Source organism: Rattus norvegicus, chromosome 14 (assembly GCF_021556685.1).
Source record: "Rattus norvegicus strain SHRSP/BbbUtx chromosome 14, alternate assembly SHRSP_T2T, whole genome shotgun sequence".
Lineage (NCBI taxonomy): Eukaryota > Metazoa > Chordata > Mammalia > Rodentia > Muridae > Rattus > Rattus norvegicus.
In genome coordinates this window covers 725,704-794,035 of record NC_141547.1, presented here as the reverse complement: position 1 = coordinate 794,035, position 68,332 = coordinate 725,704, and the positions used below count along the sequence as shown (strand labels likewise).

The 68,332-nt window shown below is 37.8% G+C and overlaps 1 protein-coding gene and 3 pseudogenes across 2 annotated transcripts; 2 read left to right on the top strand and 2 right to left on the bottom strand.

The window, feature by feature from the left end:
• Vom2r-ps133 (vomeronasal 2 receptor, pseudogene 133) lies at positions 2,606–2,844 on the bottom strand (annotated as a pseudogene).
• On the top strand, positions 7,653–58,579 carry Vom2r72 (vomeronasal 2 receptor, 72). Of its 2 annotated transcripts, none has more exon segments than NM_001099517.2 (6): positions 7,653–7,858; positions 10,447–10,729; positions 11,106–11,912; positions 12,771–12,995; positions 13,864–13,987; positions 57,693–58,579. In NM_001099517.2, coding segments are annotated over 6 exon segments (2,532 nt in total).
• Vom2r-ps121 (vomeronasal 2 receptor, pseudogene 121) lies at positions 27,985–30,625 on the bottom strand (annotated as a pseudogene).
• Vom2r-ps120 (vomeronasal 2 receptor, pseudogene 120) lies at positions 48,216–58,576 on the top strand (annotated as a pseudogene).

Sequence of the window (68,332 nt, the reverse complement as noted above, 5' to 3'; positions counted from 1 at the left end):
TCTCTGACTCATAATATATCCATGTACTTTTTCTCTGAGATTTAAGTGGTTTCTTTGTTCCATAGTTCCTGGACATAGGCATTTTTCCTGTGAACAACACTTAGTTAAGTCATTATATTTTCAAAGGTCAGGCTGGTGCCCAACTGCAAGTTGTATCTCTACTGAATAACAGTATGGTGTCAGAATGTACTCTTTATAACTCAAAAGAAAAGGAAAATAGAGAATGAAGACAACTTGGACCAACTTCTTAATGATTCTTTTAGTCCAACATGTATAGTTAAAAGCAAGCAATGGCTCTATCTATAAAACATCCCAGCTTGAAGACTTAGAGAATATTGCAGAAATTAAAGGAAAAATTTTGGAACTGAAATTATGAGGAGCTTATAGAAAGCATACTAAAGGTTTCATCAACATGACCCCCAAAATTTTATCTAAAGGATCATGTTACCCATAAATATGTCACACTGGCTCTTTGAAAGATTAAATGGCTTCAAGCCTATATAATAACTATATGGAACTGTTTAGCTGGAAATGGAAGAGATGGTTATCCCCAGGGATGGGAACACAGATTGGTTGCCTAGTACCAAATGATAAGTCCTGGAGAATAAGTTAAAATGAATATTATATGGAATCTACAGCATATATTTACAAATATATATACATATATATATATACAATAAAACAATGAATATCGCATTTATATTTCAGGCACACAGGGATAGGTATAAGGGAGTATTTGGAGGCAGGAAACACAATGGAAATACAACATTAAACCAAGATCCCAAAAAACAACACCAAAATAACAGTTTCAAAATACAACAAAAAGACCCTAAATACATTGAGGGAATCATGACACTAGACTTGAAGAACTGATGGTCAGAAACAATTTATGTATGTGAGGGGTGTGTGTGTGTGTGTGTGTGTGTGTGTGTGTGTGTGTGTGTATTATTTATACTCAAAGTTTTTAACTTCTACTTTGATAAAATAAATAATGACACCCTTTAGCTAGAATGATTAATGTGTTCACAGACTTCAATGATATTACTGTAATCAATGCTGTATGTTAATCATAATACAACTTTTTCACTATTATCGAATTCTAATTCATATGGAGATTTTGCACATAAAGTTCAGGGTCCTTATACTGTATATATAATATGAATCTTGTCATCCTTTCATATACAATGTCCTTCTCAGTATGACACCAAACATTTCAAATATGCTCAGAGTACATTGTAATTCTGAGAAGAAATTAGTACCTCTTTGAGATCCAGCAACAATGTGTCATGCTATCACTGTGATCTATACCCTGATTATGTTCACTCATGTTTCCACTTTCAAATCAATTTCTTATAGTGCTTTAGAATTCTATAATTTTCTGAATCCCAGCTAAGGCAACATAATTCTTTCCAGATTTTGCAGCTTCTATTGCTGTATCAAACACCGTGGCCCAAAAAAACATACAAGAAAAGGGTTTATTAACCTAAGTATCTCAGTTGACAGTTCATCTAGAGAAGCAAAGGCAAGAACTTGGATGTAGGAGCTAATTAAGACTCCAAAAAATGCTCCTTGCTGCCTTGTTATCTCTGGTGTCTACGGTCCTTTATCTTATGTCATCCAAAGTCACTTACCAGAGGGTGACAATGTTCACAGAAAATTTTGCAGTTTCACAGTATTCATTCTTTAGGATCATACCTTATACAAGTGCATACAAGTGAAGATGATGGAGGTAATTCCTCAGTGGAGATTCCTATTTCAAGTGTGGCTTGGATGTATAAAACTGACAAAAATCAAGTATCACAGCTTATAATGGAAATAACAATAGTATCTCTAATAGAAAATGATCATTATAAAAAGGAAAAACACTCATAAATCGACTCAATATATATCCTAGCTTAGTGATTGGTGTTACCTTGGAAATATTGTTCTGTTGCGCCCGCCTCGGCCAGCAAGGAAGACGCAACGAGGTCGGATTCTTCTTACCAACCTTTATTGCAGGACCACCTCTTTGCTGCTATGGGGACCTCGAGCAGCAAAATCGCTCGCCTTATATACACAGCAGGCTGAGGCTATGCTAATTGTCTTTCAGGGATTGGCGGAGCATGAATCCCTCATTAGCATATTACCATCCCAGCCAACTGACTCCAGGTGCAAAAACCACGCATGCGCAGTACCGCTGTTCACCACAGGAGGGCGCCCTATATTATTCTGCTCTTCTCTTTGTTGCTGAGGAAGACAGTGAGGAAGGTAACCCCACCACTGTAGAATACTGACATACTCAATGTTGGAACCTTGGCTTTCTTGAGACTTTAGGGAAGATTTCTGGCCTATAAAGTCATCTGAAATTCCATACAGTCAAGAAGTCCAAGTATTCAATGGATATGTGGAATGTAATAATTGAGCTTTGTTGCAAGCAAAGAAAAAGGTGATCTAACCATGTTCAGAGTGCCAATAAATGTAGATGTTATCATAAAGATTCCAAAGAGAACAAGTATGACCAGGATACAGTAGGAATAAAAAAATTAGGTCCCCCATTTACCTACAGTCCTCTCATGCTTGTTCCTGAGCAGTACAGTTGAAAGCCAGAAACACACACTGGACTTAGCTTGATCATTACATTAAAAATGGTAATTGTGAGCATGACACCAAATGTGCTTTGTTGCAGGATGCAAATGGTCATGCTGGGATACATGATACAGAGCTAGGTGCAGAAGAAGCGGAATGTGAAGAGATAAGCAGGATGTAGCTAAGAATGTGGTTGTTATCCTGTACAATGAAAGTCTCCTTGCATTTCCTATAAGCTCCAAGAACCTGTGCTGTGATGGTAGAGAAGTGCAGGGACATTTAATCAAGAATATTCCCAAACAGGTCTTCATAAGTAAGAAAAAAAAGTATATATATATATATATATATATATGTATATATATATATGGTGTTTATGTTCTGTGTTGATATACTGATCATTTGTTCATATCTGTTGGTGAAGAGTTGCAACAAGTCCTTGGAAAAACTTACTATTATATAAAGATTTAGTGTTTGTCTTAATTAGAGGATGTCTTGGTAAATACTTTGCCACTCCACAAATAAAATTTTGTTGCTATAGAAAGCTGTTGTAGGTTCTGTAGCCCCTAGGTGGAGCCCAGAGAACTGTCAGGGAGGCTTCCACACTGTCCTAATAATAATGAGTGCCCGTGTCCACTGGCATACTGCACATACTACATGACAGAAATAAGAGGATCCTGACAAACTAGTTTAACCTCAGAATAGGTCTGGAATAGAATGGTTGCTGCTTTCCCCATCTTTATGAAATTTGCCTTAGGTACTGGCAGTCTGACTCCTCCTTATAGTGCCAGTGTGACGGTTGGTTACTATAGACCTCATGAGGATTCCCCATTGCTGCAAAGGGGGCATAAACATGGATGTTGCTGTGCAATACAGTATCTCTGTGCCTCAGTGCTGCTCTCCAGATTTTGTTTCCCATGTTTGTAGCTCCACTTTCCTGACTCCCTCCTGGATGCCAGTTTCCATAAACAGTGACATTAATCTGTTCTGTAGCAAGCTTCCCTGGAGATGGATCTTTCCGCTATGCAGGAGGGAGCAGAGATGTTACTTATTCTTACTTAGAAACTTTTATATTCATGAGGCTCTAAAATGTGAAAGAAAAACACAGTATTTCTCAGTGCATTTTAAATAGAAATATAAAACAGTTTTGATTAAGTGCTGAGACTTGAACTTGCTATACACACACACATATCTGTAGACTATGTAGGTTTTTATATTTATCACTTAGCCAGTTGACACTGTGCTTTGTTTGTTTGCTGTCTTGGGCCCTTATTTTGTATCTTCACATATATAAAATGTACTAAATTACATTTATGATAAATTCCATCCCTTGAAAAATTAACTTGTAAAGCATGTTAATATTTGTTATTGCCACTACTCACTTTTATATTAGAAACAAAAAGAAATTACACTCATCAGTTAAGCATATGTTACACCACAGAATTATGAATTTTATTAAGCATTTTATGTAAAGTTGGACATGCATATAATGTGTCTGTACCCAACCACTACATTACTTTTTCTATTGACTTCAGAATGGAGGGTACCTGTAGAAGTGTTTTAGTGACAGTAATTATGGGACCTAAGATGGAGACATGGAAAATGGTGAAGTGAAATACTACCTTTCAACTAAAAATATATCTAAATCTCCTTTATTCTCATGTATATGTGGTTTGTGTAAATATTTATTCATGACTCTGTTAGTGATTTTTGCATGACCATGTGAACATGTTAACATTTTTCATGTATATACAGGTATAAAGACAATCATGAGGTGTTTCTATCCATTCTCTTGCCCACTTTTTCTTCTATTAGTTTGAGTGTATCTGGTTTGATGTGGAGGTATTTGATCCACTTGAACTTAAGCTTTGTACAGGGTGATAAGCATGGATCGCTATGCATTCTTCTACAGGTTGACCTCCAGTTGAACCAGCACTATTTGCTGAAAATGCTATTTATATTTCGAGGGTTATTCCCTTTCCTGGTTTCAGGGCCAACATCCCCCTAACCCCTCCCCCTCCCCTTCTTTATGGGTGTTCCCCTCCCCATCCTCCCCCCATTGCCGCCCTTTCCTCAACAATCACGTTCACTGGGGGTTCAGTCTTAGCAGGATCCAGGGCTTCCCCTTACACTGGTGATCTTACTAGTATATTCAATGCTACTTATGAGGTCAGAGTTCAGGGTCAGTCCATGTATAGTCTTTAGGTAGTGGCTTAGTCCCTGGAAGCTCTGGTTGCTTGGCATGGTTCATATGGGGTCTCGATTGCCTTCAAGCTCTTCCAGTCCTTTCTCTGATTCCTTCAACAGGGATACCGTTCTCAGTTCAGTGGTTTGCTGCTGGCATTCGCCTCTGCATTTGCTGTATTCTGGCTGTGTCTCTCAGAAGAGATCTACATCTGGCTCCTGTTGGCCTGCACTTCTTTGCTTCATCCATCTTGTCTAATTAGGTGGCTGTATATGTGTGGGCCACATGTGGGGCAGGCTTTGAATGGGTGTTCCTTCAGTCTCTGTTTTAATCTTTACCTCTCTATTCCCTGCCAAGGGTATTCTTGTTCCCCTTTTAAAGAAGGAGTGAAGCATTCACATTTTGATCATCCGTCTTGAGTTTCGTTTGTTCTAGGGATCTAGGGTAATTCAAGCATTTGGGCTAATAGCCACTTATCAATGAGTGCATACCATGTGTGTTTTTCTGTGATTGGGTTACCTCACTCAGGATGATATTTTCCAGTTCCAACCATTTGCCTATGAATTTCATAGAGGCATTGTTTTTGATAGCTGAGTAATATTCCATTGTGTAGATGTACCACATTTTCTGTATCCATTCCTCTGTTGAAGGGCATCTGCGTTCTTTCTAGCTTCTGGCTATTATAAGTAAGGCTGCTATGAACATTGTGAAGCATGTGTCTTTTTTATATGTTGGGGCATCTTTTGGGTATATGCCCAAGAGAGGTATAGCTGGGACCTCAGGTAGTTAAATGTCCAATTTTCTGAGGAACCGCCAGACTGATTTCCAGAATGGTTGTACCAGTCTGGAATCCCACCAACAATGGAGGAGTGTTCCTCTTTCTCTGCATCCTCCCCAATTTGGGAGAGTTGTGTTTTTAAGTCTCCCACTATTAATGTGTATGGCTCAGTGTGCTAATTAAACTTTAGAAACGTTTCTTTTACAAATATGGGTGCTCTTTGTTTGGGCTATAGATGTTTAGAATTGAGATATCACATTGGTAGATTTTTCATTTAAGGAGTATGAAGTGTCCTTCCTTCCCTGTGGGCTCGATTAATTTTGGTTGGAAGTCTCTTGTATTAGAATGACTACTTCAGCTTGTTTCTTGGGTTTGTGTGCTTGGAAAACTTTTCTTCAGCCTTTTACACTGAGAAAATGCTTATTTTTAGTTTTGAGGTTTGTTTCTTGTATGCATCAGAATGATGTATTTTGTGATCAGATATTGCTATTTCCTGTTATTTTGATTTTGTTGTTATTGTTGTTGATGATGATTGTGATGGTGTGTGTGTGTGTGTGTGTGTTTTATTGCCAATTTAGATTTACTTACTTTCTGTCTTTTTGTGGGATGTATTTACTCTTCTTAGGTTGGAGATTTCTTCTAGTTATTTCTGTAGAGCTGTGTTTGTCGGAAGATGTTGTTTGAATTTGGATGTGTCTTGAAGTATCTTGTTTTCTCCCTGTATGGTGCAAAAAATCGACCATTTTTTGTTTGTAGTAGTCTAGGTTGGCACCTGTGTTTTTTTAGGTTGCAAGATACCTGACCAGGCTCTTTTAGGTTTTAGAGTATGTGTTATGAAATTAGGTATAATTCTGATACATCTGTCCATCACATCTATCACAGGTTGTATCTTCATCACCTTTCCCCCCTTGCTGCTCTTAATATCATTTCTTTGTTCTACAGATTTAGCATTTTTATTATTATGTGCCCTGAAGATGTTTTCTGGCCCAATATAATTGTTGTTCTATAGCTTCTTTCATTTTTATAGGCATTTTTTTCTTTAGGTCAGGAGTATTTTCTTCTATGATTTGGTCGAGAATATTATCTGAGTCTTGGAACTATGACTCTTCCCTGTCTTATATTTCTGTTATTCTTGGGTTAGTTCTTTTCATGGTATCTCAGAATTCATGTATTGTTTGTGTCAGGAACTTTTTAGATTTACCATTTTCCTTAACCAATATATCAATTTCTTCTATTGTATCTTCTACGCCTAAGATTCTCTCTTCCATTTACTATATTCTATTGGTGACGTTTGCTTCTGTTGTTCCTTTTCTATTACTTACACTTTCAATCTCCAGGATTTCCACTTTCAAGCCTTGAAGAGTTTTTTTCACTTCCTTCACCTGTCTAATTGTATATTTTCTCTATGTCTTTAAGGGATTTATTTGCTTCCTCTTTAATGACCACTATGTATTTGGTTGTATTTTCCTGTATTTTAATAGATTTTTTAAATTTCCTATTTAAAGACCTCTATCATCTTTACAAGACTAGATATAATTTAATTGTGTGTGTGTGCGTGAGAGAGAGAGAGAGAGAGAGAGAGAGAGAACTCACAAATGCTCAACTACTGTCTCAATGTTGCATGTGAGACTGCCCTTCTCTATATTAGACAATGGAAGACATAAAGTCCATGATTCAACTCAAAGTCTGAATAATATAGGACATTTATGACTTTCTGACCTCTTGTCTTACTCTGGAAGTTCTGATGAAATCCATTGTTTTCATACATATAGACACATGATCTGGTCTGAGCTGCCCAAGAGAGATTGTCCCTGGGAATAAAAATTTCATATACATTATCATTCTATGGATATGAATGAAATCATGGCACCTGAGAATAGAGAAAATGATCTTCATAACATGTTTTCAGAAATGTATTAATGAAAAGTTTTCAGACCTCAGATGTAGAGCTTGAGGCCAGAATTTTTCCATTGTATCCAGGGAGCATGGCAAAGGGAACTGTTGAATATAACTAAGTGGATTTCCAGACAGCAATAGCATTAAAAGAGACACAGAGATTTGTGTGTGTGATGTTTGTCTGCATAAGAATCAGATTTCACACCTGTTCCATCCATGATCCTAGCAGACATGAAGAAGTTGTGTGCTTTCCCTATTACCTTTTTGATCCTGAAATTTTCTCTAATCTATTTCCATTTGACTGAACCCAGTTGCTTTTGGAGGATAAAGAATAGTGAAGAGACTGATGGAGATTTGCGAAGTGACTGTGGTTTTGTCCTTTTGGCATTTGAGGAACCTATTGAAGAAAATTATTATAATGAACTTATTAATTTTAGGTAAGTCATTAACTTCATTTCCTGATTCAGAGCCATGAATTAAAAATTTGTAGCTGTGTACACAAACGGTGGGGTTCTCTCCTGATCTTTCCCCTGTACCTTTAGGAACCACTGAAAATTAATTATTATGTCAATCACTATTTTAATACTTTCAATCATGTGACAGTTTAGTTTGGCTTTATAGCATTGGGCTCCAGTTGAGAAAGCTGGACAATGAGTGAGACTGGATTCTATCTGTTGCCTTTTCATGGATTTCATATGTTGAAAGGTGTGTCTTCTTCTTCCTTGGATTCACAATCCTCATCTTTGGCAAGAAGTCAGTATGAAGAGACTATATCACTGCCATCTTCAGTTGTTGCCAACTATTCCTGTATAAGCATGCATTTAAAGAACTTCATAAAAGTGTTATCTAATTTTGTCTGTAACAGTTGGGCATACATTCATACATTGAAATATGTGTGTATGTGTGTGTATGTATTATATATGTATGTATGAATGTGTCTACCATAAATGATTACTGTATAATATTACACATATATTTATGAATATACTTACATTTTGCTTTTAAAATGGTCTTTAAATGAGCCTTTCCTGCCATTCTGAAGTTTACACTGAATGTGGATAATGTGTACCAGGTTTTATTTTATGGTATCAGAATAATCTTTTGGTCTAATTATACAAATGCCCAGTCACGGTTTAGGCTTATTATCGGTATTAGATAGGTGGTCAATATTTCTATTAATTACTGAATAAACATAACAGCAAAAATCCAGGAGAGTAAATATACTTCATGTGGATAATTGGCTGTTCTCAATATATCTTCAGAATGAGATGCTATCATTGGTGACTGTAGATCATGAGGGAATGAGTTCTGAAATCACTCAGCTTTTAGCTAGTCAGTGTGCTTGAGACTTCTTTCTTTCATGAACGGACATTTCCTGTACTTTTCTGTCTCTGACTTTCACCCCATCTCTTATTCAATTTCATGTCTTTGAGATTTAAAGAATATGTTTTCCAATTGTTAGCCATAGTACACTGAACACTTTGATAGTGATGGTTGCTTCACATTATTATTCTTCTGTGTTAGGTCAGTAGGAATTTCATTTCTGATGTAACCTCTATCATCCCACACGTCATTGGAAAAATAGTGGAAATTCTCATTAGTCACACTTTTATAAGTCATAATAAGGTTTAAAATTACAACTGAATGACCAGTGTCAACACAGTTTTCAGGTTTAGAAAGAAAAACTTAGCTCCAAACTCTTAATTAAAAAGTGCATATTTCAGCAGAAGAGCATGTTTGGTGTTTTTATTCCTAATGAGAGGTAATTGCAAATAGTAACAGATGAACTGCCAACTGTGCTTGGGCAGATGAACGTATTTCATATGGAAAAATGATCTCTATGCTCAGAAATAACTTACAGGATATCAAAGAATTAGAAAGAATGAGTTGTTAAGATCAATCCACTATGTTTTATTTCTATTTTTATAAAATTGATGTAGTAAAATCACTGAAAGATAACATTAAATTGATGTGCAAGAGGGCCTAAAAGATAATATTCTGGTTGTGTGGTATATTGTATCATTTCATGCATTTTGAAATGGATGAATACATTTAAATGAAATATATCTTAAAATAGGTTTTCTGTTTGATAAAATTAGCAGTTGAGAATATTAATGGCATGTTTTAAAACATCGTGGAAATATTATTGATAATTTTTCTCACTGGGCATAAAATTACCATTTTCCTAATGGTTAATTGCAAAGAGTTTTTTCTATTTTGAAATGTGTAAAATCTTCTTACTGATAAAATAAATTCTCTCATAGAAACACTGATAATCTTTTTAAGTAAAGTGATTGTTAGATAATATACACAGTTAAATAATGCATTTTGAATACTCTTACTCTTTGTCAGGTGGTATCACATAAGGAATTTTGAATATTTTCTTAATGATTAATTTTTTAATATTTTATGCTCTTTTACTATGCTTACTTACCAACAAATACTTTGTATGTTTTGGAACAATTTAGTACTTCACATTAGATATAGTTTCCTCAATTTTTAATATTATTAAGTATATGTTAATGATATTTTTATGGTATAAAAGTATATGAATATAAAAGTTGAACAAAATTTTTTGATTCATCATTTGATTCTCAAAATACTAAATATTATTAAATATTTGATGTATAAAATACATTTAAATAATAAAAATTGAAGGAGAATGTGTTATTTCATATGTGGTTCAAGCCATGCTTTTGATTTAAATATATCTGTGGAATGACAACTCCACGATTATTTTATAGCACTGTTATTCAATAGGAATGTAATCTAGTTCAAGGATGGCATTCCAAGATAAAACAAGTTCCTTATTGATTTTAATAAATATAAAATTTGTCATATCAGAGTGCCCTATGTTTATGAATTCTTACATTGTATTCAGCTCTAACGATCTCCAAATTATAAGGCTTATTTCAAGACATTTAGACATTTAAAAAATTTAGCATGTCTCAAAGTACAAATTTTACTGCAATTGAAATTTTATGTTTCAAACTTCTACCCTAATCATCACTATGTTTGGTTTTAGAATACCAGCAACAAAATATGAGTTTTTTCTGGTAATGTTTTTTGCTACTGATGAGATCAACAAGAATCCTGATCTTTTACCCAACATGTCTTTGATATTCAACCTTGTTGGTAGAATGTGTGAAGATACATTGGGACTTCTGGATGAAATATATTCACAAGAAAACAAAACTTCGTATATTATTAATTATGTCTGTGGAATAGAACTATCTTGTGACATAGATCTTATAGGGCCATCACGGACAACATCCTTAAAACTGGCAATTCATTCCATGATGCCAAAGGTAAAAATGTGTGACACTGGATGAATTAACAACTTTTACCTTCCATTTACATGTGCCTACAAGACAACTTGACTGCATACATTTATGAGTGCTCTGGCACACACACACACACACACACACACACACACACACACAGAATTAAATTACATATATAGTATATAATTAAATAACCAGATCATTTATGTAATGGGCAAACAGACAAAACTGTTTTCTAGAATATTCAGACTTGTTAGGAATTTTCTACAATCTAATAGGAATAATACATGATCTTTCTAGCTTACTATCCTTATGGTGAATAATATTTATATATATAAGTTTGAACATTGTAACAATTATATTCTCATGTGGATATTTCATCCTCTTCTACATTCTTTAGGTTTTCTTTGGACCATTTAACTCTAACCTAATAGACCATGACCAGTTTCCCTATATCTATCAGATAGCAATCAAAGACACATGTTTGCCCCATGGCATGGTATCCTTGATGCTTCAATTTGGATGGACTTGGGTAGGACTGATCATCTCAGATAATGACCAGGGTATTCAGTTTTTCTCAGACTTGAGAGAAGAAATGCAAAGGCATGGGATCTGTTTGGCTTTTGTGAATGTGATCCCAGAAACCATGCAGAGATACAGCACAAGGGCTAAGATATATGATAAACAACTTATGACATCATCAGCAAAGGTTGTTATCATTTATGGTGAAATGAACTCTACTCTAGAAGTCAGCTTTCGAAGATGGGCATATTTAGGTGTACAAAGAATCTGGGTCACGAACTCACAATGGGATGTCATCATAAATAAAAGAGATTTCAGCCTTGATTTCTTCCACGGGACTGTCACTTTTGCACACCACCACAGTGGGATGACTATATTTAGGAATGTTATGCAAACAATGAACACTTCCAAGTACCCAATAGACCTTTCTCAGTCTATGCTAGGGTGGAATTATTTTAATTGTTCCATCTCTGAGAATAGACATAGCAAAACGGATCATTTTACATTCAACAATACATTAGAATGGTTAGCACTGCATAAATTTGACATGGTCCTGAGTGAAGAAGGTTATAATTTGTATAATGCTGTGTATGCTGTGGCCCACACCTACCATGAACTCATTTCTCAAAATGTAGAGTCTCAGAAAGTGGCAGAACCCAAAGGATTATTCACTGACTGTCAGCAGGTAAAGTTACTTACGCTTAGATATATCAGTGTGATCTCTAAAATAGCCCCTGATTAACTCATATACATTTGTTAGAGATTATTCTCTCATTGGAAAGATTTCTACATTACAAAACTCCCTAATGACTTTTTTTACATGGATCTATATCTATATCTATATCTATCTATATATCTCACAGGGACAACATAGAAGACAATATATTTTTATGAATATTAGTGTGATTTGTGGAAATGTGCCTCAACATTTTAGAGGTGAATTCAAATTGGAGCCAAGAGTTTTTATCATAAAGTCCTTAAGTGATGACTAGACTAGAATATTTTTCTTAAGAATAATTTCTCAAGTGTTGGTACCTGTGATGTGATTAATTGTTATTAATTTAATTAACAATTATATATAAAAACCTAAATGATTAAGACTGTGTATTGTATCAAGTCAATGTTAATTTCATATATGTATATTGTGTGTACGTGAAAGATCCCCTATCATTCTTTATTTCCACAACTTCCAGATACTCAGACTTCCCCTTCATTCTCACGTACATGCCTTTTTCTTCAAAAATTTTGACAAACATGTACATGTATGCAATACCTCATACATATACACAAACACACATGCACACACACACACTCACTCACATACATACCATGTTACTTGGTCTCTGGTAATCATTTTTTAGCATATGTTAATATTGAAAAATGTCAATTTCTATAAATCAATGAGGTATACTGTATTTTGCTACATAGGATTATTTTAAAAATTGTCTTTTCTGAAAGTCATTAAATTTTAGAAGACATCCTCAATTTGGCATTCCCTTTATTGATATGTGTATGTAATCATCTAATGTTGCATCTCATTTAGGTGGCTTCCTTGCTGAAAGCCACGGTATTTACTAACCCTGTTGGAGAACTGGTGAACATGAACCATAGGGAAAATCAGTGTGCAGAGTATGACATTTTCATCATTTGGAATTTTCCTCAGGGCCTTGGATTAAAAGTGAAAATAGCAAGCTATTTTCCTTGTTTCCCACATAATCAACAACTTCGTACATCTGAAGACTTGGAATGGGCCACAGAAGGAACATTGGTGTGTAAACCACAATTTTCATATTTTTCAGGATATCAAAAATTTAAAACATGAGGCACTGATGTAACAGCTCTGTGGTTAAGACCATCTGATACTCCTACAAAAGACTGTCCTAAGTCACAAGCATCAAAATTTGATAACTCTCAGCTTCATGTCAATTTGGTCATAGGGATCAAAGACCTTTGGATGCCATGTTTGACAGCATTCAAGTGCTTATTCACCCTAGATTACAATTATAAATTTAATAATAATACAGTTAAATTTATGAAATTTATAGAAATATATATGTTAAAATCTTGTGACTACATATAAACAATGGAATTTTTTGATTCTGTGTGAACAGATTAATGGCCTAATTAATACAGATGTATTCATTAAGAGAAATATGTCTGAAAATTTAAGGTTTTCTTTTAAACTTAGAAAACTTCATTAATTTTATGTGGGTCTTAGATAACATGCTTTATGCGTATTCATCAAACAACTCTTCCTTGATAAGCCCTATGTTCTCTCTCCATACAATTCAGTATTCTTTTATTTTTGTTTATATTTGTTGCAAGAGAAAGTGATGTCACATAAATATTTCTTATGAATTAATCAGTTTAGGAAGGAAAAATTTGAATGGCTACAACCCAAAATGTCACATAAATAATATTACATGATATAGTAATATTTTTTGATATTTATTGCATTGCAGGACAATGCAAAATAATAATAAGCATAAAATTGTTAAGTGATGTTGGTTACTAGTGGAATATGTTTAGTCATATGTGTTAATATCCTATATGTATATGTATAACCATATCTGTTAATGATACATACACACACACATATATATATTATGCATAATTACATAAATATATTCCCTCAGGTTCCATCCTCCATGTGTAGTGCAACATGTACTGCTGGATTCAGGAAAATTCATCAGAAACAAACAGCAGACTGCTGCTTTGATTGTGTTCAGTGCCCAGAAAATGAGGTTTCCAATGAGACAGGTACATGCTTGCATATAATAGAAAAAATACTGAATTAGAATACCTTCCCTTTAAGAACTAGAAATGTGATATGGCCTAAATGGAAACTGAAGACCTAATAACTGTGTTTTAGAACTTAATCAGTTAAATAATATCAGCTTCTTTTTGACCCAGCAAATAACCTTCAGTGTCTTCTACAAACTACTCATTTCTCTCATAATACAATGGATATTGATTTTATATTATGCAGAAAACACTTAGGGGACATACAAGTGTAACAATTTTTATAGAAAAGTTTTAGGCACAATCTATGCATGTTTATTTTTCTCTGATCCTTTGCACAAAGAATCTTGACTACATGATCAGTCCACAATCTTTCCCTCTATCACTCAGCTTAGTACCTGACAAAGACCAGATGGTGAGGGTAACTGTTGTTCTTTAATGAAATATATTTTAGTAGCTTATATGGCTTAAAGTATTAAAATTTCTTGTCAAAGAATTAGGATAAGTGTCAAGATTTCAAGAATGACAAAGTGCTTATTAATGATAGTGCTTATCATTAATCACAGTCTAAGGAAAGAAGGATGAATGTCAATATCCATAACCTTCATGCTATAATCTTCAATATACATAACCTTCGCGTGTGTAGTTGGGAAAAAAGAGATTGTACCACAACAGGAGGGGCCTGCATATGTCTATGAGACATACAGATTCAAGAAAGACAATATTTCTTTACAAAAACAGTATTTGCATGAGGAATTGTATGTTCTAGTGCCTAGGTGTAGATATAGACAAAGGGCACATCTTTCAAAGCAAACAAAGTACATAATGCATTTCACCATGTGGCATTGATAACAATGTCTGCGTACTGCCCATGTCAGTGAGTAGTGAATTTATTTTTTGAGAAATTAGATAATCTGAGATTATGCATTTTATTATTTATCATATTTTTAAATTTTTTTCATAAATTTTTTTCTGTTCAACTCCTTATGATGATATTTTTTTGTTCCATCAGAAAGCATAGGTTAATTAAGGGCAACCTTAAATCAGTGTTCCATACAGAAATAAGGAGTGGAATGGATTCTCAACACCAAAATATTTATTGATATATCATCTGAATAAAACAAATACACAATTATTAACTACATGATTATGGTATCTTATGAGGGTTTATTGTTGTTTTTCAGCAGATATGGAGCACTGTGCGAGGTGTCCAGATGATAAATATGCCAACTTAGAGCAGACCTACTGCCTCCAAAGAGCTGTGTCATTTCTGGCTTATGAAGATCCACTGGGGATGGCTCTAGGCTGCGTGGTCCTGTCCTTCTCAGCCATCACAATTCTAGTACTAGTCACTTTTGTGAAGTACAAGGATACTCCCATTGTGAAAGCCAATAACTGCATTCTCAGCTACATCCTGCTCATCTCTCTCATCTTCTGTTTTCTCTGTTCATTGCTTTTCATTGGACAACCCAACAAGGCCACCTGCATCCTGCAGCAGACCACATTTGGAGTGTTTTTCACTGTGGCTGTTTCTACAGTGTTGGCAAAAACAGTAACTGTGGTCATGGCTTTTAAGCTCACTACTCCAGGCAGAAGGATGAGAGGGATGCTGTCCTCAGGGGCACCTAACTTGGTCATTCCCATTTGTACCCTAATCCAACTTGTTCTCTATGGAATCTGGTTGGTAATATCTCCTCCGTTTCTTAACAGAGACATACAATCTGAACATGGGAAGACCATCATTATTTGCAACAAAGGCTCAGTCACTGCCTTCCACTTTGTCCTGGGATATTTGGGCTCCTTGGCTCTAGGGAGCATCACTGTGGCTTTCTTGGCTAGGAACCTTCCTGACAGATTCAATGAAGCCAAGTTCCTAACATTCAGCATGTTGGTGTTCTACAGTGTATGGATCACCTTCCTCCCTGTCTACCACAGCACCAGAGGGAAGGTTATGGTAGTTGTGGAGGTCTTTTCCATTTTGGCTTCTAGTGCAGGGTTACTCGGGTGTATCTTTCTCCCAAAGTGTTATGTTATTTTAGTTAGACCAGATTTAAATTTTCTTCAGAAGTAAAAAGTTTACTTCTTTTAAAAGTTTAGATAATATTCAAAATATCTGTTTTGCTTTGTCTTAACAAAAGTACTCTCAGTCATGGAACAATTTTAAGTAATATATAAAGATAGTACTTATATCACAAGATAGCACTCCCTAAAATAATACCAGTTAATAGGTTTTGGTGGAAAAAATTTCATTCATGAGCTCACATACCTATTAAGATAGGACATTTCAATTGAGGAATGGTTTTCATCAATTTGGCTTGTAGGAATATTTGTAAGAAATGGATAGTTTAGGTATTTACATTTCAAATGTTGTCCCCTTTCTCAGTTGGTTTCCCCTCTGGAAACCCCCTATCCTATCACTCCTACCACTGATTATATAAGGGAGCTCCACTAACACTTCTACTCCTGCCTCTCCACTCTGGTACTTCTCTTTACTAAGGCATCCAACTTTCACAGGACCAAGTGCCTCTCTTCCCACTGATGCTGACAAGGTCATCCTCTGCTACATATGCAGCTGGAGCCATGGGTCCCTCCATGTGTCCTCTTTATTTCGTGGTTTAGTCCCTGCGGGCTGTTAGATGTCTGTTTGGTTGATATTGTTGTTCTTCTTATGGGGTTCCAAACCCTTTTAGCTTCTGCACTCTTTTCTCTAATTTCTCCATTGGGGACACCATGCTCAGTCCAATTGTTTGCTGCAAGTATTTGCCTCTGTATTTGTCAGGCTCTGCCAGAGCATCTCAGGAGCCAGCTACGTCTGGATCTTTCCAGCAAGTACTTCTTGGCATCAGCAATACTATCTGATACATTTACACACAGAGTACTATTAAGCTATTAAAAACAATGACTTCAAAAAAAACCAACCACAAAGTCTTCATGAAATTGGATGGATCTAGAAAATATCATCTTGAATGAGGACGCCCAGTCACAAAAGAACACACATAATATGTACCCACTGATAAGTATACATTAGACAAAAAGATTGGAATACTCAAAATATAACACATGGACCATATGAAGTTGAAGAAGAAGGAAGACCAATGTGAAGATGCTTCTATCTTACTTAGATGGGAGAAACAAAATAATCACCGGAGGTAGAGTGTTGAAGGGACTGGTGAGGAAGAGAGGACAGGGAGGGGAAAAGGGGAAGGAGTACCAGGTAGAGGACATGTACAGAAGGTCAGTAAATTGAACACAGGCATGTAGCAATGGGACTGGGAGAATCTAACAGAAAGTCACAGATGGCAGGAATGCAAGAGGCTCCCAGGACCCATTACCTGAAATACCTAATAAAGGGGAGAGAGAACATGTAGAGCCCATATCCAGAGGGTAGGCACAGTCTCCAGTTAAGGGATGAGATACTCTGCTAGAGCCTGACCAATACAGATGCTGATACTCATAGCCAACCATAGGACTGGGCATGGGGACTGCAATGGGGGAGTTAAGGGAAGGATGGAAGGAGCTAAAGAGCTTTGCAACCAAGTAGGAAGAACAACAATATCAACCAACCAGACCTCCCAGAGCTCCCAGGGACTAAATCATTAACCAAAGAATACACATGGAGGGACATATGTATCAGTGCATGACCTTATCTGGCATCAATAGGAAGGGAGGCCATTTGTCCTGTGAAGGCTAGATGCCCCAGTGTTGGGGAATGATAGGGCAGTGAGGCAAGAGTGGGTGGGTATGTGGAGGAGCATACTCAAGAAGCAGAAGTATGGGATGGGGGTAAGCCAAGAAGAAACTGGAAAAGGGGATAAAGTTTGAAATATAAATAAAATAGCCAATAAAAAATTTGAAGTAATTAAAAAAAAGAATTAGTCTGATTTACAGAAGTAGCATTGTTTGGTTTTCCTTTAGGCTCCAAGACATCAGTAGTTAAAGGTTCTTATTCAATTTACAGTCAAACACATTTTGTTTCTGTTGAGTATCTTAAGGACAATTACACAGGTGTTGGTTATCCCAATGCCATACTTGACACAGCTATAGAATATGTGTATTCATTCTAGGCTTTGTAGAGATTCAGCAGTACAGGGTAGGACAGCTGGGTAGGACATGGATTTTCTTTTCTTTCTTGGAAGATTCTTTTTCTTTTTTTTCGGAGCTGGGGACCAAACCCAGGGCCTTGTGCTTGCTAGGCAAGCGCTCTACCACTGAGCTAAATCCCCAACCCCTGGAAGATTTTATAACCCCTTTAGTTAAGCTGAATGATGCTCCCCAGGAAGGAAATTCCTGGTCAGTTACAGCTTAGTACTTCTATGTCCTGAAGCTGAAGTGTAGGGTGCATTCACTAAAAGGGCATAAGTTCTTGGAGACATTTAAGATGAACGGTCACAACACAGTTTTTACATTATTTGGAATTCCCCTATACAATGACTAGAAATATGATTTTCCTACATGATACTGAAATTCTTTTTAGATTGCCTGTGGATCTTGGGCAATTCTTATCAATCCAAAAAACACAAATTCTTTGAAATATATATATATATATATTTCTATATATATTATACAGGACATTTTAATTTCATTTTTAATTCCACATTTTCTTTTTTTTTTTTATTAACTTGAGTATTTCTTATATACATTTCGAGTGTTATTCCCTTTCCCGGTTTCCGGGCAAACATCCCTCTCCCCCCTCCCCTTCCTTATGGGTGTTCCCCTCCCAACCCTCCCCCCATTGCCGCCCTCCCTCCATAGACTAGTTCACTGGGGGTTCAGTCTTAGCAGGACCCAGGGCTTCCCCTTCCACTGGTGCTCTTACTAGGATATTCATTGCTACCTATGGGGTCAGAGTCCAGGGTCAGTCCATGTATAGTCTTTAGGTAGTGGCTTAGTCCCTGGAAGCTCTGGTTGCTTGGCATTGTTGTACTTTTGGGGTCTCAAGCCCCTTCAAGCTCTTCCAGTTCTTTCTCTGATTCCTTCAATAGGGGACCTATTCTCAGTTCAGTGGTTTGCTGCTGGCATTTGCCTCTGTATTTGCTGTATTCTGGCTGTGTCTCTCAGGAGCGATCTACATCCGGCTCCTGTCGGTCTGCACTTCTTTGCTTCATTCATCTTGTCTAATTGGGTGGCTGTATATGTATGGGCCACATGTGGGGCAGGCTCTGAATGGGTGTTCCTTCAGTCTCTGTTTTAATCTTTGCCTCTCCCTTCCCTGCCAAGGGTATTCTTTTTCCTCATTTAAAGAAGGAGTGAAGCATTCACATTTTGATCATCCGTCTTGAGTTTCGTTTGTTCTAGGGATCTAGGGTAATTCAAGCATTTGGGCTAATAGCCACTTATCAATGAGTGCAAACCATGTATGTCTTTCTGTGATTGGGTTAGCTCACTAAGGATGATATTTTCCAGTTCCAACCATTTGCCTACGAATTTTATAAACTCGTTGTTTTTGATAGCTGAGTAATATTCCATTGTGTAGATGTACCACATTTTCTGTATCCATTCCTCTGTTGAAGGGCATCTGGGTTCTTTCCAGTTTCTGGCTATTATAAATAAGGCTGCGATGAACATAGTGGAGCACGTGTCTCTTTTATATGTTGAGGCATCTTTTGGGTATATGCCCAAGAGAGGTATAGCTGGATCCTCAGGCAGTTCAATGTCCAATTTTCTGAGGAACCTCCAGACTGATTTCCAGAATGGTTTTACCAGTCTGCAATCCCACCAACAATGGAGGAGTGTTCCTCTTTCTCCACATCCTCGCCAGCATCTGCTGTCACCTGAGTTTTTGATCTTAGCCATTCTCACTGGTGTGAGGTGAAATCTCAGGGTTGTTTTGATTTGCATTTCCCTTATGACTAAAGATGTTGAACATTTCTTTAGGTGTTTCTCAGCCATTCGGCATTCCACAGCTGTGAATTCTTTGTTTAGCTCTGAACCCCATTTTTTAATAGGGTTATTTGTTTCCCTGCGGTCTAACTTCTTGAGTTCTTTGTATATTTTGGATATAAGGCCTCTATCTGTTGTAGGATTGGTAAAGATCTTTTCCCAATCTGTTGGTTGCCGTTTTGTCCTAACCACAGTGTCCTTTGCCTTACAGAAGCTTTGCAGTTTTATGAGATCCCATTTGTCGATTCTTGATCTTAGAGCATAAGCCATTGGTGTTTTGTTCAGGAAATTTTTTCCAGTGCCCATGTGTTCCAGATGCTTCCCTAGTTTTTCTTCTATTAGTTTGAGTGTGTCTGGTTTGATGTGGAGGTCCTTGATCCACTTGGACTTAAGCTTTGTACAGGGTGATAAGCATGGATCGATCTGCATTCTTCTACATGTTGCCCTCCAGTTGAACCAGCACCATTTGCTGAAAATGCTATCTTTTTTCCATTGGATGGTTTTGGCCCTTTGTGAAAAATCAAGTGACCATAGGTGTGTGGGTTCATTTCTGGGTCTTCAATTCTATTCCATTGGTCTATCTGTCTGTCTCTGTACCAATACCATGCAGTTTTTATCACTACTGCTCTGTAATACTGCTTGAGTTCAGGGATAGTGATTCCCCCTGAAGTCCTTTTATTGTTGAGGATAGCTTTAGCTATCCTGGGTTTTTTGTTATTCCAGATGAATTTGCAAATTGTTCTGTCTAACTCTTTGAAGAATTGGATTGGTATTTTGATGGGGATTGCATTGAATCTGTAGATTGCTTTTGGTAAAATGGCCATTTTTACTATATTAATCCTGCCAATCCATGAGCATGGGAGATCTTTCCATCTTCTGAGGTCTTCTTCAATTTCTTTCCTCAGTGTCTTGAAGTTCTTATTGTACAGATCTTTTACTTGCTTGGTTAAAGTCACACCGAGGTACTTTATATTATTTGGGTCTATTATGAAGGGTGTCGTTTCCCTAATTTCTTTCTCGGCTTGTTTCTCTTTTGTATAGAGGAAGGCAACTCATTTATTTGAGTTAATTTTATACCCAGCCACTTTGCTGAAGTTGTTTATCAGCTTTAGTAGTTCTCTGGTGGAACTTTTGGGATCACTTAAATATACTATCATGTCATCTGCAAATAGTGATATTTTGACCTCTTCTTTTCCGATCTGTATCCCTTTGATCTCCTTTTGTTGTCTGATTGCTCTGGCTAGAACTTCAAGAACTATATTGAATAAGTAGGGAGAGAGTGGGCAGCCTTGTCTAGTCCCTGATTTTAGTGGGATTGCTTCAAGTTTCTCTCCATTTAGTTTAATGTTAGCAACTGGTTTGCTGTATATGGCTTTTACTATGTTTAGGTATGGGCCTTGAATTCCTATTCTTTCCAGGACTTTTATCATGAAGGGGTGTTGAATTTTGTCAAATGCTTTCTCAGCATCTAATGAAATGATCATGTGGTTCTGTTCTTTCAGTTTGTTTATATAATGGATCACGTTGATGGTTTTCTGTATATTAAACCATCCCTGCATGCCTGGGATGAAGCCTACTTGATCATGGTGGATGATTGTTTTGATGTGCTCTTGAATTCGGTTTGCCAGAATTTTATTGAGTATTTTTGCGTCGATATTCATAAGGGAAATTGGTCTGAAGTTCTCTTTCTTTGTTGTGTCTTTGTGTGGTTTAGGTATAAGAGTAATTGTGGCTTCGTAGAAGGAATTTGGTAGGGCTCCATCTGTTTCAATTTTGTGGAATAGTTTGGATAATATTGGTATGAGGTCTTCTATGAAGGTTTGATAGAATTCTGCACTAAACCCGTCTGGACCTGGACTCTTTTTGGTTGGGAGACCTTTAATGACTGCTTCTATTTCCTTAGGAGTTATGGGGTTGTTTAACTGGTTTATCTGTTCCTGATTTAACTTCGGTACCTGGTATCTGTCTGGAAAATTGTCCATATCCTGCAGATTTTCAAGTTTTGTCGAATATAGGCTTTTATAGTAAGATCTGATGATTTTTTGAATTTCCTCTGAATCTGTAGTTATGTCTCCCTTTTCATTTCTGATTTTGTTAATTTGGACACACTCTCTGTGTCCTCTCATTAGACTGGCTAAGGGTTTATCTATGTTGTTGATTTTCTCAAAGAACCAACTTTTGCTTCTGTTGATTCTTTCTATGGTCCTTTTTGTTTCTACTTGGTTGATTTCAGCTCTGAGTTTGATTATTTCCTGCCTTCTGCTCCTCCTGGGTGTATTTGCTTCTTTTTGTTCTAGAGCTTTTAGGTGTGCTGTCAAGCTGCTGACATATGCTCTTTCCTGTTTCTTTCTGCAGGCACTCAGTGCTATGAGTTTTCCTCTTAGCACAGCTTTCATCGTGTCCCATAAGTTTGGGTATGTTGTATCTTCATTTTCATTAAATTCTAAAAAGTTTTTAATTTCTTTCTTTATTTCTTCCTTGACCAGGTTATCATTGAGTAGAGCATTGTTCAATTTCCACGTATATGTGGGCATTCTTCCCTTATTGTTATTGAAGACCAGTTTTAGGCCGTGGTGGTCCGATAGCACGCATGGGATTATTTCTATCTTTCTGTACCTGTTGAGGCCCGTTTTTTGACCAATTATATGGTCAATTTTGGAGAAAGTACCATGAGGAGCTGAGAAGAAGGTATATCCTTTTGCTTTAGGATAGAATGTTCTATAAATATCCGTTAAGTCCATTTGGCTCATGACTTCTCTTAGTCTGTCGACATCACTGTTTAATTTCTGTTTCCATGATCTGTCCATTGATGAGAGTGGGGTGTTGAAATCTCCCACTATTATTGTGTGAGGTGCAATGTGTGTTTTGAGCTTTAGTAAGGTTTCTTTTACATATGTAGGTGCCCTTGTATTTGGGGCATAGATATTTAGGATTGAGAGTTCATCTTGGTTGATTTTTCCTTTGATGAATATGAAGTGTCCTTCCTTATCTTTTTTGATGACTTTTAGTTGGAAATTGATTTTATTTGATATTAGAATGGCTACTCCAGCTTGCTTCTTCTGACCATTTGCTTGGAAAGTTGTTTTCCAGCCTTTCACTCTGAGGTAGTGTCTGTCTTTGTCTCTGAGGTGTGTTTCCTGTAGGCAGCAGAATGTAGGGTCCTCGTTGCGTATCCAGTTTGTTAATCTATGTCTTTTTATTGGGGAGTTGAGGCCATTGATATTGAGAGATATTAAGGAATAGTGATTATTGTTTCCCTTTATATTCATATTTGGATGTGAGATTATGTTTGTGTGCTTTCATTCTCTTTGTTTTGTTGCCAAGATGATTAGTTTCTTGCTTCTTCTAGGGTCTAGCTTGCCTCCTTATGTTGGGCTTTACCATTTATTATCCTTTGTAGTGCTGGATTTGTAGAAAGATATTGTGTAAATTTGGTTTTGTCATGGAATATCTTGGTTTCTCCATCAATGTTAATTGAGAGTTTTGCTGGATACAGTAACCTGGGCTGGCATTTGTGTTCTCTTAGGGTCTGTATGACATCAGTCCAGGATCTTCTGGCCTTCATAGTTTCTGGCGAGAAGTCTGGTGTGATTCTGATAGGTCTCCCTTTATATGTTACTTGACCTTTTTCCCTTACTGCTTTTAATATTCTTTCTTTATTTTGTGCGTTTGGTGTTTTGACTATTATGTGACGGGAGGTGTTTTTTTTCTGGTCCAATCTATTTGGAGTTCTGTAGGCTTCTTGTATGTCTATGGGTATCTCTTTTTTTAGGTTAGGGAAGTTTTCTTCTATGATTTTGTTGAAGATATTTACTGGTCCTTTGAGCTGGGAGTCTTCACTCTCTTCTACACCTATTATCCTTAGGTTTGATCTTCTCATTGAGTCCTGGATTTCCTGTATGTTTTGGACCAGTAGCTTTTTCCGCTTTACATTATCTTTGACATTTGAGTCAATGATTTCTATGGAATCTTCTGCTCCTGAGATTCTCTCTTCCATCTCTTGTATTCTGTTGGTGAGGCTTGTATCTACAGCTCCTTGTCTCTTCTTTTGGTTTTCTATATCCAGGGTTGTTTCCATGTGTTCTTTCTTGATTGCTTCTATTTCCATTTTTAATTCCTTCAACTGTTTGATTGTGTTTTCCTGGAATTCTTTCAGGGATTTTTGCGATTCCTCTCTGTAGGCTTCTACTTGTTTATTAATGTTTTCCTGTGTTTCCCTAAGTGTGTTCATGTCTTTCTTGAAGTCCTCCAGCATCATGATCAAATATGATTTTGAAACTAGATCTTGCTTTTCTGGTGTGTTTGGATATTCCATGTTTGTTTTGGTGGGGGAATTGGGCTCCGATGATGGCATGTAGTCTTGGTTTCTGTTGCTTGGGTTCCTGCGCTTGCCTCTCGCCATCAGATTATCTCTAGTGTTACTTTGTTCTGCTATTTCTGACAGTGGCTAGACTGTCCTATAAGCCTGTGTGTTAGGAGTGCTGTAGACCTGTTTTCCTCTCTTTCAGTCAGTTATGGGGACAGAGTGTTCTGCTTTCGGGCGTGTAGTTTTTCCTCTCTACAGGTCTTCAGCTGTTCCTGTGGGCCTGTGTCTTGAGTTCACCAGGCAGCTTTCTTGCAGCAGACAAGTTGGTCTTACCTGTGGTCCCGAGGCTCAAGTTCGCTCGTGGGGTGCTGCCCACGGGCTCTCTGCAGCGGCAGCAACCAGGAAGACCTGTGCCGCCCCTTCCGGGAGCTTCAGTGCACCAGGGTTCCAGATGGTCTTTGGCTTTTTCCTCTGGCGTCCGAGATGTGTGTGCAGAGAGCAGTCTCTTCTGGTTTCCCAGGCTTGTCTGCCTCTCTGAAGGTTTAGCTCTCCCTCCCACAGGATTTGGGTGCAGAGAACTGTTTATCCGGTCTGTTTCCCCCAGGTTCCGGAGGTGTCTCAGGCAGGTGTCCTGCTGCTCCTGGGCCCTTCCCCACGGGAGCCCAGAGGCCTTATACAGTTTCCTCTTGGGCCAGGGATGTGGGCAGGGGTGAGCAGTGTTGGTGGTCTCTTCCGCTCTGCAGCCTCAGGAGTGCCCACCAGACCAGGCGGTTGGGTCTCTCTCTCACCGGGTCTGGGAGCAGAGAGCTGCTGCGGGCCGGGATCCGCGGGTGTGGGACTTCTGGTAAACACAGAATGTGCCTGGTCCTAGAGAAATTCTGCTTCCGTGTGTCCCAAGCTCACCAGGCAGCTTTCTTGCAGCAGAAAATTTGGTCTTACCTGTGGTCCCGAGGCTCAAGTTCGCTCGTGGGGTGCTGCCCAGGTGCTCTCTGCAGCGGCCTTAATTTCACATTTTCAAATAATATATTTTCTTATTTCTCTTTGGCAAACTTTTCTGAATCCTACCAACTAACTGTGCAACAAATTTCATGTTTTTCAGTCTCTTTAAACTAATCATAAAATGAAAATCATAACAATCAAAAACATTATGACAAAACAATGCTCAAAAAATGCCGTATACAAGAAGCCCTGCACAGCACACACACACACACACACACACACACACACACACACACACACACACACACACACACAGACAGACACACACAGACAAACACATACACAAAGTGTTTGCAGTTTTTTAATTTTTGCCACCTAAATTACAAGGTATGGTCATTCCTTGGAATAAGGTCCTCCAATCAATGGCACTCTATTGTAGAAAACATTATTACTTTTGTAACAATTATAAATTGTAAACAATATCTTTTGTAGGAGTGGGATTTTGAGTACTCATCCCCCTCTACATACTGAGATATTGTATTTTTGCCCCTATATACATCTTGTGCATGCTCCTATATCTGTATGAGTTCATATATCCATCATTCCTTTTGGATCTGGATGACACTGCTTTCTTGAAAGTAATCTAGCATCTCTGACTCATAATATTTCCATGTACTTTTTCTCTGAGATTTAAGTGGTTTCTTTGTTCCATACTTCCTGGACATAGGCATTTTTCCTGTGAACAACACTTAGTTAAGTCATTATATTTTCAAAGGTCAGGCTGGTGCCCAACTGCAAGTTGTATCTCTACTGAATAACAGTCTGGTGTCAGAATGTACTCTTTATAACTCAAAAGAAAAGGAAAATAGAGAATGAAGACAACTTGGACCAACTTCTTAATGATTCTTTTAGTCCAACATGTATAGTTAAAAGCAAGCAATGGCTCTATCTATAAAACATCCCAGCTTGAAGACTGAGAGAATATTGAAGAAATTAAAGGAAAAATTTTGGAACTGAAATTATGAGGAGCTTATAGAAAGCATACAAAAGGTTTCATCAACATGACCCCCAAAATTTTATCTAAAGGATCATGTTACCCATAAATATGTCACACTGGCTCTTTGAAAGATTGAATGGCTTCAAGCGTATATAATAACTATATGGAAATGTTTAACTGGAAATGGAAGAGATGGTTATCCCCAGGGAAGGCAACACAGATTCGTTTTCTAGTACCAAATGATAAGTCCTGGAGAAATAGTTAAAATGAATATTCTATGTAATCTACAGCGTATATTTACAAACATATATATATATATATACATATATATATATACACACTAGAACAATGAAGATGACATTTCTATTTCAGGCATACAGGGCTAGGTATAAGGGAGTATTTGGAGGCAGGAAACACAGTGGAAAGACAAAATTAAACCAAGATCCCAAAAAAACAACACCAAAATAACAGTTTCAAAATACAACAAAAAGACCCTAAATACATTGAGGGAATCATGACACTAGATTTGAAGAACTGATGGTTAGAAACAATTTATGTATGTGAGTGGTATGTGTGTGTGTGTGTGTGTGTGTGTGTGTGTGTGTGTGTGTGTGTATGTATTATTTATACTCAAAATTTTTAACTTCTACTTTGATAAAATAAATAATGACACCCTTTAGCTAGAATGATTAATGTGTTCACAGACTTCAAGGACATTAGTGTAATCAATGCTGTATGTTAATAATAATACAACCTTTTCACTATTATCGAATTCTAATTTATATGGAGTTTTTGCACATAAAGTTCAGGGTCCTTATACTGTATGTATAATATGAATCTTGTCATCCTTTCATATACAATGTCCTTCTCAGTATGACACCAAACATTTCAAATATGCTCAGAGTACATTGTAATTCTGAGAAGAAATTAGTACCTCTTTGAGATCCAGCAACAATGTGTCATGCTATCACTGTGATCTATACACTGATTATGTTCACTCATGTTTCCACTTTCAAATCATTTTCTTATAGTGTTTTAGAATTCTATAATTTTCTGAATTCCAGCTAAGACAACATAACTCTTTCCAGATTTCATAGCTTCTATTGCTGTAACAAACACCGTGGCCCAAAGAAACATACAAGAAAAGGGTTTATTAACCTAAGTACATCAGTTGACAGTTCATCTAGAGAAGCAAAGGCAAGAACTTGGATGCAGGAGCTAATAAACAGTCCATAATGTGCTTCTTGCTGTCTTGTTATCTCTAGTGTCTACAGTCCTTTATCTTATGACATCCAGAGCCACTTACCAGAGGGTAACAATGTTCACAGAAATTTTGCAGTTTCACATTAATCATTCTTTAGGATCATACCTTATACAAGTGCATACAAGTAAAGATAATGGAGGTAATTCCTCAGTGGAGATTCCTATTTCCAGTGTGGCTTGGATGTGTAAAGCTGACAAAAATCAAGTATCACAGCTTATAATGGAAATAACAATAGTATCTCTAATAGAAAATGATCATCATAAAAAGGAAAAACACTCATAAATAGATTCAATCTATATCCTAACTTAGTGATTGGTGTTACCTTGGAAATATTGTTCTGCCCTTCTCTTTGTTGCTGAGGAAGACAGTGAGGAAGGTCACCCCAGCAGTGTAGAACACTGACATACTGATTGTTGGAACCTTGGCTTTCTTGAGACTTTAGGGAAGATTTCTGGCCAATGAAGTCAACTGAAATTCCATACAGCCAAGAAGTCCAAGTATTCAATGGATATGTGGAATGTAATAATTGAGCTTTGTTGCAAGCAAAGAAAATGGTGATCTAACCATGTTCAGAGTGCCAATAAAGTTGGATGTTATCATAAAGAGTCCAAAGAAAACAAGTATGACCAGGATACAATAGGAATAACAAAATTAGGTCCCCCATTTATCCACAGTCCTCTCATGTTTGTTCCTGAGCAGTACAGTTGAAAGCCAGAAACACACACTGGACTTAGCTTGATCATTACATTAAAAATGGTAATTGTGAGCATGACACCAAATGTGCTTTGTTGCAGGATGCATATGGTCATGCTGGGATACATGATACAGAGCTAGGTGCAGAAGAAGCGGAATGTGAAGAGATAAGCAGGATGTAGCTAAGAATGTGGTTATTATCCTGTACAATGAAAGTCTCCTTGCATTTCCTATAAGCTCCAAGAACCTGTGCTGTGATGGTAGAGAAGTGCAGGGACATTTAATCAAGAATATTCCCAAACAGGACTTCATAAGTAAGAAAAGATATATACACACACACACAGACTGTGTTTATGTTCTGTGTTGATATACTGATCATCTGGCATATCTGTTGGTGAACAGTTGCAACAAGTCCTTGGAAAAATTACTATTATATAAAGATTTGGTATATGTCTTAATTAGAGGATGTCTTGGTAAATACTTTGCCACTCCACAAATAAAATTTTGTTGCTATAGAAAGCTGTTGTAGGTTCTGTAGCCCCTAGGTGGAGCCCAGAGGATTGTTAGGGAGGCTTCCACACTGTCCTAATAATAATGAGTGCCCGTGTCCACTGGCATACTGCACATACTACATGACAGAAATATGAGGATCCTGACAAACTAGTTTAACCTCCGAATAGGTCTGGAATAGAATGGTTGCTGCTTTCCCCATCTTTATGAAATTTGCCTTAGGTACTGGCAGTCTGACTCCTCCTTATAGTGCCAGTGTGACGGTTGGTTACTATAGACCTCATGAGGATTCCCCATTGCTGCAAAGGGGGCATAAACATGGATGTTGCTGTGCAATACTGTATCTCTGTGCCTCAGTGCTGCTCTCCAGATTTTGTTTCCCATGTTTGTAGATCCACTTTCCTGACTCCCTCCTGGATCCAAGTTCCCATAAACAGTGACATTAGACTGTTCTGTAGCAAGCTTCCCTGGTGATGGATCTTTCCTCTATGCAGGAGGGAGCAGAGATGTTACTTATTCTTACTTAGAAACATTCTTATTCATTAGGCTCTAAAATGTGAATGAAAAACGCAATATTTCTCAGTGCATTTTAAGTAGAAATATAAAACAGTTTTGATTAAGTGCTGAGACTTGAACTTGCTACACACACACACACATTTGTAGACTATGTAGGTTTTTATATTTATCACTTACCCAGTTCATACTGTGCATTGTGTGGTTTGCTGTCTTTTTTTTTTTATTCTGTATCTTCACATATACACAATGTACTAAAATACCTTTATGAAAAATTCCATCACTTCAAAAATTAACTTGTAAAGCATGTTAATATTTGTTATTGCCACTACTCACTTTTATGTTAGAAACAAAAAGAAAATACACTCATCAGTTAAGCATATGTTACACCACAGAATTAAGAATTTTTATTAAGCATTTTATGTAAAGTTGGACATGCATGTAATGTGTCTGTACCCAACCACTACAGTACTTTTTCTATTGACTTCAGAATGGAGGGACCTGTAGAATTGTTCCAGTGACTGTAATTGTGGGACCTAAGATGGAGACATGGAAAGTGGTGAAGTGAAATAATACCTTTCAACTAAAAATATAACTAAATCTGTTTTATTCTTATGTATATGTGGTTTGTGTAAATATTTATCCATGACTCTGTGAGTGATTTTTGCATGACCATGTGAACATGTTTACATTTTTCATGTATTTTCAGGTATAAAGACAATCATGAGGTGTTTCTCTTCATTCTCCTCTTTTTGTGGTAAGGATTCTGTTAGTTCACAGGTACTTATTCCATGATAGGGCTGAGGTTTGCTCTGAATCCTCCCACTAACTATAGTTAGGATGTGGTAGCTAATGAAAATTCCCTCATCTCTGTGTAGATTCATGGGATCTGCACTCTTGTCCTAATTCTTCCACTGTAAGTGTTTTGTTCTATAAGACAATTTCTTTAATTTGATGCATATTTCATTAAATAAGAAAAGTTGTTTGAGCATTTCAGTGACCAGGCTGGGTACTAGGAAGACAAAATTATGCACTGATCATGTTGCCAAACCAATTTGTATATAGTGTCAAGGACTATTAAAAATATGCATAGACAATACTATGTGCAAAATTTTCTCTTAAAATAGTAGTCACAAAATGGTTTTCTTTTTAAAACTCTCTAAAAATTATAAAACGTGTAACCATCATAATGTCCGAAATATATGTGGTTTTTGTAAAACAGTGTGCGTTGGTTCTAGGGTTCATAATATTGTTGGTAGATATTATACATATATCAGTAAATAATTTTACTATAAATATTGTAAATTGCAAATGAAGTTATTGTAAATATTTATTTATTGTAAATGAAATTATTTACAATGATTTTGCTTACATATAACAGTAAAATTGTTACATTAACCTCACATATTTTATGTCTTCAGATTCTTTTGAGGCCCATTGAAAGTTCTAGTTAGGAAGAGAGAGGGTATCCAATTTCATGAATTTCTTTTGCACACAATCATTTGTCTCATTTGAAGCCTCATTCTCTGTGCCCCAGGCACAATCAAATCAGCAGTCTTCTGTTCATTCCTGGTAAAATTTCCTGAATTCAGAAGTGTGGGACAGTGAAAGGTAGCTTGGTTCTTGTTTGAGGTAAGGTTTGATACCTGGGTAACCTTAAAGGTATGAGTAAGCCATCTATCAAAAACAATGACTTCATGAAATTCATAGGCAAATGGATGGAACTGGGAAATATCATCCTGAGTGAGGTAACCCAATCACAGAAAAACATGGTATGCACTCATTGATAAGTGGATATTAGCCCAAATGCTTGAATTACCCTAGATGCACAGAACACATGAAAGTCAAGAAGGATGACCAAAATGCGAATGCTTCACTCTTTCTTTAACAGAGGAATAGGAATATGCTTGGGAAGGGATAGGGAGGAAATGTTTAGAACAGAGGCAGGAGGCACACCCAGTCAGAGCCAGCCCCACATGTAGCCCATACATATACAGCCACCAAACTAGATAAGATGGATGAAGCAATGAAGTGTAGGCCGACTGGAACTGGATGTAGATCTCTCCTGAGAGAAACACCCAGAATACAGCAAATACACAGGCGAATGCCAGCAGTAAACCACTGAACTTTGAACGGTACCCCTGTTGAAGGAATCAGAGAAAGGACTGGAAGAGCTTGAAGGGGCTCGAGATCCCATATGAGCAACAATGCCAACGAACCAGAGCTTCCAGGGACTAAGCCAATACCCAAAGACTATACATGGACTGACCCTGGGCTCCAACCTCATAGGTAGCAATGAATAGCCTATTAAAAGCACCAGTGTAAGGGTAAGCCCTTTGTCCTGACAAGACAGAATCTCCAATGAACATGATTGTTGTGGGGAGGGCGGTAATGGGGGAGGGTGGCAAGAGGAACACCCATATAGAAGTGAAGGGGGAAAGTCTAGGGGGATGTTGGTCTCGAAACCGGGAAAGGCAATAATAATCGAAATGTACATAAGAAACACCCAAGCTAATAAAGATAAAAAAGACACAATGAATTTTGCAGGCAAATAGATGGAAATTAGAATATCATCTTAAGTGGTATTACAGACCCGAAAGACATAGATGGTATATAGTCATTTAAAAAAAACAAAGCAAGTGAAAGATCTGTATGAAAAGAATTTCAAGCCCCTGAAGAAAGAAATTGAAGAAGACCTCAGAAGATGGAAAAATCTGCCATGCTCAAGGATTGGCAGGATTAATATAGTAAAAATGGCCATTTTACCAAAAGCGATCTACAGATTCAATGCAATCCCCATCAAAATACCAATCCAATTCTTCAAAGAGTTAGACAGAACAATTTGCAAATTCATCTGGAATAACAAAAAACCCAGGATAGCTAAAACTATCCTCAACAATAAAAGGACTTCCGGGGAATCACTATCCCTGAACTCAAGCAGTATTACAGAGCAATAGTGATAAAAAATGCATGGTATTGGTACAGAGACAGACAGATAGACCAGTGGAATAGAATTGAAGATCCAGAAATGAACCCACACACCTATGGTCATTTGATTTTTAACAAAGGAGCCAAAACCATCTAATGGAAAAAAGATAACATTTTCAGCAAATTGTGCTGGTTCAACTGGAGGTAAGCTTGTAGAAGAATGCAGATTGATCCATGCTTATCACTCTGTACAAAGCTTAAGTCCAAGTGGATCATGGACCTCCACATCAAACCAGATACACTCAAACTAGTAGAACAAAAAGTGAAGAAGCATCTCGAACACATGGGCACTGGAGAAAATTTCCTGAACAAAACACCAACGGCTTATGCTCTAAGATCAAGAATCGACAAATGGGATGTCATAAAATGGAAAGCTTCTGTAAGGCAAAGGACACCGTGGTTAGGACAAAAGAGCAACCAACAGACTGGGAAAAGATCTTTACCAATCCTAGAACTGATGGAGGGCTTATATCCAAAATATACAAAGAACTCAAGAAGTTAGACTGCAGGGAGAAAAATAACCCTATTAAAATGGGGTTCAGAGCTAAACAAGGAATCCACAGATGAGGAATGCCAAATGGCTGAGAAACACCTAAAGAAATGTTCAACATCTTAATCATAAGGGAAATACAAATCAAAACAACCCTGAGATTTCACCTCACACCAGCGAGAATGACTAAGATCAAAAACTCAGGTGAGAGCAAATGCTGGTGATGATGTGCAGAAAGAGGAATACTCCTCCATTTTTAGTGGGATTGCAGACTTGTACAACCATTCTGGAAATCAGTCTGGAAGTTCCTCAGAAAATTGGACATTGAACTACCTGAGGACCAAGCTATACCTCTCTTGGGCATATACCAAAAAGATGCCTGAACATATGACAAAGACATCTGCTCCACTATGTTCATAGCAGCCTTATTTATAATAGCCAGAAGCTGGAAAGAACCTAGATTCCCTTCAACAGAGGAATGGATACAGAAAATGGGGTACATCTACACAATGGAATATTACTCAGCTATCAAAAACAATGACTCTATGAAATTCCTTGGCAAATGGATGGAACTGGAAAATATCATCCTGAGTGAGGTTACGCAGTCACAGAAAAACTCACATTGTATGCACTCATTGATAAGTGGCTATTAGCCCAAATGCTTGAATTACCCTAGATGCACAGAACAAATGAAACTCAAGAAGGATGACCAAAATGTGAATGTTTCGCTCCTTCTTTAAATGGGGAACAAGAATACCCTTGGGAGGGAATAGGGAGGCAATGTTTAGAACAGAGGCAGAAGGAACACCCATTCAGAGCCTGCCCCACATGTGGCCCATATATGTATAGACACCAAACTAGACAAGATGAATGAAGCAAAGAAATGTAGGCTGACAGGAACCACATGTAGATCTCTCCTGAGAGACACAGCCAGAATACAGCAAACACATAGGCGAATGCCATCATCAAACCACTGAACTGAGAACGGGACCCCCATTGAAGGAATCAGAGAAAGGACTGGAAGAGCTTGAAGTGGCTCGAGACCCCATATGAACAACAAAGCAAACCAACCAGAGCTTCCAGGGACTAAGCAACTACCCAAAGACTATACATGGACTGACCCTGGGCTCCAACCTCATTGGTAGCAATGAATAGCCTAGTAAAAGCACCGGTGGAAGGGTAAGCCTTTGTTCCTGACAAGACTGAACCACCAGTGAACGTGATTAATGGGGGGAGGGTGGCAATGGGGTGAGGATGGGGGGAACACCAATATAGAAGGGGAGGGGGAGGGACTAGGTGGATGTTGGTCTGGAAACCGGGAAGAGGAATAACAATCGGAATGTAAATAAGAAATACTCAAGTTAATAAAGGTAAAAAAGTCTTGAAGACATCAGAAATTCATAGAATGTAATAAAAGCAATATAAAAAAATCCAAAACCAGCATCCAATTAAATGGTGAGAAAATTGAAGCAATCCCGCAAATATCAGGAACAAAGTAATGCTTCCTACTCTCTCCTTAATTATTCAACAGAGTACTAGAATTTCTATCTATAGTAATTAAATGAAAAAATGCAGATCAAGGGTACACAAATTGAAAAGGAAGAAGTCAATATATCACTCTTTGAAAATGGTAAAATAGTATACATGAACGACCTCAAAAATTCTATGAGAGAACTCCTACACCTGATAAACAACTTCATCAAAGTGGCAAGATATAAAATCAACTCAAAGCAGTAATCTTCCTTTATACAAATATTACATAGGCTCAGAAAGGAATTAGGGGAATAATATCCTTCCCGATAGTCACAAATTATACATAATATATTGGTGTAATTCTAACCAAACAAGGGAATGATATGTAGGGCAAGAACTTCAAGTTCCCGAAGGAAGGAATCAAAGATGCCCTCAGAAGATGGAATGGTCTCCCATGCTTATGAACCAGTAGGGCTAACATAGTGGAAATAGTCATGTTATCGAAAGCAATCTACAGACTCAATGAAATCCCCATTAAAATTCCAACACAACTCTTCACAGACATGGAAAGACCAATTCTCAACTTTATATGGAAAACAAAAAACTCAGGATAGCCAAAGATTCAATTACCAACAATAGATGAACTTCTGGGGGAATCTCCATCTATGACCTCAAGCTGTATTACAAAGCAACAGTGATAAAAACCCATGATATTTATATAGAAATAGACAGGTTGATCAATGGAATGGGACTGCAGATCCAGAAATAAACTCACATACCTGTGCATGCTTGATCTTTGACAAAAATCCTCAAATCTTTTTTCTTTCTTTCTTTTTTTTAATCATTATTAACTTGGGCATTTCTTATTTACATTTCGATTGTTACTCCCTTTCCCGGTTTCTGTGCCAACATCCCCCTAACCCTTGCCCCCCCTTCTCTATGGGTGTTCCCCTCCCCATCCTCCCCCCATTACTGCCCTCCCCCAATCATGATCACTGGGGGTTCAGTCTTGGCACGACCAAGGGCTTCCCCTTCCACTGGTGCTCTTACTAGGCTATTCATTGCTACGTATGCAGTTGGAGTCCAGGGTCAGTCCATGTATAGTCTTTGGGTAGTGGCTTAGTCCCTGGAAGCTCTGGTTCATTGACATTGTTGTTCATATGGGGTCTCAAGCCTCTTCAAGCTCTTTTAGTCCTTTCTAAGATTCCTTCAACAGGGGTCCCGTTCTCAGTTCAGTGGTTTGATGATGGCATTCGCCTATGTATTTGCTGTATTCTGGCTGTGTCTCTCAGGAGAGATCTACATCCAGTTCCCATTGGCCTGCACTTCTTTGCTTCGTCCATCTTATCTAGTTTGGTGGCTGTATATGTATGGACCACATGTGGGGCAGGCTCTGAATGGGTGTTCCTTCTGTCTCTGTTCTAAACTTTGCTTCCCTATTGTCTCCCAGGAAATTCTTGTTCCCCTTTTAAAGAAGGAGTGAAGCATGCACATTTTGGTCATCCTTCTGGAGTTTCATGTGTTCTGTGCATCTAGGGTAATTCAAGCATTTGGATAATAGCCACTTACCAATGAGTGCATACCATGTGTGTTTTTCTGTGATTGGGTTACCTAGCTCAGGATGATATTTTCCAGTTCCATCCATTTGCCCATGAATTTCATAAAGTCATTGTTTTTGATAGCTGAGTAGTATTCCATTGTGTAGATGTGTCATATATTCTGTATCCATTCCTCTGTTGAAGGGCATCTGAGTTCTTTACAATTCTGGCTATTATAGATAAGGCTGCTATGAACATAGTGGAGCAGGTGTGTTTGTTATATGTTGGGGCATCTTTTGGGTATATGTCCAAGAGAGGTAGAATCACCGAAAGGGATGAATGCCATTTCTCCTGGGGACAGAATAGCCCAACTATTACTTTTGCCTAGCCTTCATGAAAGATTTGCAGCCCAGTCTAGAGAGAGGGGAGAGAAGGGTTTTGGTTCCACAGGCTCTGACCTTACATTTTTTTTATTAACTTGTGTATTTCTTATTTACATTTCGAGTGTTATTCCCTTTCCCGGTTTCCGGGCAAACATCCCCCTAATCTTCCCCCTCCCCTTCTTTATGGGTGTTCCCCTCCCCATCCTCCCCCATTGCCGCCCTCCCCCCAACAATCTAGTTCACTGGGGGTTCAGTCTTAGCAGGACCCAGGGCTTCCCCTACCACTGGTGCTCTTACTAGGATATTCATTGCTTCCTATGAGGTCAGAGTCCAGGGTCAGTCCATGTATAGTCTTTAGGTAGTGGCTTAGTCCCTTGAAGTTCTGGTTGCTTGGCATTGTTGTTCATAAGGGCCTACCTTATATTTTTACCCTTGGGTTTAGACGAACACCCAGTAATGGAGCTAAGGGAAGGTGGTAAATGGATCCTAGGACTGTTGGATACAGGGGCCGATAGAAGTATAATAGCAAAGAAAGATTGGCCCCCTCGATGGCCAGTACAGACCTCATCTCAAACATTACAAGGTCTCGGTTATGCAAGAGCTCCTGATATGAGTGCAAGACAACTGAGTTGGAGAGATCAGGAAGGGCATTCAGGAGTTATGCAACTCTATGTGTTGGATTTACCCATTTCCCTTTTGGGGAGAGATTTGCTGAAAGATATGGGTTTCAAATTGACCACTGAGTATTCTGAAACTTCACAAAAGATTATGAAAAATATGGGCTTTTTTCCCGGTAAAGGAATAGGGAAATACCTGCAGGGAAGGACTAGCCCTGTAACTGCCCAACAGAGAGAAAGGAATCAGGACCTAGGTTTTTCCTAGGGGCCGCTGAGGAAGGCATTCCCATTACCTGGAAGACATAAGAGCCAGTGTGGGTTCCTCAGTGGCCGCTTTCCTCTGAGAAGCTTGCCTGGTTGATGAACAGCTGGGTATGAAGCATATAAAACCATCAGTGTCACCTTGGAATACCCCAATATTTGTGATTAAAAAGAAGTCAGGGAAATGGAGACTGTTGCATGATTTACGAGTTATTAATCAACAGATGCAAATCATGGGCCCAGTGCAATGCAGGCTTCCTCTTTTATCCTCTCTGCCAGCCTGTTGGCCTGTTGTAGTGATTGATATAAAAGATTGCTTTTTCTCCATACCTCTTTGTCCAAGGGATAGTGAAAGATTTGCTTTTACTTTTCCATCATGCAATCATGAAGAACCTGATCAAAGATCTGAATGGGTGGTTTTACCACAGGGTATGGCCAATAGCCCTACTATGTGTCAACTTTTTGTGGGAAATGCCATAGCCCCATTAAGACAGAAGTTTCCTGCGCTGAGATGCGTCCATTTTATGGATGATATCCTTTTAACTGCAAAGAATGAAGAGATTTTAGATTTAGCATATGGAAATTTAGTTAAATTGCTAGAAGGTAAAGGATTGATTATTGCCCCTGAAAAGGTACAAAAGGGCAATCTTATAAATTATTTAGGAGAAAAAGTAAGCCCTTATATCATTATCCCCCAAAAGGTTGAATTGAGGAAAAATAACCTTAAGACTCTTAATGATTTTCAAAAATTATTGGGAGATATTAATTGGGTCAGATGTTATTTAAAATTACCAAATTATGAATTAAAACCATTGTATAATACTTTAGTTGGGGATTCGGCCTTGGATTCTCCTAGACAATTGACTGATGAAGCAAGGGAAGCTTTAAAGAAGGTTAAAAAAGGATTATAAGTCTCAATTTTACATCGATGGAAGGAGGGTGCAGACATTGTGCTATGCATTCTAGCCACCTACATGCAGCCCACAGGATTGTTGTGGCAAGATGGCCCTCTGCTTTGGGTTTATCCCAGAGCTTCTCCAGCTAGATCAGTAGAGTATTATCCTACAGCAGTTGCATGATTAGCCCTGAATGGGATCCAACAGTACATACAATATTTTGGTGTTTCTCCAACCTCGATAATAGTGCCCTATACAGGTCAGCAGATGAACATCTTGTGTGGCACTGTGGATGATTGGGCTATATTACGCTGTGGAGTCCATGGAGAGATAGATAATCATTATCCAAAACATCCTTTGCTATCCTTCTTTAAGGAACATCCCGTGATTTTCCCTAAGGTTACCTCCAGTGTTCCTATACAGGGGGCTCCAAACATTTTTACAGATGGATCCAAAAATGGCTGTGGAGCCTATATGATTGACCATCAAGAGCCAATTTTGTGTCAATATCAACCCGGCTCTCCACAAGTAATTGAACTCAAGATTGTGCTGGAAGTGTTTAAAAATTGTTCTTTTGCCTTTAATTTTCTCTCTGATTCATCATATGTTGTTAATGCAGTTAAGATATTAGAAGTGACTGGCCCTATTGAAATTAGCAGCACGGTATGCCAGCTGCTGAGGGAACTTCAGGAATTGATCTGGAAAAGAGGTCACAAGTTTTTTGTCCAACATATTAGAGCTCATACAGGTTTGCCTGGTCCTCTCAGTGAGGGAAATGATCTTGTGGATAGATGTACCCGAATGGAGTTTATCTTCTTAAGCTCATCAATGGGTCAAGCCCGACAGTTTCATCAACAGTTTCATGTGCCTACTAAAACCTTACAGCAGAAGTTTCAACTGTCTCGAGCAGATGCTCAACAGATAGTTTTAGGATGTCAACAGTGTATCACTTTTCACCATCCCCTTAGTGTAGGGGTTAATCCTAGGGGCCTCCTACCCCTAAAGATTTGGCAAATGGATGTAACTCACATATCTGGATTTGGGACTCTAAAATACATTCATGTTTCTGTGGATACTTGTTCAGGTGTCATTCATGCTACCCCTATGAGTGGAGAAAAGGCATGCAATGTTATTGGACACTGCCTAGAAGCCTGGGCTGCTTGGGGAAAGCCTCAACACTTAAAAACTGATAATGGCCCAGCATACACCGCCCAATCTTTCAAATCCTTTTGTAAACAGATGGATGTGCAGTTGAGCCATGGCCTGTCTTATAATCCCCAAGGTCAATTGATGAGTGAGCACATCGTACCTTGAAAGAATGCGTAATTAAACAAAAAAGGGGGAATAGGCCATGGCAGAACTCCCAAGGAACAGATATCCTTAGCCCTTTTTACTCTTAATTTTTTAATTTTGGATGATGATGGCCCTTCTGCTGCTGACCGACATCAATGTCGGGCGGGCAGGTTGAAAGGTTATGTGAAATGGAAAGATGTGATCACTGGCTTCTGGCATGGGCCAGATCCTGTGCTGGCGTGGGCGAGAGGGTCTGTTTGTGTGTTTCCTCAGGACTGGCAAGATCCGTTGTGGGTCCCTGAAAGATTGACCAGGAGGTTCAACAAGAATGAAGATCCTGCTGTTGCTGACACTTCTCAGTGTGACCCAAGTGCTGGTCCAAACGGAGCCTGGGTGGGGGATACTATCAGTGCCTGAGACCCATGCCAATACATCATGACCTTTAAGCCCACTCCTTTAATTTGTCTAAACAGTTGTTAAGTTATCTTTTGGGTAATTGGACTGGAGAATTCAATTTCTTAATGAATCAGCTACGTGTAGCCATCGTGACCGTGAACTCCACATGTGCGGATGCTGGACTGGCTACAGAATTGTCATCTTGGATTGCTGCTGCTATGAATCGTCTGAGGGAGTGGGCAGGTATGGGAGCCCTAGCTGGACTCTTGATGCTGGTCTCCCTAGTGAGCCTGTGGTGTTTGTGCAGGATGAGGTTCATACAGAGGCGGCATGCGAACATGGTCATGCAGGCATTTGCAGTCATTGAGGTAGGAAAGTCCCCCCAGGCGTGACTAACAGTCATATAAGATTTATAGCCACCCTTACTCTACTGGGCCCTGTTTCCCCTGGCATATTCCATCATCCCTGAGCATATCGAGTGACCCTACTCAGTGACAGGCAACTTCCCTTCTCACCTAAGACATGGAGCCTTAAGGACGACAAAGTAATTGTATGACAGGTACAAGAAGGGACAATCCTAAGACGGGGGCATCGGTGCGCTCAGTATATGCCAGTGTCGTCTGGGTGCCAATAAAACAAAAAGGGGGAACTGTAGGGAGCTTCGGAAACCAGGGATGGCACCGGTTTCCACCTTCCACTCCTTGAGAAAAACAAGTCCTTATTTGGCTGTTGCTGCTTGGCCTGGTCACTTCCGCATAGATATAACCTATCTGCTATCCCCACGTGGCTTGCTAGGATTGGCCAGCGCTAGCTATTTAAGTGTGGCGCGGTGATTCCCTGGGGTCAGAAGATTGTATTAAGGTTCCTGAGTAAAACTGCTTGAAGAAGATCTTCTCTGGTCGTGTCTTCCTTGCTGGTCGAGGTTGGGCATGACACTTTAGGAGTTATGGGGTTGTTTAAATGGTTTATCTGTTCCTGATTTAATTTCAGTACCTGGTGTCTGTCTAGGAAAATGTCCATTTCCTGCAGATTTTCAAGTTTTGTTGAATATAGGCTTTTGTAGTAGGGTCTGATGATTTTTTTAATTTCCTCTGATTCGGTAGTTATGTCTCCCTTTTCACTTCTGATTTTGTTAATTTGGACACACTCAATGTGTCCTCTCATTAGTCTGGCTAAGAGTTTATCTATCTTGTTGATTTTCTCAAAGAACCAACTTTTGATTCTGTTGATTCTTTCTATGGTCCTTTTTGTTCCTCCTTAGTTGATTTCATCTCTGAGTTTGATTATTTTCTGCCTTCTACTCCTCCTGTGTGTATTTGCTTCTTTTTGTTCTTGAGCTTTTAGGTGTGCTGTCAAGCTTCTGACATATGCTCTCTCCTGTTTCTTTCTGCAGGCACTCAGATCTATGAGTTTTCCTCTTAGCACAGCTCTCATTGTGTCCCATAAGTTTGGGTATGTTGTACCTTCATTTTCATTAAATTCTAAGAAGTCTTTAATTTCTTTCTTTATTTCTTCCTTTTCCAGGTTATCATTGAGTAGAGCATTGTTCAATTTCCATGTAAATGTTCTTCCCTCATTGTTGTTGAAGACCAGCTTTATCCCATGGTGGTCTGATAGGACACATGGGATCATTTCTATCTTTCTGTATCTGTTGAGGCCTGTTTTATGACCAATTATATGGTCAATTTTGGAGAAAGCACCATGAGGTGGTGAGAATAAGGTATATCCTTTTGTTTTAGGATAGAATGTTCTATAAATATCTGTTAAGTCCATTTGGTTCATGACTTCTCTTAGTCTGTCTATGTCTCTGTTTAATTTCTGTTTCCATGATCTGCCCAGTGATGAGAGTGGGGTGCTAAAATCTCCTACTCCTATTGTGTGAGGACCAATCTGTGCTTCGATATTTAGGAAGGTTTCTTTTATCTTTGTAGGTGCCCTGGTTGGAGCATAGATATTTAGGATTGAGAGTTTATGTTTGTGGATTTTTCCTTTGATGAATATGAAGTGCCTTTCTTATCTGTTTTGATGACTTTTAGTTGAAAATTGATTTTATTCAATATTAGAATGGATACTCCAGCTACCTTCTTCAGATCCTTTTTTTGGAAATTTGTTTTCCAGCCTTTCACTCTGAGGTAGTATCTGTCTTTCTCTCTGAGGTGTGTTTCCTGTAGGCAGCAGAATGCAGGGTAATCATTGCGTATCCAGTTTGATAATATATGTCTTTTTTATTGGAGAGTTGAGTCCATTGATGTTGAGAGATATTAAGGAATAGAGATTATTGCTTCCTTTTATATTCGTATTTGGATGTGAGATTATGTTTGTGTGCTTTTCTTCTCTTTGTTTTGTTGCAAAGACGATTAGTTTCTTACTTTTTCTAGGGTGTAGATTTCCTCCTTATGTTGGGCTTTACCATTTATTATCCTTTGTAGGGTGGATTCGTAGAAAGTTATTGTGTAAATTTGGTTTTGTCATGAAAATCTTGGTTTCTCCATCTATGTTAATTGAGAGTTTTGCTGGATACAGTAACCTGGGCTGGCATTTGTTTTCTCTTAGTGTCTGTATGACATCTGTCCAGGATCTTCTAGCTTTCATAGTCTCTTCAGAAGTCTGGTGTGATTCTGATAGGTCTGCCTTTTTGTGTTACTTGACCTTTTTCCACTACTGCTTTTAATATTCTTTCTTAGTTTTGTGTATTTTGTGTTTCGACTATTATGTGATGGGAGGATTTTCTTTTCTGGTCCAATCAGTTTGGAGTTCTGTAGGCTTCTTATATGTTTATGAGCATCTCTTTCTTTAGGTTAGGAAAGTTTTCTTCTATGATTTTGTTGAAGATATTTACTGGTCCTTTGAGCTGGGAGTCTTTACTCTCTTCTATACCTATTATCCTTAGACATTATTTCATTGAGTCCTGGATTTCCTATATGTTTTGGATCAGTAGCTTAATCCATTTTACATTATCTTTGACCATTGTGTCGATGATTTCTATGGAGTCTTCTGCTCCTGAGATTCTCTCTTCTATCTATTGTATTCTGTTGGTGATGATTGTATCTACCGCTCCTTGTCACTTCTTTTGGTTTTCTATATCCAGGGTTGTCTCCCTTTCTGCTTTCTTTATTGCTTCTATTTCCATTTTTAATTCATTCACCTGTTTGTTTGTATTTTCCTGATATTCTTTCAGGGATTTTTGTGATTTCTCTCTGTAGCCTTCTTCTTGTTTATTTATGTTTTCCTGTGTTTCTCTAAGGGAGTTCTTTATGTCTTTCTTAAAGTCCTCCACCATCATGATCAAATGTGATTTTAAATCTGGATCTTGCTTTTCTGGTGTGTTTGGACATTCAGTGTTTCCTTTGGTGGGAGAATTGGGCTCCGATGTTTCCATGTAGTCTTGGTTTCTGTTGCTTGTGTTCCTGTGCTTGCCTCTCGCCATCAGTTTGTCTCTGGTGTTACCTTGTTCTGCTATTTCTGACAGTGTCTAGACCGTCCCATAGGCCTGTGTGTCAGGAGTGCTGTTGACCTGTTTTCCTGTTTTCTTTCAGCCAGTTATGGGAACAGAGTGTTCTGCTTTCGGGTGTGTAGTCTTTCCTGTCTACTGGTCTTGAGCTGTTCCTGTGGGCCTGTGTCCTGAGTCCACCAGGCAGGTAGCTTGGAGTAGAAAAGTTGGTCTTATCTGTTGTCCTGTGGCTGAAGTTGCTCCTGGTGGGCTGCTTTTGTGCTCTTTGTGAGGGCAGCAACCAGGAGGGCTTGTGCCGCCATTTTCCAGGGACCCTGGGCACCGGGGTCCCAGATGGCATTAGGTGTTTTCCTCTGGAGCCAGAAATGTGGGCAGAGTGTAGTCTCTTCTTGCTTCCCAGGCATGTTCGCCCCTCTGAAGTTTTCGCTCTCCCTCCCACAGGATTTGGGTGCAGGGAGCTTTTGATCGGGTCCCTTCAGATCTGGGCAGTGTCTGGACTGCATGGGACCTCCTGCTTGAGTCTTTTTATTGGGGAGTTGAGTCCATTGATGTTGAGAGATATTAAGGAATAGTGATAGTTGCTTCCTTTTATATTCGTATTTGCATGTGAGATTATGTTTGTGTGCTTTTCTTCTCTTTGTTTTATTGCAAAGATGATTAGTTTCTTACTTTTTCTAGGGTGTAGATTTCCTCCTTATGTTGGGCTTTACCATTTATTATCCTTTGTAGGGCTGGATTTGTAGAAAGATATTGTGTAAATTAGGTTTTGTCATGAAAATCTTGGTTTCTCCATCTATGTTAATTGAGAGTTTTGCTGGATACAGTAACTTGGGCTAGCATTTGTTTTCTCTTAGTGTCTGTATGACATCTGTCCAGGATCTTCTAGCTTTCATAGTCTCTTGAGAAGTCTGGTGTGATTCTGATAGGTCTGCCTTTATGTATTACTTGACCTTTTCCCATTACTGCTTTTAATATTCTTTCTTAGTTTTGTGTATTTTGTGTTTTGACTATTATGTGACGGGAGGATTTTCTTTTCTGGTCCAATCAGTTTGGAGTTCTGTAGGCTTCTTATATGTTTATGAGCATCTCTTTCTTTAGGTTAGGAAAGTTTTCTTCTATGATTTTGTTGAAGATATTTACTGGTCCTTTGAGCTGGGAGTCTTTACTCTCTTCTATACCTATTATCCTTAGACATTATTTCATTGAGTCCTGGATTTCCTATATGTTTTGGATCAGTAGCTTAATCCGTTTTACATTATCTTTGACCATTGTGTTGATGATTTCTATGGAATCTTCTGCTTCTGAGATTCTCTCTTCTATCTCTACTATTCTGTTGCTGATGATTGTATCTACTGCTCCTTGTCTCTTCCTTTGGTTTTCTATATCCAGAGTTGTTTCCCTTTGTGCTTTCTTTATTGCTTCTATTTCCATTTTTAAATCTTTTACCTGTTTGTTTGTATTTTCCTGAAATTCTTTCAGGGATTTTTGTGATTCCTCTCTGTAGGCTTCTACTTGTTTATTTATGTTTTCCTGCATTTCTCCAAGGGAGTTCTTTATGTCTTCCTTAAAGTCTTCCATCATCATGATCAAATGTGATTTTAAATCTAGATCTTCCTTTTCTGGTGTGTTTGGACATTCAGTGTTTCCTTTGGTGGGAGAATTGAGCTCCGATGTTTCCATGTAGTCTTGGTTTCTGTTGTTTGTGTTTCTGTGCTTGCCTCTCGCCATCAGGTAGTCTCTGGTGTTACCTTGTTCTGCTATTTCTGACAGTGTCTAGACTGTCCTATAGGCCTGTGTGTCAGGAGTGCTGTAGAACTGATTCCTGTTTACTTTCAGCCAGTTATGGGAACAGAGTGTTCTTCTTTCGGGTGTGTAGTGTTTCCTGTGTACTGGTCTTCAGCACTTCCTGTGGCGTGTGTCCTGAGTCCACCAGGCAGGTTGCTTGGAGCAGAAAAATTGGTCGTATCTGTGGTTCCGTGGCTGAAGTTGCTCCTGGTGGGCTTCTTTTTAGCTCTCTGTGAGGGCAGCAAACAGGAGGGCCTGTGCTGACTTTTCCTGGGGCCCCCGTGCACTGGGGTCCTAGATTGTTTTAGGTGTTTTCCTCTGGACTCAGAAATGTGGGCAGAGTGTAGGCTCTTCTGGCTTCCCAGGCGTGTCTGCCCCTCTGAAATTTTAGCTCTCCCTCCCACAGGATTTGGGTGCAGGGAGCTGTTGATCGGGTCCCTTCAGGTTCAAGTAAGGTCTGGACCGAAGGGGACCTGCTGCTTGAGTCATTTTTGTGGTTTCTTATATACACTGTCATAGCATCTTCTATTAGTGATACTTTGGCTTCCTCTTTTCTTGTTTGTATTCCCTTGATCTCCTTTATTCATTGTATGTTCTGACAAGAACTTTAAATATACTGAATAAATAAGTGGAGGGTTGTCAATCTTGTCTTCTTTCTGATTTCAGTGAAATTGCTTTAGTTTTCTCTCCATTTGCATGCTCATGTCTACTTACTTTCCTGCTATTTTTATTACCTTAAAATTACTTTTATATTTTACAGTCCAGTCAATCCCCCTACTCCCAGTTCACCATCCAACAGTTTCTCATCCCATTCTTCGTCTTCAAGAGAAATTTCTTCCCCTACCAGGCCAACCCACTCCCTGGGTCCTCAAGTCTCTTGAAGGTTAGGCTCAAATTTTCTCACTGAAGCCAGACCAGACAGTCCTCTGCTATTATATGTTCACAGCCACAGACCAGTTCTTATATGCTGCTTGGTTGGTGGTTCAATCTTAGAGATCTCAGGGGTCCAGGTTAGTTGAGACTGCTGGTTTTCCTATTGGGTAGCCCTCCTCTCTTTACTTTTAAATTGCAGGTATGAGAACAGTCTCATTTCTTTCTTTTTAAAAAAATTTTTATTAGATATATCTCTTCACTTACATTTCAAATGTTATTCCCCTTGCCAGGTTCCTGTTCATAAACCCCCATTCCCTCTCCTCCCCATCTCCCATAAAGGTATTCCCCCTATACATCCCCCTTATTGCCCCCCTCATATTCCCCTCCACTGGGGGTCCAACCTTGGCAAGACCAAAGTGTTATTTCAGTTTTCTTTTATCTGTTTATGCGTGCTTTGTGACTTAGTTTCTGGCCAGTTTAGGAGAAGGGACCATGGGTTACTGAGAGGTGTCTATATTCTTTTGTACTTTTATTATATAGATGTCTGTTAGGTACATTTGGTTCATAATGTCTGTTAGTTTCATTATTACTGTTTAGTTTATATCAAGATGACCAGTCAATTTGGGAGAGTTGAGTGTTTAGGTCTCCCACTATATATGTGTATGGTTCAGTGTGCTATTTAAGCTTTAGAAACGTTTCTTTTACAAATATGGGTGCTCTTTTGTTTGGGCTATAGATGTTTAGAATTGAGATATCATCTTGGTAGATTTTTCATTTAAGGAGTATGAAGTGTCCTTCCTTCCCTGTGGGCTCGATTAATTTTGGTTGGAAGTCTCTTGTATTAGGTATTAGAATGACTACTTCAGCTTGTTTCTTGGGTTTGTGTGCTTGGAAAACTTTTCTTCAGCCTTTTACACTGAGAAAATGCTTATTTTCAGTTTTGAGGTTTGTTTCTTGTATGCATCAGAATGATGTATTTTGTGATCAGATATTCTATTTCCTGTTATTTTGATTTTGTTGTTATTGTTGTTGTTGATGATGATTGTGATGGTGTATGTGTGTGTGTGTGTGTGTGTGTGTGTGTGTGTGTGTGTGTTTTATTGCCAATTTAGATTTACTTACTTTCTGTCTTTTTGTGGAATGTATTTACTCTTCTTAGGTTGGAGATTTCTTCTAGTTATTTCTGTAGAGCTGTGTTTGTGGAAAGATGTTGTTTGAATTTGGATGTGTCTTGAAGTATCTTGTTTTCTCCCTGTATGGTGCAAAAAATCGACCATTTTTTGTTTGTAGTAGTCTAGGTTGGCACCTGTGTTTTTTTAGGTTGCAAGATACCTGACCAGGCTCTTTTAGGTTTTAGAGTATGTGTTATGAAATTAGGTATAATTCTGATACATCTGTCTATCAGATCTTTGAAGGTTGTATCTTACATCACCTTTCCCCCTTGCTGCTCTTAATATCATTTCTTTGTTCTACAGATTTAGCATTTTTATTATTATATGCCCTGAAGATGTTTTCTGGTCAAATCTAATTGTTGTTCTATAGCTTCTTTCATTTTTATAGGCATCTTTTTCTTTAGGTTAGGAGTATTTTCTATGATTTGGTTGAGAATATTATCTGAGCCTTGGAACTATGACTCTTCCCTGTCTTATATTTCTGTTATTCTTGGGTTAGGTCTTTTCATGGTATCTCAGAATTCATGTATTGTTTGTGTCAGGAATTTTTTAGATTTACCATTTTCCTTAACCAATAAATCAATTTCTTCTATTGTATCTTGTACGCCTAAGATTCTCTCTTCCATCTACCATATTCTATTTTCTGATGTTTGCTTCTGTTGTTCCTTTTCTATTACTTAGGCTTTCAATCTCCAAGATTTCCACTTTCAAGCCTTGAAGAGTTTTATTGACTTCCTTCACCTGTCTAATTGTATATTTTCTCTATGTCTTTAAGTGATTTATTTGTGTCCTCTTTAATGACCACTATGTATTTGGTTGTATTTTCCTATATTTTAATAGATTTTTTAATTTCCTATTTAAAGACCTCTATCATCTTTACAAGACTAGATATAATTTAGTTGTGTGTGTGTGTGTGTGTGTGTGTGTGAGAGAGAGAAAGAGAGAGAGAGAGAGAGAGAGAGAGAGAGAGAGAGAGAGAGGGAGAGAGAGAACTCACAAATGCTCAACTACTGACTCAATGTTGCATGTGTTGCCCTTCTCTATATTAGACAATGGAAGACATAAAGTCCATGATTCAACTCAAAGTCTGAATAATATAGGACATTTATGACTTTCTGAACTCTTGTCTTACTATGGAAGTTCTGATGAATTCCATTGTTTTCATACATATAGACACATGATCTGGTATGAGCTGCCTAAGAAAAGATTGTCCCTGGGAATAAAAATTTCATATACATTATCATTCTATGGATCTGAATGAAATCATGGCACCTGAGAATAGAGAAAATGATCTTCATAACATGTTTTCAGAAATGTATTAATGAACATTTTCAGACCTCAGATGTAGAGCTTGAGGCTAGAATTTTTCCAATGTATCCAGGGAGCATGGCAAAGGGAACTGTTGAATATAACTAAGTGGATTTCCAGACAGCAATAGCATTAAAACAGACACAGAGATTTGTGTGTGTGATGTTTGTCTACATAAGAATCGGATTTCACACCTGTTCCATCCAATATCCTAGCAGACATGAAAAAGCTGTGTGCTTTCACTATTGCCTTTTTGATCCTGAAATTTTCTCTCATCTTGTTCCATTTGACTGAACCCAGTTGCTTTTGGAGGATAAAGAATAGTGAAGAGACTGATGGAGATTTGCGAAGTGACTGTGGTTTTGTCCTTTTGGCATTTGAGGAACCTATTGAAGAAAATTATTATAATGAACTTATTAATTTTAGGTAAGTCATTAACTTCATTTCCTGATTCAATGCCATGAATTAAAAATATGTAGCTGTGTACACAAATGGTGGGGTTCTCTCCTGATCTTTCCCGTGTACCTTTAGGAACCACTGAAAATTAATTACCATGTCAATCACTATTTTAATACTTTCAATCGTGTGACTGTTTAGTTTGGCTTTATAGCATTGGGCTCCAGTTGAGAAAGCTGGACAATGAGTGAGACTGGATTCTATCTATTGCCTTTTCATGGATTTCATATGTTGAAAGGTGTGTCTTCTTCTTCTTCCTTGAATTCACAATCCTCATCTTTGGCAAGAAGTCAGTATGAAGAGACTATATCACTGCCTATCTTCAGTTGTTGCCAACTATTCCTGTATAAGCATGCATTTAAAGAACTTCATAAAAATGTTATCTAATTTTGTCTGTAACAGTTGGGCATACATTCATACATTGAAATATGTGTGTATGTGTGTGTGTATGTATATATGTATGTATGTATGTATGAATGTGTCTACCGTACATGATTACATGTATAATAATACATATATATTTATGAATAAACTTATATTTTGCTTTTAAAATGGTCTTTAAATGAGCCTTTCCTGCCATTCTGAAGTTTACACTGAATGTGGATAATGTGTACCAGGTTTTATTTTATGGTATCAGAATAATCTTTTGGTCTAATTATACAAATGCCCAGTCATGGCTTAGGCTTATTATTGGTATTAGATAGGTGGTCAAATTTCTATTAATTACTGAATAAATGTAACAGCAAAAATCCAGGAGAGTAAATATACTTCATGTGGATAATTGACTGTTCTCAATATATCTTCAGAATGAGATGCTATCATTGGTGACTGTAGATCTTGAGGGAATGAGTTCTGAAATCACTCAGCTTTTAGCTAGTCAGTGTGCTTGAGACTTCTTTCTTTCATGCACGGATATTTCCTGTACTTTTCTGTCTCTGACTTTCACCTCATCTCCTATTCAATTTCATGTCTTTGAGATTTAAAGAATATGTTTTCCAATTGTTAGCCATAGTACACTGAACACTTTGATAGTGATGGTTGCTTCACATTATTATTCTTCTGTGTTAGGTCAGTAGGAATTTCATTTCTGATGTAACCTCTATCATCCCACACGTCATTGAAAAATAGTGGAAATTCTCATTAGTCACACTTTTATAAGCCATAATAAGGTTTAAAATTACAACTGAATGACCAGTGTCAACACAGTTTTCAGGTTTAGAAAGAAAAACTTAACTCCAAACTCTTAATTAAAAAGTGCATATATCAACAGAAGAGCATGTTTGGTGTTTTTATTCCTAATGAGAGGTAATTGCAAATAGTAACAGATAAACTGCCAACTGTGTTTGGGCAGATGAACATATTTCATATGGAAAAATGATCTCTATGCTCAGAAATAACTTACAGGATATCAAAGAATTAGAAAGACTGGGTTGTTAAGCTCAATCCAATATGTTTTATTTCTATTTTTACAAAATTGACATAGTAAAAAACACTGAAAGATAACATTAAATTGATGTGCAAGAGAGCCTAAAAGATAATATTCTGGTTATGTGGTATATTGTATCATTTCATGTATTTGAAATGGATGAATACATTTAAATGAAATATATCTTAAAATAGGTTTTCTGTTTGATAAATATTAGCAGTTGAGAATATTAATAGCATGTTTTAAAACATCATGGAAATATTATTGATAATTTTTCTCACTGGGCATGAAATTACAATTTTCCTAATGGTTAACTTCAAAGAGTTTTTTCTATTTTGAAATGTATAAAATATTCTTACTGATAAAATAAATTATCTCATAGAAACCCTGATAATCTTTTTAAGTAAACTAATTGTTAGATAATATACAAAGCTAAATAATACATTTTGAATACTCTTACTCTTTGTCAGGTGGTATCACATAAGGGATTTTAAATATTTTCTTAATGATTAATTTTTTAATATTTTATGCTCTTTTACTATGCATACTTACCAACAAATACGTTGTATGTTTTGGAACAATTTAGTACTCCACATTAGATATAGGTCCTCAATTTTTAATATTATTAAGTATATGTTAATGATATTTTTATGGTATGAAAGTATATGAATATAAAAGTTGAACAAAATTTTTTGATTCATAATTTGATTCTCAAAATACTAAATATTATTAAATACTTGATGTATAAAATACATTTAAATAATAAAAATTGAAGGAGAATGTGTTATTTCATATGTGGTTCAAGTCATGCTTTTGATTTAAATATATCTGTAGAATGACAACTCCACGATTATTTTATAGCACTGTTATTCAATAGGAATGTAATCTAGTTCAAGGATGGCATTCCAAGATAAAACAGGCTCCTTATTTATTTTAATAAATACAAAATTTGTCATATCAGAGTGCCCTACGTTTATGAATTCTTACATTGTATTCAGCTCTAATGATCTCTAAATTATAAGGCTTATTTCAAGACATTTAGATATTTAAAAAAATTTAGCATGTCTCAAAGTACAAATTTTACTGCAATTGAAGTTTTATGTTTCAATCATCTACCCTAATCATCACTATGTTTGGTTTTAGAATACCAGCAACAAAATATGAGTTTTTTCTGGTAATGTTTTTTGCTACTGATGAGATCAACAAGAATCCTGATCTTTTACCCAACATGTCTTTGATATTCAACCTTCTTGGTAGCATGTGTGAAGATACATTGGGACTTCTGGATAGAATATATTCACAAGAAAACAATACTTGGTATTTTACTAATTATATCTGTGGACTAGAACAACCTTGTGACATAGATCTTATAGGGCCATCATGGACAACATCCTTAAAGCTGGCAATTCATTCCATGATGCCAAAGGTAAAAATGTGTGACACTGGATGAATTTACATATTTTACCTTCTATTTACATGTGCCTACAAGAAAACTTGAGAGCATACATCTATGAGTGCTCTAGCGCACACACACACACACACACAATTATATATAATATATATAATATAATACATATATATATACATATATAGTATATAATTAAATAACCAGATCATCTATGTAATGGGCACACAGACAAAACTGTTTTCTAGAATATTCAGACTTGTCAGGAATTTTCTAGACTTTAATAGGAATAATACATGATCTTTCTAGCTTACTATTCTTTTTTTTTATTAACTTGAGTATTTCTTATTTACATTTCAAGTGTTATTAACTTTCCCGGTTTCCGGGCAAACATCCCCCTAATCCCTCCCCCTCCCCTTCTTTATGGGTGTTCCCCTCCCCATCCTCCCCCCATTGCCACCCTTCCCCCAAAAATATAGTTCACTGAGGGTTCAGTCTTAGCAGGACCCAGGGCTTCCCCTTCCACTGGTGCTCTTACTAGGATATTCATTGCTTCCTATGAGGTCAGAGTCCAGGGTCAGTCCATGTATAGTCTTTAGGTAGTGGCTTAGTCCCTGGAAGCTCTGGTTGCTTGGCATTGTTGTTCATAAGGGGTCTTGAGCTCCTTCGAGCTCTTCCAGTTCTTTCTGTGATTCCTTCAATGGGGTCCTATTCTCAGTTCAGTGATTTGCTGCTGGCATTTGCCTCTGTATTTGCTGTTCTGGCTGTGTCTCTCAGGAGAGATCTACATTCGGTTCCTGTCAGCCTGCCCTTCTTTGCTTCATCCATCTTGTCTAATTGGATGGCTGTATATGTATGGGCCACATGTGGGGCAGGCTCTGAATGTGTTTTCCTTCCGTGTCTGTTTTAATCTTTTCCTCTCTATTCCCTGCCAAGGGTATTCTTGTTCCCCTGTTAAAGAAGGAGTGAAGCATTCACATTTTGATCATCCGTCTTGAGTTTCATTTTTTCTAGGCATCTAGGTTAATTCAAGCATTTGGGCTAATAGCCACTTATCAATGCATGCATACCATGTGTGTTTTTCTGTGATTGGGTTACCTCACTCAGGATGATATTTTCCAGTTCCAACCATTTGCCTATGAATTTCATAAATTCATTATTTTTGATAGCTGAGTAGTATTCCATTGTGTAGATGTACCACATTTTCTGTATCCATTCCTCTGTTGAAGGGCATCTGGGTTCTTTCCAGTTTCTGGCTATTATAAATAAGGCTGCTATGAACATAGTGGAGCACGTGTCTTTTTTATATGTTGGGGCATCTTTTGGGTATATGCACAAGTGAGGTATAGCTGGATCTTCAGGCAGTTCAATGTTCAATTTTCTGAGGAACCTCCAGACTGATTTCCAGAATGGTTGTACCAGTTTGCAATCCCACCAACAATGGAGGAGTGTTCCTCTTTCTCTGCATCCTCGCCAGCATTTGCTGTCACCTGAGATTTTGATCTTAGCTATTCTCACTGCTGTGAGGTGAAATCTCAGGGTTGTTTTGATTTGCATTTCCCTTATGACTAAAGATGTTGAACATTTCTTTAGGTGTTTCTCAGCTATTCAGCATTCCTCAGCTGTGAATTCTTTGTTTAGCTCTGAACCCCATTTTTTAATAGGGTTATTTGTTTCCCTGCGGTCTAACTTCTTGAGTTCTTTGTATATTTTGGATATAAGGCCTCTATCTGTTGTAGGATTGGTAAAGATCTTTTCCCAATCTGTTGGTTGCCATTTTGTCCTAACCACAGTGTCCTTTGCCTTACAGAAGCTTTGCAGTTTTATGAGATCCCATTTGTCGATTCTTTATCTTAGAGCATAAGTCATCGATGTTTTGTTCAGGAAATTTTTTCCAGTGCCCATGTGTTCCAGATGCTTCCCTAGTTTTTCTTCTATTAGTTTGAGTGTATCTGGTTTGATGTGGAGGTCCTTGATCCACTTGGACTTAAGCTTTGTACAGGATGATAAGCATGGATCGATCTGCATTCTTCTACATGTTGACCTCCAGTTGAACCAGCACCATTTGCTGAAAATGCTATCTCTTTTCCATTTGAAGGTTTTGGATCCTTTTTCAAAATCAAGTGACGATTAGTGTGTGGGTTCATTTCTGGGTCTTCAATTCTATTCCATTGTTCTATCTGTCTGTCTCTGTACCAATACCATGCAGTTTTTATCACTATTGCTCTGTAATACTGCTTTAGTTCAGGGATAGTGATTCCCCCTTAAGTCCTTTTTATTGTTGAGGATAGTTTTTCTAGCTTACTATTCTTATGGTGAATAATATTATTTATATATGAGTTTGAACATTGTAATAATTATATTTCTCATGTGGATATTTCACCCTCTTCTACATCCTTTAGGTTTTCTTTGGACCATTTAACTCTAACCTAAGAGACCATGACCAGTTTCATTGTATCCATCAGATAGCAACCAAAGACACATGTTTGCCCCATGGCATGGTATCCTTGATGCTTGAATTTGGATGGACTTGGGTAGGACTGATCATCTCAGATAATGACCAAGGTATTCAGTTTTTCTCAGACTTGAGAGAAGAAATGCAAAGGCATGGCATCTGTTTGGCTTTTGTGAATATGATCCCAGAAAACATGCAGATATACATGAAAAGGGCTAAGATATATGATAAACAACTTATGACATCATCAGCAAAGGTTGTTATCATTTATGGTGAAATGAACTCTACTCTAGAAGTCAGCTTTAGAAGATGGGCATATTTAGGTGCACTAAGAATCTGGGTCACGAACTCACAATGGGATGTCATCATAAATAAAAGAGATTTCAGCCTTGATTTCTTCCACGGGACTGTCACTTTTGCACACCACCACAGTGGGATGACTATATTTATGAATGTTACGCAAACAATGAGCACTTCCACGTACCCAATAGACATTTCTCAATCTATGCTAGGGTGGAATTATTTTAATTGTTCAATCTCTGAGAATAGACATAGCAAAATGGATCATTTTACATTCAACAATACATTAGAATGGTTAGCACTGCACAAATTTGACATGGTCCTGAGTGAGGAAGGTTACAATTTGTATAATGCTGTGTATGCTGTGGCCCACACGTACCATGAACTCATTTCTCAAAAAGTAGAGTCTCAGAGAATGGCAGAATCCAAAGTATTACTCACTGACTGTCAGCAGGTAAAGTTTCTTACGCTTAGATATATCAATATCATCTTTTAATTGTCCCTGAATAACTCATGTATATTCGTTAGAGATTTTTCTCTCATTGGAAAGGTTTCTACATTACAAAACCCCCCAATGACTCTTTTACATGGATCTATATCTATATCTATATATATCTATCTTTCTCATTAGGACTACATAGAAGACAATATATTTTTATGAATATTAGTGAGTTTTGTGGAAATGTGTCTCAACATTTTAAGAAGTGAGTTCAACTTGGAGCCAAGAGTTTTATCATAGAGCCCTTAAGTGATGACTAGACTAGAATATTTTTCTTAAGAATAATTTCTCAAGTGTTGGTACCTGTGATGTGATTAATTGTTATTAATTTAAATTAACAATTATACATAAAAACCTAAATGATGAAGACTGTATGTTGTATTGTTATTTCATATATGTATATTGTGTGTACATGAAAGATCACCTATCATTCTTTATTTCCACAACTTCCAGATACTCAGACTTCCCCTTCATTCTCACAACATGGCTTTGTCTTCAATATTTTTGACAAACATGTACATGTATGCAAGAACTCATCTATATACACAAACACACACATCCATGCACACACACACTCATTCACATACATACCATGTTATTTGTTCTCTGGTAATCATTTTTTAGCATATTTTAACATTGAAAAATGTCAATTTTTACAAATCAATGAGGTATACTGTATTTTGCTACATAGGATTATTTTTAAAAGTTGTCTTTTCTGAAAGTCATTAAATTTTAGAAGACACCCTCAATTTGGCATTCCCTATATTGATATGTGTATGTAATCATCTAATGTTGCATCTCATTTAGGTTTCTTCCTTGCTGAAAACCAGGATATTTACTAACCCTATTGGAGAACTGGTGAACATGAACCATAGGGAAAATCAGTGTGCAGAGTATGACATTTTCATCATTTGGAATTTTCCTCAGGGCCTTGGATTAAAAGTGAAAATAGCAAGCTATTTTCCTTGTGTCCCACATAATCAACAACTTCGTATATCTGAAGACTTGGAATGGGCCACAGAAGGAACATTGGTGAGTAAACCACAATTTTTATTATTTTCAGGATATCAAAAATTCAAAACATGAGGCACTGAAGTAACAGCTCTGTGGTTAAGACCATCTGATACTCCTACAAAAGAGTGTCCTAAGTTACAAGCATCAAAATTGATAACTCTCAACTTCATGTCAATTTGGTCATAGGGATCAAAGACCTTTGGATGCCATGTTTGACTGCATTCAAGTGCTTGTTCACCCAAGATTACAATTCTAAATTTAATAATAATAAAGTTAAATATATGAAATTTACAGAAATATATATGTTAAAATCTTGTGACTACATATAAACAATGGAATTTTCTGATTCTGTGTGAACAGATTTATAGCCTAATTAATACAGATGTATTCATTAAGAGAAATACTTCCGCAAATTTAAGGTTTCCTTTAAAACTTAGAAAAACTTCATTAATATTATGGGTGTCTTATATAACATGCTTTATTCATATTCATCAAACAACTCTTTCTTGATTCGCCCTATGTTCTCTCTCCATACAATTCAGTATTCTTTTATTTTTGTTTATATTTGTAAGAGAATCTGATGCCAAATGAATATTTCTTATGGATTAATCAGTTTAGGAAGGAAATTTAAAAGGCTACAACCCAAAATATCACGTAAATAATATTACATGATATAGTAAATATTGTTTGACATTCAATGCATTGCAGGACAATGCAAAATAATAATGAGCATGAAATTGTTAAGTGATGTTGGTTACTAGTGGAACATGTTTAGCCATATGTGTTAATATCCTATATGTACATGTATAACCATATCTGTTAATGATACACATATATGTATACATTTTATGTACAATTACATAAATATATTCACTCAGGTTCCATCCTCCATGTGTAGTGCAACATGTACTGCTGGATTCAGGAAAATTCATCAGAAACAAACAGCAGACTGCTGCTTTGATTGTGTTCAGTGCCCAGAAAATGAGGTTTCCAATGAGACAAGTACGTGCTTGCATATACAAGAAAAATTGCTGAATTCGAATACCTTCCCTTTAAGAACTAGAAATGTGATATGGCCTAAATTGAAACTGAAGACCTAATATCTGTGTGTTTCAGAACTTAATCAGTTAAATAATATCAGCTTCTTTTTGACCCAGCAAATAACCTGCAGTATCTTCTACAAACTACTCATTTCTCTCATAATACAATGGATACTGATTTTATATTACGCAGAAAACACTTAGGGGACATACAAGTGTAACAATTTTTATAGAAAAATTTTAGGCACAATCTATGCACAAAGAATCTTGACTACATGATCAGTCCACAATCTTTCCCTCTATCACTCAGCTTAGTACCTGACAAAGACCAGATGGTGAGGGTAACCGTTGTTCTTTAATGAAATATATTTTAGTAGCTTACCTGGCTTAAAGGATTAAACATTTCTTGTCAAAGAATTAGGATAAGTGCCAAGATTTCAAGAATGACAAAGGAATGAGATAGTGCTTATCATTAATCACAGTCCAAAAAAAGAAGAATGAATGTGGATATCCATAACATTCATGTTATAATCTTCAATATGCATAACCTTGGAATGTGTAGTTGGGAAAAAAGAGATTGTACCACAACAGGAGGGGCCTGCATATGTCTATGAGACATACAGCTTCAAGAAGGACAATATTTCTTTACAAAAACAGTATTTTCATGAGGAATTGTATGTTCTAGTGCCTAGGTGTAGATACAGACAAAGGGCAGATCTTTCAAAGCAAACAAATACATAATGCATTTCATCATCTGACATTGATAACAATGTCTGCATACTGCCCATGTCTGTGAATAGTGAATTTATTTTTTGAGAAATTAGATAAACTGAGATTATGCATTTTATTATTCATCACATTTTTAAAATTTTTGTTTCATAAACTTTTTTCTGTTCAACTCCTTATGATGATGTTTTGTTGTTCCATCAGAAAGCATAGGTTAATTAAGGGCAAACTTAAATCAGTGTTCCATACAGAAATAAGGAGTGGAATGGATTTTGAACACCAAAATATTTATTGATTTATCCTCTGAATAATACAAATACATAATTATTAACTACATGATTATGGTATCTTATGAGGCTTTATTGTTGTTTGGCAGCAGATATGGAACAGTGTGCGAGGTGTCCAGATGATAAATATGCCAACTCAGAGCAGACCTACTGCCTCCAAAGAACTGTGTCATTTCTGGCTTATGAAGATCCACTGGGGATGGCTCTAGGCTGCATGGCCCTGTTCTTCTCAGCCATCACAATTCTAGTACTAGTCACTTTTGTGAAGTACAAGGATACTCCCATTGTGAAAGCCAATAACTGTATTCTCAGCTACATCCTGCTCATCTCTCTCATCTTCTGTTTTCTCTGTTCATTGCTCTTCATTGGACATCCCAACAAGGCCACCTGCATCCTGCAGCAGACAACATTTGGAGTGTTTTTCACTGTGGCTGTTTCTGCAGTGTTGGCCAAAACAGTAACTGTGGTCATGGCTTTTAAGCTCACTACTCCAGGCAGAAGGATGAGAGGGATGCTGGCCTCAGGGGCACCTAACTTGGTCATTCCCATTTGTACCCTAATCCAACTTGTTCTCTATGGAATCTGGTTGGCAATATCTCCTCCCTTTATTGACAGAGACATACAATCTGAACATGGGAAGACCATCATTATTTGCAACAAAGGCTCAGTCATTGCCTTCCACTTTGTCCTGGGATATTTGGGCTCCTTGGCTCTGGGGAGCATCACTGTGGCTTTCTTGGCTAGGAACCTTCCTGACAGATTCAATGAAGCCAAGTTCCTAACATTCAGCATGTTGGTGTTCTACAGTGTATGGATCACCTTCCTCCCTGTCTACCACAGCACCAGAGGGAAGGTTATGGTAGTTGTGGAGGTCTTTTCCATTTTGGCTTCTAGTGCAGGGTTGCTCGGGTGTATCTTTGTCCCAAAGTGTTATGTTATTTTAGTTAGACCAGATTTAAATTTTCTTCAGAAGTAAAAAGTTTCCTACTTTTAAAATATTAGATAATATTCAAAATATCTGTTTTGCTTTGTCTTAACAAAAGTACTCTCAGTCATGGAAAATTTTAAGTAATATATAAAGATAGTACGTATATCACAAGGTAGCAGTCCCTAAAGTAACACCAGTTAATAGGTTTTGGTGGAAAAAAATTTCATTCATGAGCTCACAAACCTATTTAGGTACGACATACAATTGAGGAATGGTTTCCATCAATTTGGCTTGTATGAATATATGTAAGAAATGGGTACTTTAGGTATTTACATTTCAAATGTTGTCCCTTTTCTCAGTTGGTTTCCCCTCTGGAAACGCCCTATCATATCCCTCCTACCACTGATTATATAAGGGTGGTCCACTCACACATCTACTCCTGCCTGTCTACCCTGGCACTCCTCTATACTAAGGCATCAAGCCTTCACAGGAGCCTCTCTTCCCAATGATGCTGACAAGGTCATCCTCTGCTACATATGCATCTGGAGCCATAGGTCCCTCCATGTGTCCTCTTTAGTTGGTGGTTTAGTCCCTGCCAGCTGTTAGGTGTCTGTTTGGTTGATATTGTTGTTCTTCTTATGGGGTTCCAAACCCCTTCAGCTTCTGCACTCTTTTCTCTAATTTCTCCATTGGGGACACCATGCTCATTCCACTCGTTTGCTGCAAGTATTTGCCTCTGTATTTTTCAGGCTCTGCCAGCGCATCTCAGGAGCCAGCTATTTCCTGATCTTTCCAGGAAGTACTTCTGGGAATCAGCAATACTATCTGATACATTTACACACAGAGTACTACTAAGCTATTAAAAACAATGACTTAAAAAACCCAAAGACTTCATGAAATTGGATGGAACTAGAAAATATCATCTTGAATGAGGACGCACAGTCACAAAAGAAGACACATAATATGTGCTCACTGATAAGCATACATTAGAGAAAGGGCTTGGAATACTCAAAATATAACACATGGACCATATGAAGTTGCAGAAGAAGGAAGACCAAAGAGAAGATATTTCTGTCCTACTTAGATGGAAAAAAAATAATTACCGGAGGTAGAGTGTTGGAGGGACTGGTGAGGAAGAGAGGACAGGGAGGGGAAAAGGAGAAGGAGTACCAGGTAGAGGACATGTACAGAAGGTCAGTAAATTGAACAGAGGCATGTAGCAAAGGGTGATTGGGACCTGGGAGAAGCTAACAGAAAGTCACAGATGCCAGGAATGCACGAGGCTCCCAGGACCCATTACCTGAAATACCCAATAAAGGGGAGAGAGAACCTCTAGAACCCATATCCAGAGGGTAGGCACAGTCTCCAGTTAAGGGATGAGATTCTCTGCTAGAGACTGAACAATACAGATGCTGATACTCACAGCCAACCATAGGGCTGAGCATGGGGACCCCAATGGAGGAGTTAGGGGAAGGAGTGAAGGGTTAAAGAGCTTTGCAACCAAGTAGGAAGAACAACAATATCAACCAACCAGATCTCCCAGAGCTCCAGGTACTAAATCATTAACCAAAGAGTACACATGGAGGGACCCATGCTTTCAGTGACATATGTATCAGAGCATGACCTTATCTGGCATCAATAGGAAGGGAGGCCCTTTGTCATGTGAAGGCTAGATGCCCCAGTGTTGGGGAATGATAGGGCAGTGAGGCAAGAGTGGGTGGGTATGTGGAGGAGCATACTCAAGAAGCAGAAGTATGGGATGGGGGTAAGCCAAGAGGAAACTGGAAAAGGGAATAATGTTTGAAATATAAATAAATAAAATAGCCAATAAAAATTTTGAAGTAAATTAAAAAAAAGGAATTAGTCTGATTTACAGAAGTAGCATTATTTGGTTTTCCTTTAGGCTCCAAGACATTAGTAGTTAAAGGTTCTTATTCAATTTACAGTCAAACACATTTTGTTTCTGTTGAGTATCTTAAGGACAATTACACAGGTGTTGGTTATCCCAATGTCATACTTGACACAGCTATAGAATATGTGTATTCATTCTAGGCTTTGTAATGTTTCAGCAGTTTTAAAGCTGGATCGGACATGGATTTTCTTTTCTCTCTTGGAAGATTTTTTTTTCTTTTTTTCGGAGCTTAATCAGCAACCCTTGGAAGATTTTATAAACCCTTTAGTTAAGCTGAATGATGTTCCCCAGGAAGGAAACTTCTGGTCAGTTACATCTTAGTACTTCTATATCCTGAAGCTGAAGTGTAGGGTGCATTCACTAAAAGGGCATAAGTTCTTGGAGACATTTAAGATGAATGGTCACAATACAGTTTTTACAGTATTTTGAATTCCCCCATTCAATGACTAGAAATATGTTATCTCCTACATGATACTGAAATTCTTTTTAGATTGCCTGTGGATCTTGGGCAATTCTTATCAATCCAAGGAACACAAATTCTTTGAAATATATATATATATTTACATGTATATTTATATATTTTATACAATAAATTTTAATTATATTTTTAATTCCACATTTTCAAATAATATATTTTCTTATTTCTCTTTTGCAAACTTTCCCCAATCCTACCAACTAACTGTGCAACAAATTTCATGTTTTTCAGTCTCTTTAAACTAATCATAAAATGAAAATCATAACAATCAAAAACACTATGACAAAACAATGCTCAAAAAATGCCATATACAAGAAGCCCTGCACAGCACACACACACACACACACACACACACACACACACACACACACACACACACACACAGACACAGACACAAACAGACAAACACATACACAAAGTATTTGCAGTTTTTTAATTTTTGCCACCTAAATTACAAGGTATGGTCACTCCTTGGAATAAGGTGCTCCAATCAATGGCACTCTATTGTAGAAAACATTATTACTTTTGTAACAATTATAAATTGTAAACAATATCTTTTGTAGGAGTGGGATTTTGAGTACTCATCCCCCTCTACATACTGAGATATTGTATTTTTGCCCCTATATACATCTTGTGCATGCTCCTATATCTGTATGAGTTCATATATCCATCATTCCTTTTGGATCTGGATGACACTGCTTTCTTGAAAGTAATCTAGCATCTCTGACTCATAATATTTCCATGTACATTTTCTCTGAGATTTAAGTGGTTTCTTTGTTCCATACTTCCTGGACATAGGCATTTTTCCTGTGAACAACACTTAGTTAAGTCATTATATTTTCCTTTTCTTTTTTTTTTTCGGAGCTGGGGACCGAACCCAGGGCCTTGTGCTTGCTAGGCAAGCTCTCTACCACCGAGCTAAATCCCCAACCCTAAGTCATTATATTTTCAAAGGTCAGGCTGGTGCCCAACTACAAGTTGTATCTCTACTGAATAACAGTCTGGTGTCAGAATGTACTCTTTATAACTCAAAAGAAGAGGAAAATAGAGAATGAAGACAACTTGGACCAACTTCTTAATGATTCTTTTAGTCCAACATGTATAGTTAAAAGCAAGCAATGGCTCTATCTATAAAACATCCCAGCTTGAAGACTTAGAGAATATTGAAGAAATTAAAGGAAATATCTTGAAATTGAAATTATGAGGAACTTATAGAAAGTATGCTAAAGGTTTTATCAACATGACCCCCAAAATTTTATCTAAAGGATCATGTTACCCATAAATATGTCACACTGGCTCTTTGAAAGATTGAACGGCTTTAAGCCTATATAATAACTATATGGAACTGCTTAGCTGGAAATGGAAGAGATGGTTATCCCCAGGGAAGGCAACACAGATTGGTTGTCTAGTACCAAATGATAAGCCCTAGAGAAATAGTTAAAATGAATATTATATGGAATCTACAGTGTATACTTACAAATATATATACATATATACACTAAAACAATGAATATGGCCTTTATATTTTAGACATACAGGGATAGGTATAATAGAGTATTTGGAGACAGGAAACACAGTGGAAAGAAATAATTAAACCAAGATCCCAAAAAACAACACCACAAAAAAAAACAGTTTAAAAATACAACAAAAATGGATTGGAGATTTACCTCAGTGGTAGAGCACTTGCCTAGCAAGCGCTAGGCCCTGGGTTCAGTCCCCAGCTCCAAAAAATAAAGAAAAAAATACAACAAAAGACCCTAAATACATTGAGGGAATAATGACACTAGACTTGAAGAACTGATGGTCAGAAACAATTTATATATGTGAGTGGTGTGTGTGTATTATTTATACTCAAAATTTTTAACTTTTACTGTGATAAAATAAATAATGACACCCTTTAGCTAAAGTGATTAATGTGTTCACAGTCTTCAATGACATCACTGTAATCAATGCTGTATGTTAATCATAATACAACATTTTCACTATTGTCAAATTCTAATTTACATGGAGTTTTTACACATGAAGTTCACATACTGTATGTTTAATATGAATCTTGTCATCCTTTCATATACAATGTCCTTCTCAGTACGGCACCTAACATTTCAAATATGCTCAGAGTACATTGCAATGCTGAGAAAAAATTAGTACCTCTGTGAGATGCAGCAACAATGTGTCATTCTCTCACTGTGATCTATACTCTGATTATGTTCACTCATGTTTCCACTTTCAAATCAATTTCCCATAGTGCTTTAGAATTCTATAATTTTCTGAATCCCAGCTAAGACAACATAACTCTTTCCAGGAGTCATAGTTTCTATTGCTGTAACAAACACCATGGCCAAGAAACATGGAAGAAAAGGGTTTATTAACCTAAGTACCACAGTTGACAGTTCATCTAGAGAAGCAAAGGCAAGAACTTGGATTCAGGAGCTAATTAAGAGTCTCTAAGATGCTTCTTACTGCCTTGTTATCTCTGGTGTCTATGGTCCTTTTTCTTACGACATCCAGAGTCACTTACCAGAGGGTGACAATGTCCACAGAAATTTTGGCAGTTTCACATTAATCATTCTTTAGGATCATACCGTATACAAGTGCATACAAGTAAAGATGATGGAGGTAATTCCTTAGTTGAGATTCCTATTTCCAGTGTGGCTTGGATGTGTAAAACTGACAAAAATCGGTATCACAGCTTAAAATGGAAATAACAATAGTATCTCTAATAGAAAATGAGCATCATTCTCTTTGTTTTGTTGCCAAGACGATTAGTTTCTTGCTTCTTCTAGGGTATAGCTTGCCTCCTTATGTTGGGCTTTACCCTTTATTATCCTTTGTAGTGCTGGATTTGTAGAAAGATATTGTGTAAATTTGGTTTTGTCATGGAATATCTTGGTTTCTCCATCTATGTTAATTGAGAGGTTTGCAGGATACAGTAACCTGGGCTGGCATTTGTGTTCTCTTAGCGTCTGTATGACATCAGTCCAGCATCTTCTGGCCTATTTTTGTAACATGGTGATTTGGTTGAACACAATAAAGTACAGTAGTAACTGATCTCCCCCTCTTCCTGGATGAGTGAGGAGATGATTAAATGTTGATGTCAGCATCCATGAGCATATTCAGATGAGCTTCTGCTTCTGTTGAAAAGGATGCTGTGTTTGATTGTGGTCCAAAGCTTTGAAGCACTACTTGGCATCTCCTTCCTTGGAGGTCTCACTGTTTAAACATAACAGATTTGATAGCTTGTTGGTAAGGTGAGGTCCAGCTTGTCTCCACTAGGTCATCTTCATGTGAATCCGGTGGCTATACGGTTTTGTTCTAGGGATATTTCATTTTTTTAATAACGGTTTTAGCTGACATTCATGGAGAGAATGAATCCTTAGAACTGTGCCACTAGTGAAAGGAAATCCTGTCTTGAGTATGTTTCTTTACAAAGCTGTGTCACACCATCCTTTGGGCCCTCTGCTGGAAAAGTAGAATCAAGTCTCAAATAATGCCTTTTAAATTGTATCCTCTAGTATTATAGATGTAGGACAGTACTGTATCATACCTCTGTGGATGTAAAATAGCTTGTATCTGCTTTATGATACGTAGTAGTGACCGTGCTTTATCAGAGCTGTTTTTAATGATGTTGCTCAGAATGTTTTCTTTCCAGATGATGATTGAGAAGCTAATTTAAAAAAAATGGTGCCAGGTACCACAAGAGTAACAGAACTGTGCTCTTTTCTCGGGTTTTGTTTTTTTACTTTTTTTTTTTAATGGAGTGTGCTGGATGTCTCTACAGTTTTGTTCAGATGACTGCAGAACCTGGAAAAGCTGTTGCTGCTGTTGATGCATAACACACTGCTATTATTGGTCTTTTTATATAAATATAAATATATATATATACAGATATATAATTTGAATTTTTTGAAACTTTACCTGTGCTGTCAACTTTGGAAAAAAGTATCCCCGTTTACTGTGTTGAGTTGGCACTGTACAGAAATTAACAGCCATATTGGTCTAGAAATGTTGAACTTAAGTTTTTTCCATTTGTACAGGGGTAACACACTGTATTAAATATGTAAGGTCTTATATACGTGGGTTTGATTACAAAAACTAATAAAGTATTCTCTAAATTAAAAAAAGAAGAAGAAGAAGAAGAAGAGGAAGAAGAAGAAGGAGAAGAAGAAGATGACGACGACTCAAAATTGAGTGGGAAGATGGGGGAGGGAATATGAATATGTTCTAAATGCATTGTATGAAATTCTCAAAGCATTAATAAAAATATTATTTAAACAAACAAAACAAAAAAAGAAAATGAGCATCATAAAAAGGAAAACACTCATAAATAAATTTAATATATATATATATATATATATATATATATATATATATATATATATATATATATCCTAACTTAGTGATTGGTGTTACCTTGGAAATATTGTTCTGCCATTCTCTTTGTTGCTGAGGAAGACAGTGAGGAAGGTCACCCCACCACTGTAGAACACTGACATACTCAATGTTGGAACCTTGGCTTTCTTGAGGCTTTAGGGAAGATTTCTGGCCTATAAAGTCAACTTAAATTCCATAGAGTCAAGAAGTACAAGTATTCAATGGATATGTGGAATATAATAATTGAGCTTTGTTGTAAGCAAAGAAAATGTTGATCTAACCATGTTCAGCGTGTATATCAGTGCCAATAAAGGTAGATGTTATCATAAAGATTCCAAAGAGAACAAGTTTGACTAGGATACAATAGAAATAACAAAATTAGGTCCCCCATTTACCCACAGTCCTCTCATGTTTGTTACTGAGCAGTACAGTTGAAAGCCAGAAACACACACTGGACTTAGCTTGATCATTACATTAAAAATGGTAATTGTGGCTAGACTAGATCTAGGACAATAGAAAAACAAGGTCTCTGAATCTTTACTGGGACAATTTTCTTTGGCTTAATATGTATATTGAAAGTAAAGGAAAGACCACATCCCTGGCCCAAGAGGAAACTGTATAAGGCCTCTGGGCTCCCGTGGGGGAGGGCCCAGGAGCGGCAGGACCCCTGCCTGAGACACCACCGGAACCTGAGGGAAACAGACCTGATAAACAGTTCTCTGCACCCAAATCCCGTGGGAGGGAGAGCTGAACCTTCAGAGAGGCAGACAAGTCTGGGAAACCAGAAGAGACTGCTCTCTGAACATACACCTCGGATGCCAGAGAAAAACACCAAAGGCCATCTGGAACCCTGGTGCACTGAAGCTCCCGGAAGGGGCGGCACAGGTCTTTCTGGTTGCTGCCGCCGCAGAGAGCCCTTGGGGAGCACCCCGCGAGCAAACTTGAGCCTCGGGACCACAGGTAAGACCAACTTGTCTGCTGCAAGAGAGCTGCCTGGTGAGATTGGGACACACAGAGGCAGAGTTCATCTAGGACCGGGCACGTCCTGTGTTTGCCGGAGGTCCCACGCCCGCGGATCCTGGCCCGCAGCAGCTCTCTGCTCCCAGACCCCGAGGGAAAGAGACCTCACCGCCTGGTCAGGTGGGCACTCCTGAGGCTGCAGAGTGGAAGAGACCACCAACACTGTCCACCCCTGCCCACATCCCTGGCCCAAGAGGAAACTGTATAAGGCCTCTGGGCTCCCGTGGGGGAGGGCCCAGGAGCGGCAGGACCCCTGCCTGAGACACCGCCGGAACCTGAGGGAAACAGACCTGATAAACAGTTCTCTGCACCCAAATCCCATGGGAGGGAGAGCTGAACCTTCAGGGAGGCAGACAAGCCTGGGAAACCAGAAGAGACTGCTCTCTGTACATACATCTCGGACGCCAGAGGAAAATACCAAAGGCCATCTGGAACCCTGGTGCACTGAAGCTCCTGGAAGGGGCAGCACAGGTCTTCCTGGTTGCTGCCGCCACAGAGAGCCCTTGGGCAGCACCCCGCCTGGTGAACTCAAGACACAGGCCCACAGGCACAGCTGAAGACCTGCAGAGAGGAAAAACTACACGCCCGAAAGAAGAACACTCTGTCCCCATAACTGACTGAAAGAGAGGAAAACAGGTCTACAGCACTCCTGACACACAGGCTTATAGGACAGTCTAGCCACTGTCAGAAATAGCAGAACAAAGTAACACTAGAGATAATCTGATGGCGAGAGGCAAGCACAGGAACCCAAGCAACAGAAACCAAGACTACATGGCATCATCAGAGCCCAATTCTCCCACCAAAACAAACATGGAATATCCAAACACACCAGAAAAGCAAGATCTAGTTTCAAAATCATATTTGATCATGATGCTGGAGGACTTCAAGAAAGACGTGAAGAACTCCCTTAGAGAACAAGTAGAAGCCTACAGAGAGGAATCGCAAAAATGCCTGAAAGAATTCCAGGAAAACACAATCAAACAGTTGAAGGAATTAAAAATGGAAATAGAAGCAATCAAGAAAGAACACATGGAAACAACCCTGGATATAGAAAACCAAAGGAAGAGACAAGGAGCCGTAGATACAAGCATCACCAACAGAATACAAGAGATGGAAGAGAGAATCTCAGGATCAGAAGATTCCATAGAAATCATTGACTCAACTGTCAAAGATAATGTAAAGCGGAAAAAGCTACTGGTCCAAAACATACAGGAAATCCAGGACTCAATGAGAAGATCAAATCTAAGGATAATAGGTATAGAAGAGAGTGAAGACTCCCAGCTCAAAGGACCAGTAAATATCTTCAACAAAATCATAGAAGAAAACTTCCCTAACCTAAAAAAAGAGATACCCATAGGCATACAAGAAGCCTACAGAACTCCAAATAGATTGGACCAGAAAAGAAAGACCTCCCGTCACATAATAGTCAAAACACCAAACACACAAAATAAAGAAAGAATATTAAAAGCAGTAAGGGAAAAAGGTCAAGTAACATATAAAGGCAGACCTATCAGAATCACACCAGACTTCTCGCCAGAAACTATGAAGGCCAGAAGATCCTGGACTGATGTCATACAGACCCTAAGAGAACACAAATGCCAGCCCAGGTTACTGTATCCTGCAAAACTCTCAATTAACATAGATGGAGAAACCAAGATATTCCATGACAAAACCAAATTTACACAATATCTTTCTAAAAATCCAGCACTACAAAGGATAATAAATGGTAAAGCCCAACATAAGGAGGCAAGCTATACCCTAGAAGAAGCAAGAAACTAATCGTCTTGGCAACAAAACAAAGAGAATGAAAGCACACAAACATAACCTCACATCCAAATATGAATATGATGGGAAGCAATAATCACTATTCCTTAATATCTCTCAACATCAATGGCCTTAACTCCCCAATAAAAAGACATTGATTAACAAACTGGATACGCAACGAGGACCCTGCATTCTGCTGCCTACAGGAAACACACCTCAGAGACAAAGACAGACATTACCTCAGAGTGAAAGGCTGGAA

Excerpts from the sequence above, each read along its gene's own strand:
- Vom2r72 (XM_087584362.1), top strand. The coding sequence starts at position 7,653 with ATGAAGAAGTTGTGTGCTTTCCCTATTACCTTTTTGATCCTGAAATTT. Across the intron at positions 7,859-10,446 it reads AATGAACTTATTAATTTTAG|AATACCAGCAACAAAATATG; the intron begins GTAAGTCATTAA and ends GTTTGGTTTTAG. Across the intron at positions 11,913-12,770 it reads TATTCACTGACTGTCAGCAG|GTGGCTTCCTTGCTGAAAGC; the intron begins GTAAAGTTACTT and ends CATCTCATTTAG.